The 72,089-nt window shown below is 33.4% G+C and overlaps 3 protein-coding genes across 5 annotated transcripts; 2 read left to right on the top strand and 1 right to left on the bottom strand.

The window, feature by feature from the left end:
* Window positions 1–25,337: 25,337 nt before the first annotated feature.
* LOC108464380 (pentatricopeptide repeat-containing protein At5g09450, mitochondrial) lies at window positions 25,338–29,622 on the top strand. Of its 3 annotated transcripts, XM_053024783.1 has the most exons (4): window positions 25,338–25,554; window positions 25,733–25,985; window positions 28,411–28,924; window positions 29,015–29,622. In XM_053024783.1, exons 1-4 carry the CDS (start codon window positions 25,520–25,522, stop codon window positions 29,302–29,304), a joined length of 1,092 nt encoding a protein of 363 aa, XP_052880743.1. In that variant the 5' UTR covers window positions 25,338–25,519; the 3' UTR covers window positions 29,305–29,622. The 3 variants fall into 3 exon arrangements, with proteins under 3 accessions (XP_052880743.1, XP_017620147.1, XP_052880744.1); XM_017764658.2 differs by having other exon boundaries at window positions 28,411–29,622; XM_053024784.1 differs by lacking the exon at window positions 25,338–25,554 and having other exon boundaries at window positions 25,861–25,985; window positions 28,404–29,622.
* A 2,818-nt stretch (window positions 29,623–32,440) lies between these two features.
* LOC108464379 (uncharacterized) lies at window positions 32,441–35,127 on the top strand. Its single transcript, XM_017764657.2, has 2 exons — window positions 32,441–33,845; window positions 34,407–35,127. Exons 1-2 carry the CDS (start codon window positions 32,739–32,741, stop codon window positions 34,800–34,802), a joined length of 1,503 nt encoding a protein of 500 aa, XP_017620146.1. The 5' UTR covers window positions 32,441–32,738; the 3' UTR covers window positions 34,803–35,127.
* Window positions 35,128–49,689: 14,562 nt separating this feature from the next.
* Window positions 49,690–50,555, bottom strand: LOC128286782 (uncharacterized). Its single transcript, XM_053024483.1, has 2 exons — window positions 50,500–50,555; window positions 49,690–50,086 (listed from the first exon to the last, which is right to left on the bottom strand). The coding sequence occupies exons 1-2, from the start codon at window positions 50,553–50,555 to the stop codon at window positions 49,690–49,692; spliced, it is 453 nt and encodes a 150-aa protein (XP_052880443.1).
* Window positions 50,556–72,089: the final 21,534 nt, after the last annotated feature.

Here is a 72,089-nt window from a genome sequence, read left to right as displayed (position 1 = left end):
TAAAGAGTGGTCAGATTAGTCAAACAGTGAAACATGGGAAACTTTAAGAAAAATCTGGTATTGATTGGCCATACAAAAAATTCTGAAAACTATATGGATAGAAGATATATGAGTCTATTTTCAGGGAAAATTAACGGCACTTGATTTGGAGTTTCGTAGCTCAAGTTATAAATAATTTAGTGACTATTGCTCAGGAAGACAACTTGCAGTGAAATTTTGATTATGTGGTAAACATTGACAAAAAAATTGTTAATGAGTTGCTTATTGATTTCTTATAAGCTTACTATGATCTGTAGGTGTGGTTGGCCGAATATTGTAAGGGGTTAATACGTAGTTCGTATTTGAATAGTTAGATTAACGTGTTAGTAATCCAATTGTAGGCGGTTCGTGTGTGGATCTCGTCAGCATATCGTCGCAAACAGGTGTGTAACTAACACCCTCTTTCTTAGTCTAGATCGGCAAAATTCGAAAATCTGAAATGCCGAAAACCGGTATTTTGTAGATTTACGAGTGTGCGAATGCTCGTGAGGTAAATCGATTAATGTTTTTGGTAAGCTGCAATGTTTGGACTGCAAAGTGCATGATTTCTGTGCCCTCGATATTTTTGGGCTTAATGGGCCAAAATTGGAATGATGGGCCAACGGGCCCAATTCGGCAAGAACCCTCGGTACGTGATTCTGTAGTACGTGAAAGGTAGGAATATGCATGAAAAACCCTAAAATAGATAAATTACTGAAATACCTTTAAAAGTGGAAAATTTACAGTTTTACCCCTAATAGATAAATTATCGAAATACCCCTAGGGTTACTGCATGCCATGTTGTTATTATCTGATGCATGGGATTGGGATATTGACGGAGGAAGTACTGAAAGTGGCTTGTCCACGTCTTGGAGGCTTTGCCTCAATTCTTTGATAAGCGAGCGACAAAGGCGCAATTGTGGAGTGTTAAATTTGGGTAGGTTGAGCTATTCCCCACATGGAGTGTAGAAATGATGCGGTGGAGTGTAGTGGTTGGTGGGTTGAATAGTCTCCCAAATGGGCTTGCATATGTTATTGATGTTGCATGTATTTTGAAATGGGCCTATGAGCCATCTTGTTATCTGAATAAGGGCTAAGGCCCAGTTTATTATAATCTGAAAAAGGCTCGGTCCATTACCATTTATTACTGAATGGGCTTAGGCCCAATTGGCTTGGTGACTTGGGCTTTGAATGGGTTTTCCTTACACATCGAGTTTCCCCAAACTCACCCTTTTATTTTCATCCACGCAGAAATCCCCAACCATAGTGGGCTTGGGTGTGAGGGAATTGGAGTGGCCACCCATTCGAAAGTTTGATTTTCTTACGTGAACTGGACATCCTTTTATTTACGTTTGAAGTTTTGGGTTTTAAATGTAATAAGGCAGCTTAATTATTTTGATGGTTTTAATATGTATTACTAAGATAGGTATTACTTATTTTAACTGTTGAAATTGGATAGCTTTAGGCGCGTTTTCAAAAACAACAATTGATTTCAAAATAACACGACAACAAGCAAAGCTTCCATAATGAAAGTATTTTCCAAAATTAATCACTTTTCCTAAAATGACTTAATCAAATCGGTTTCCTAGAAATATCCATGACGTTAAGGTGTGGCAATGGCGGTATGCATGTCTAGGATTGGATCCAAAGGGAGCTTGGTACTTAAGCAGTCCGATGGACTCACCACCTCTTTTCCGGTTTCCTACCTGGTGCACATCTTCCATTCACTTTAACCTATAATGAAATTATCTTTTAAAACACTAGGTAAGTTTTTCTGGATCAACAATATAAAATGTTTTGAATGCTTCGATGTGGCATGTCGGATCCGGTCATAACGTCTGGGTCGGGTTTGGGGTGCTACAGCAGATATTCTCTGAATTTCTTGTGTACTAATTTGGAAGATCAAATCCCCAAGTTCCAGAAAGTTTCAAGGAATCCATGGATTCAGGTACGCTTCGTCATCTAGTTTTGTTCTTGTTTTATTCTTAATGATTTGACATGACAGATCCTAGTTTATTATGTTATATTGTAGATTTATTTTATAAGTTCTAACAAGTGACATCCGAGCCTCGTCATATTGAATCATTGAGAATGAATTGATTCTTTATTAATTTTGGATTGATTTGTTTTTTTTAATTTTATAGATTTGATATTTTAATTATATATTATGTTGAATCTTTGAGATTCTTGATAAATTTTTGGGTTTTGATTCTTTAAATAAAGTTTTAAGGTTTTATAAATATAATCTAGTTTAATATTTGCATATGCTATTCGAAAGATGAAGGTTTATTTATTTATTTATGTATAATCAATTGATAAAAATTGATTTGTAAGATTTTTATCTTCTTTTCACACAATTATTTTATAAATTTTGGTTAAAGTCATTATTAAATTAAAGTTACAGACTTACAATTTTTTTGCAATTGAAGAATTCCAATTGGATTGTATAATTGATTTTGAAAGTTAATTCACTTGATAATCGAATAAATGAATGTTGGTAAGATATATTTTTTTCGCACTATTTGTTTTAAATTTTCAGTTTGTAGTTAAATATTTATGTAATCATCATCCTTTCACTACAGGAAAAAATGGCTTTAGCAGCGTTTTTAGCGGCGTTTTTTAAAAAAGCGCCGCTAAAATTTTAAAATTAGAACAACAATGCGTTTTAAAAAAAACGCTAAAAAAGCAAAACAATGACGTTTTAGTAAAAACGCCGCTAAAAAGCAGAGCATTAGCGGCGCTTTACGTAAACGCCGCTAAAAGCGAGCATTAGCGGCGCTTTGGGTAAACGCTAAAGCGGAGCATTAGCGACGCTTTGGGTAAACGCCGCTAAAGCGAGCATTAGCGGCGCTTTCAATAAACGCCGCTAAAATCTCATAACCCCTAGAATCATAAACACTAATCTATAACCCTAAAACAATAATTATTAAAATTTATGATTATACAATATATTAAATATTTTCTTATATAATCGTAAAAGAGATAGCATTGAATTTAAAATATTGAATTAATTGTCATTATAGTTTAAGGTTTATGGTTTAAGCGAGTTTAATTATGGTTAACTATGGTTTAAGGTTTAGGAGTTAACTAGTATTTGAAGGTTTATGATGAATTCGGGTTTAAGGATTATGATTTAGGGTTTAAAGGTTAGGGTTAAAGTTTACAATGGGACAATTATTAATTAACTTCTTAAGAGATAATTTCCTTTCGATTCTTACAGGATGCTATTAAGAAAGGGTGATTTTGAATGTGGAATTAGCATTTGTTGAACTATGTATAATTTCTTATATAACATAGAAATATCTTCAGAGTGGACATTATAACTAGAGTGTTCCAATAGAGAATTAATATTGTTTTATTAAAGTTATGTAACTTTGTATAAATAATAATGCTATTGTGTATTTTTAATTATCTATTTTTTTGTTTAAATATATTTAGATTAAATAGAATGTCTGAAATAAAATATGTTAAAAATTAAGTTTAGGTTAGGGTTTAAGGAAATGATACTATTAGCTAGAAATTAAGCGAAGAACATTTGGATTTTACTAAGATTCATGTTATTTTGTATATACGTACTCATATTATTTAATATAAGAATATAAACATATATATATGTGTTTTAATTTGTACTACACTAACATTGGCCACACGAATTCCCAAAGATATGTTTATTATAGTTTAGGTTAACAATTTTTAGAGTACTTTACTGTTTGGGCTTTATGGTCTAGGAGTTATGGTTGGTTTAGGGGTTACCGAATGGTTTTGGGGTTTAAAGTTTGGGGTTAGGGGTTCTGTGTTTGTGGTCTAAGGTTTAGGGTTTTAGAGTATCAAGTTTAGGGTTTCAAATTTAGAGTATAATTTTGGATTTTAATTTAGAAGATAAATGTATATAAGATAAATATATATAAAATATTATTTTAAAATATATATAAATATATATATGAAAAATGGTTTAGTGTGCAATTGTGTACATAAACTGTGATTTGATTTAGATCTTGTAAAATATTTACGTTATTGATATAATTATAAATAGCATCATGTTTTCATTTAATTAATTTATATGCATACATAATATGTATTTTAAAATGTGTATTAAATCAAAATTAAAGTTTCAACTATAGTAGGGTTTTAGGGTTTATATATAATTTAAAAGAAATTCTAAATATATAGTTTTAAATTTTGATCAATTTCTATAAAATATTCAGGTATTAGCGGTGTTTATACATAAAACGCATAAAAGATAGAAAATAGCGGCGTTTTATAAAAGCATACAAAATTCATTATACATTAGAGTAAAACGGCGTCGTTTCCTCACGAATAGTAGTGGCTTTAGCGGCGTTTCTATAATAAACGCCACAACGCGTATTAGAACGGCATCGTTTTATAGTGTAGATAAAATAGGTGTTAGTGGCGCTTTCTTTGAAAGCATAAAATGTCTTATTAGCGGCGTTCTTTGAAAACGCATACAAATTTCCCTTATTTGAAGCGGCGTCGTTTTTCTCTCCGAGGTTTATGCCCTTTACCCAAATCGATTTCATTTTTTACTAAGTCATTTTCCCCATCTTGTCTTCCTTCCCAAATCCCTAATCCCTAACGATTTTCCCTTAATCTGTTCCCCATCCCCGAAATCCCTAACGAATTTCCCTTTCCTCTCGTCGACGGTCATATGCTTCATTTCTCTCTCAATTCTCCTCATTTTCGCTTTCTCAGGAGCAAAACAGGTGCGTTTTTTAAAACTTTTCTTGTTCATTTTTATATACCCATTTCTTGGATTATGTGTAAATATGTTGCCCTTTGGATCTGATTTGGATTTTTTTTGTTTATTTCTTGTTTTTGGTCTTGTAGAAACAGTTTGGGTTTTATTTAAATTTTAGTTTCATGAATTTGGTTGGTTGTGTTTCGTTTTGATTTGATTTTGTTGATCTGTGTGGAATTTTTTGAATTTATTGGATTTTTTTCATTTTTGATATTGTATATCTCAGATTGCATTGAATAGTCTAGTTTTATGTTGCTTTAAGTATTAGTTTACTTGAAGTACTTAAGTACATGGAAAAATTAGAAAAAATGAATATATTTATGTTATACATACATACACACATATATATATTCATATCATAAGCCTAGTTTTACTTCAAGTACTCATGTTCGAACCCTTTTAAATACATGAAAAGAATCTAGAAAAAATAAAATTGAGTACATCTATGTTAGATAAGTATCATGTCGACACTAACATCTAAGTAATATAGGCTTAGTTTAAAGCTTGTTTCGTGATACCCTTCATGAAAGATGCAATACTCTTCTAATCGAGCATTAAACTTGTTCAAATTTGAACTTTATAACTGAATGTGCTTGGTTGAGACAAGCTCGAGGCTGCAATTTCCTTTAATGTTTATCGATCTTGATAGATTAATGCAATAATAGTTCGTATTTTGTGCTTCTTAGGAGGAAGAAGATTGTAGAAGAAGAGCATGAAATCACTCACGAGTATACTTGGATCGGATATTGATGGCCGTGTAGATACAACGCCTTCACCTATTCCTACGGGATAGGATAAGTGATGAGAAGAAATCTTATCCTTTTTTTAGCTTACATTTTCTTTTTTGTGTAATTTGTGTTTTACAGGTAGAATAGTTATTGGATTGTATGGCGAAGTTGTACCAAAAACTGTCGGTATGTTTTAAATTTTAATTTTTCGTCCAGTAGTTTTAGTTCTTTGTAAACTTAATTTCTTGAAACCATTGGCTCGTTAGCAAAATGTACAAGCTACTCTCAGCCTTGTCATATGCCGTTAATTGGTAAAAGTACCATGAAAGCCTCTATACTAGGAGTTGGATTGCATTTTGTACCATTAAATGTTGTTTATTTTTAGAACTCATTTGATTGTTTTGTTGACCAGAAACAGACTTCTGTTCTTCAAATGCAATGAGTAGGGAAGTCTCTCGACATTATTAGAGATCAATCCCAAGCATCTCCAAATAAACCCTCAAGAAAACATTTCCAATTCAATCAAGGTAAACATTGTCCTCCCTAACATTTATGTTTCTTTCAACATGTTTTTACTTTTATGTTGATAACCCCATTTAAGATACTTTTTTTTAATTTAGGATAAAAAAGAGTGGGAAACTTTTAGACTGGACTTTAATTTCTTCCTTTTCCAACCTAATTGCTGGAAATGTAAGGAACAAAAAGGAAGAAAGTGAAAAAGTAGATTCCCATTCTCACATGTTATGTTTTCTCTTTAGCTTTCAAGCTTTAGCTAGCCACCATCATTATTTAATCTTCAACACTCTCCATGATTAATTCCCTTAAACAAATTCAAATCATTATTATCCAATGTTTCTTAAACAATTGCATTTCATTATTATAATTTTTTCAAGGGTCCCATTAAAATGGTTTTTATGAATTTAACCTAAAATTTATTATATTTCTATCAAATATGATGTTTTTTGTCCCAATAATGTACATTTACATCATTAATTTGGTAATAGGGTGTAATATTCTTGAGACTTGTTTTGTGGGCCGGCAAGAGTTGGATTTGATATTAACGACGTAGATTTATGTTTAATTTAATATATTATCATAAATCTTAATTAAAATTTAAAAGACATTAAGTCTTTAGATTATGACAATGATTTAAACATTCGGAAACTTATGTACAACGTTATGTGTGATGTGTATCAGAATTCAGAAAAATAAAAATATCACAAAGATTTGTTTATTCTTTTAAGACAGGAAAGTGCCTTAGTGTTCGATTCAAACGATAGTTATTTGTGTTTCTCATTTTAATCCTCTTTATTCCTTTGTCCTCATGCCATCTTGTTTCTGACAATGTAATCACCGCAAAAGGAGTTTAGGACTTGGGTGTACCAGCTTTAACCTCTCAGCTAGAGTTTAATTTGAATTTAGTTGGACGATAGTTATGTTAGTTTTCATCAAGGCCTCTGTAAACATAAAGTTGGTATTCTGGTTAGGAGAAGTTAATGTTTATGAGTTTTGTGGAGTATGATTTTGCACATGCAAAGTTGGTTTGTTTAAAGCTGTGCATTTTCATGTTTACATAATAATGGTGATTCCATTTTGGTTTTTTAGATGTTCTTTTGGTCTGTTTTCATGTTTCTATCCAACTTATGTGTTTACTGTGCAGCTTTGCCAGATTTTGCCGAGGTGTACAGCTTCATTGGCAGTGTCTTTGATCCTGGTACAAGTAGGCACTTGCAAAACTGATATAGATAAAGTTTTTATATTTGCTTAAACTGAAATATATTTGTGCTACTCTTATAATCTTACATTTGTTCTAGGTACTATCGAGCTCCTGAATTAATATTTGGTGCAACTAAATACACCACAGCCATTGGCATTTGTTCTAGGTACGTACAGGTTTGGTTGCTAAATTTTTTCCTTATTTCTATGCATTTTCACTTTAAATTACTTAACAAATATTACTTTTTGACTCCACCTCATTTCTTTGGTGAGAGTGGAGTAGACCAGTACGTTTTATTAAGGTAGGCTTTATTTCAAAATTCTAATCAATAATAGTTTTATCATGATGATTTTGGAAAAATTAATATTTTGGGGTTGCGATATTGTAAAGATTTAATTGCTGGTTCATTTGGAGTAGAACTATTTTGTTTCCAAGTTAATTTTAAATATTTGGTTCAACTTAATTATTATTTGATTCAACTTAAGTATGAATAGGTATGAATTAATTTTATTACCGTGTAGCTTGCTTGTCCATTAAAATTACAACAATAGCTGACCTTCTCTCCAACCTTGTTTTAAATATTTTAAAGATTCAAAGTATATAGGCTGGAAACTTGACGGGTTGCCTTATATCGAGCTGCAAGATATAATTGATCCTCCCTAGGTGTAACAACGCCACGTATGATGAATCTTAAAAAATTCAAAAAGACTTGAAAAAAGCTCTATCGAGCTCATTTACTATTGAATATTTATATAACCTTAATTTATTTCCAATTTACTTATAAAAATTAAACTACGATTCTTTTTTGATATTATTATATTCAAAATACTATTTTTTATATTAATAATGTTTGATTTTAATATTTAAATATTTTAAAGATTCAAAGTATATAGGCTGGAAACTTTGACGGGTTGCCTTATATCGAGTGCAAGATATAATGGATCCTCCTAGGTGTAACAACGCCACGTATGATGAATCTTAAAAATTCAAAAGACTTGAAAAAGTTCTATCGAGCTCATTTACTATTGAATATTTATATAACCTTAATTTATTTCCAATTTACTTATAAAAATTAAACTACGATTCTTTTTGATATTATTATATTCAAAATACTATTTTTTATATTAATAATGTTTGATTTTAATATTTAAATATTTTAAAGATTCAAAGTATATAGGTTTGGAAACTTTGACGGGTTGCCTTATATCGAGTGCAAGATATAATGGATCCTCCTAGGTGTAACAACGCCACGTATGATGAATCTTAAAAAATTCTCCATTTTATCACAAATATTATCGTCCGTTTTACCATTTAAGTTAAACTTTTTATTCAAACTAAATCATAGCTTTTAAGCTAAATACGGATGTCCACACAGTGCTTTAATATGTACTTAAGAAAAGATGACTTGTAAAACATAAATTAAATTAAGTGTGGACTATTTTAACTGCACATGTGATTTGTCAAATAAAAACGAACGACATGTATATTACTTAATTAAAATAATTTTATAAATATTATTTAATTAAATATTATTTAATCCCGCTACTTACCTGTAGATACTTGATACTTGATATGTATTATCCATGTGATTTTCCACATCATGAAATAAAAACTTACATAATACATTAAAATATTTGATATCATAATTTATATAACTTACAAAACGTACATAACTTACATAACTTATATAACTTACATAACTTATATAACATATATAACTTACATAACTTATATAACATCATAACTTATATAACTTATATAACTTAGATAAATATATAACTTACATAACTTACATAATACTTAAATATATTTTATATCATAATTTACATAACTTACATAACTTATATAACTTAGATAAATATATAATTTACATAAATATATATCATATCATAAATTACATAACTTACATAATACTTAAATATATATCATATCATACATAACTAGTTTACAAAATTTACTTAACTTACATAATACATAAATCTATAGTCGAAAATCACGCAACTTGCCTAAATTAGTTTATACCCATTAGAGACTTGATATTTAGTATAATGATATGATTTAAATCAATTGAGAACATTTAAGTAACTGTAATATGTTGTCAACTTTAGATTTCAAGAACTACAAAATGGATAGGAGTTGGATGAAATTGTCAAGGGTAAGCAATGCCTATCAAAATGGAGTACAAACTTTTCTAAATTTTGCATTTCAAAATGCAAGCCAAGAGAATATGATCCTTTGCCGTGTAAGAAGTGTGGCAACATCTCGGCATTTTCGTAAAGTTGTCTCTGAACATCTAATTGTTGATGGCTTTATTCAGGGGTATAAAAAATGGATTTTCCATGGAGAGAGTACATCTAGTGGAACTTCTTCAACGATTAATCCGACTTATCCTGATACTGATTACCATCAGTATGTTAGACAAGATGACATGGAAGATATGTTGCGGGATGCATTTAATATGCGTAGTCATGGTGAGCAATCGTTTCCACCTGACTTTATTATATCTGAGGATTGTAATATTGGTGGAAATGTTTTTTGCGAAACGGGAACAAGTGCACCTAATGAGGAGCCAAATGAAGAAGCGGCTAAGTTCTACAATTTACTTAATGAAATGAATGAAGAACTTTACGAGGGATCAAAATATTCGAAATTGTCCTTCTGCATTCGTCTATTTCATTTAAAATGTTTGGGAGGGTGGACCGGAAACTCTTTTACAATGCTGCTAGAGTTTCTAAGAGAGATGTTTCCGTTTGCAAAAATTCCCCAGTCTTGTCAAGACATGAAGAGACTAATAAAAGATTTGGGCCTTAGGTACGATAAAATTCATAGTTGCCCAAATGACTGCATGTTGTACTAGGGTGATCAAAAAAACCAACAATCTTGTCATGTTTGCGGTAAGTCTCGTTGGATGAATAGTAATACAGAAGATGTGAATACGGATGAAGGTGGGGCACAGTTAAGAAAGAAGCCAATCAAGGTCTTGCGATATTTTCCCCTGATACCAAGACTTCAAAGGCTTTTCATGTCCTCAAAGACAGCCGAATCTATGATGTGGCATAATGATCAACGGACCGATGATGGATTATTAAGACATCCTGCGGATTCTTTAGCTTGGAAATCATTTGACAAGAATTTCCAAGCTTTGCAAGCGATCCTCGAAATGTGAGGCTTGGGCTAGTAGTGATGGCTTTAATCCATTTAAAATCATGAGTACTTAAATGCGATTACTTGGCCAGTAGTGCTTGTTCCTTACAATTTGCCTCCATGGATTTGCATGAAGCAATCTTCATTTATTTTATCAATGATTATCCCTGGAGAGAAAGGTCCCGGAAATGATATTGACATCTATTTGCAGCCACCTATTGAAGAGTTAAAACAATTATGGTCGGGTGTTAAGACATATGATGTATTGAGAAAGGAGAACTTTAATTTACGTGCAGCTTTATTATGGACAATTAATGATTTCCGGCTTATGCTAATTTATCGGTTGGAGTACTAAAGGACGTTATGCTGTCCTTGTTGTCTTCGCAAACTTGTTCAAGTGGTTGTATAATGGGAAGAAGTTCTCTTACATGGGCCATCGTCGGTGGTTAGATGAAAATCATAAATTTAGATTTCAGAGGACTCTATTTGACGGTACTGAAGAGTACAGAGGAGCTCCTGAGAAGACCGTTGGATCTGAAATCTTGTTTATGTTAAAAGATATCAACTTTAGTTATGGGAAGATGAATCAACCACCTATCACGCAAACAAGGAGAAGATCGAGGGATGAATCTGATGATGAATCTGACGAAGAGGATGATCCTAATGAGGCGGAGTTGTGGAAGAAAAGGAGTATTTTTTTTGAGTTGCCTTATTGGGAGCACAACATTTTACGCCACAATCTTGATGTCATGCATATTGAGAAGAATGTCTGCGAGAACATAATTGGGACAATTTTAAATGTCGATGGAAAATCAAAAGACAATCTTTAGAGCCGACTTGATTTAGTTGACATGAGAATCCGGCGTGATCTTCATCCTCAAGTACTTCCGAATGGGAAATATCGGTTGCCGCCTTCTATTTTTCAATGTCAAAGAAAGAGAAAGAAGTTTTCGCATGGTGTTGAAGGATATAAAGGTCCCGAGATCGTATCGTCAAATATATCTCGATGTGTGAGTTTCAAAGATAGAAGATTATATTCATTAAAATCACATGATTACCACATCTTGATGCAAGATTTAGTCCCAATTGCTTTACGGTCTTTGTATGTCAAAAATGTAACGTCTGTATAATTGAACTATCCAATATAATGAAAGCTATCTGTGGCAAAGTTTTGAATGTCGAAGAACTTGAGAAAGTACAGGATCGGCGGCTTTGACTTTATGCAATTTAGAAGATCTTTCCACCTTCCTTCTTCACTATTATGGTGCACTTGGTAATCCATCTCCTCACGAAGCAATCCTTGGTGGACCGGTTTTTATCGATGGATGTATCCTATAGAAAGGTGCTAATTTATTTCTCAAGTATTCATTCATTCACCTCTATACATTTAGTTACTGACTTTTGATAAATATTGTATATCGTGTTTAGGTTCCTAAGCAAATTGAAGTCATATTGTCGCAATAAGCGTTATCCGGAAGGATCAATTCTTTGAAGGCTACTTGGCGAAAGAGTGCATGACCTTCATTCTAGATATTTAGAAGATGTGAAACACGATTGAATAGACCAAGTAGAAATCTTGGGCTCAATGATAATGACTTGGCGAAACTTATTTATTTCAAAGTTATGGAGAACCAATCGGAAAGTTGAAATTGTAGAATTAGATGATATATCGTGGATACAGCACATCGATATGTACTTTTTAACCACGATTCAATTGAACCGCTATGCAAGTAAGTTATAAAATTGTCTTACATATTAAATGCTGCTTTGATTTGTTTATCTTCTAACCAATTAAACTTGTTTTTAATATAGTGAGTACAAACAAATTTTGAGATCTCGTGCACGCCTCAAGATTACAACATCGAGAGATTAATAAGTTATTCACGAATCTTTTCATGAATGGTTAAGTCAAACGGTATGTAACTAAAGTTAATAAGTTACATATAATCTCAAATTTAGTTAATCAAATAAGAATGTTTTTACATAATACATTTTAATTATTTAATTTACTTTCGATTCAATAGGTTTGGAGTGGGAAGGACGTCAATGACGAAGTTAAATGGCTTTCCTAAGGTCCGAACAGAGTAATAAAAAGATATAGTGCCTTCCTCATCAATGGATACAGATTTCATACAAAGTATCGCGAGAGAATGAGGAGAACTCAAAATTGTGGAGTTGTTGTTAATTCTTCAATTACAAGTTATGCTAGTGCTAGGGATAATAATCCGGTTGAGGGTAATGTGGAGTATTACGGACTTCTTACCGACATTATTGAGTTGGATTACTATGGCAGATGGAAAGTTATCTTATTTCGGTGTGATTGGGCAGATGTTAATACTGCTCGAGGAATTAAAAAAGATCAATTTGGGTTTACAATGGTGAATTTCTCTCGCTTGATTCACCTTTGGACAACAATTGATGGACGAGCCATATGTATTTTCCTCTCAAGTGAAACAAGTTTTTATTCGAAAGATCCAACGATAAGGGTTGGTATGTTGTACTCCGGAACACCCCTAGAGACTTGTTTGACATGGGTAATGGAAGTAGAGATGACATCGTCGAAAGATCAGAAACATTACCTTTTCCAGAACAAAACTTAGATGAAAATATCCCTAGTACTAATACACAACATCAATGGGTTCGACATGATGTGGATGAAGATATTTACGAATAATGATGTAGTAAGATTTTACAATTTTTAATTATATGTAATATTATAATTTTAATCTTTGTCATGTTATATAATTTAACTATTTTATATGTACTACTATTGTTGTAATTTGTTACTAAAACTTTAATTATTTTATGTGAATTGCGGGAAAAATGCGTAGAAGAAGAGTACGAGATTTAAGTATTGTCTAGAATACTCCAAATTCGGAAGAAAGAAATAGTGAACAATGAGACAGGTTGTTGGATCTTGAATGTGCCGGAGACACTTGATGAGCTGAAGAATTTCAAAGTAATATTATGTTCATTTTACATGTGTTGACTTTTATTATTGAATTATTTGTCAATTTTACTATAATAATAGTATATCATTTTTCAATTTGAAAGTGGTGGGACGCTTGAGTTCAAGACGTCGCTACTTAGAGATTTATCGACTTAGATCCTGTTGAGCGTGTTAAAGTAAGTAGAAATACTCATGGTCACTGTTGGATCTGAAGCTCGACTTTTAGCAGGCTATTTGGGCATTTTAGCACGAAATGCAAATATGTTGCCCATCAACTATGAATCATGGCATCACATGCCCGATAGCAACAAAAATCGAGCTCTCGCTAATATTAAGGTAACAAAATGTGAATGCAATTTATAATACTTTGGTTTAAGTTTCATTTATATTTACATTCTAAACTTATGTTTTTTAGGAGAGATTTGCTTTAGAAGTCTCCGATGATTATATCAAGAAGGCATTAGGTAAAAGATGGAGAGACAATAAAAGCACTTTAAAGAAACAATATTTTAAGAAAGACATAAGCCTCGAGGAAAAAGCGAAATGTTCCGCCAGAGTCTTTGAGGTATCAATGGGAAGATGCGGTTAGATTTTGGAATTCAAAGAAAGGAGAGGTATTATGTGTTTCCAAACTCTTATATATAGTGTTTACTATATACGTAATAATAATTTTATTATGTAGGACCGTGAGCGAGTTGGAACAAGCAAGCAGAGCAAAAACAAAAATTCACGCATTACGGCAAGGTCGAGAAGTTTTGCTTCAGAATGAGGCCGAGGTATTATGAATTTATTAATTCTTTCAAATATTAATAACTTTCTATTATTAAATAATATTCTTACTACTATATTGTAGGAAGTCAAATCCGGACAAAAGTTGGACGCCTTCACTTTTTGAGATTACGATAGGAAGAAAGATGGATCTCCTATGACATCCAAAGTGGAGAAATTATGGTATATTCACTTAATAATATTTGATTTATTCTAAATATTTATAATCTTTAATTATAATTGTTTAATTCAATTCATCATTAGTAGTTTTAAAAATGTTAAGTTATGATGCATTTCTTTTTATTATATATTTCGTTTCTAACTCTTTAATTGATTTTTAGGAGAAACTAAAGGAGAAGAAGGCGGAATATGAAGCGATTGCTTGAGTGATAGTTCTGTTAATCTTGAGAACATTGATAATGAATTATCACTGAAGTTTTAGGTCTGAAAGGTACGGTGGGTTCGATTTCAAGGATCCGTGTTACCCAGGCCCAATATTTTGGATCCGGCTACCAGCAATACATGCCTTCCTGAAGTCAAGCTCAAGTTGAAGTTCAGAGGTTAAGAGACCAGATAGCTTAGATGCAAGCGAACACGGTTGAGCAAATTGCCGAGGTTCAACGAAAATATGAAGAACTCCAGCAACAACTTAGAGCAGAGGCAGCGAGAGGGGAGGCAGGCTGCAGCGAGAGAGGCGGAGGCACGGCGATGGTAGCGAGCAGTAAAAAGTACGATGACCTCCACTCTGACTTGACAAAGAGATGATGCATATGTTTCAACAATCGCAAAGCCGTCTTAGACATTAGTTTTCTTATTGTAAGAATGTTTTTAAGTTTTGTCACGTTTAACATTATTGTAAAAATATTTTAAATTATACTTTATTATTAATTATATCATATATCTTTAGTTAAATTTGAAGTATCATTTAGAATTAATATTTTGGTTGTATTTTTATGATAAATTCTTTGTTTTTGGTGCATTTTATATTATATTTATTGTATTTGGTTGGATTTTAATGCGGAAGGGCTGGATATTGGTGAAAAAATATTACAAATCTGCCAAATTTAGCGGCGTTTGTAAAAAAGCGCTAAAAGCCTTGACGTTTAGCATAACTTTACGCTGCAAACGCCGCTAAAACCTTGACCTTTAGCGTTTTTTCCACAAACGCCGCTAAAAAGCCTTGACGTTTAGCGGCGCTTTTCCTAAACGCCGCTAAAAGCCTTGACCTTTAGCGGCGCTTTTCCCACAAACGTCGCTAAAAGCCTTGACCTTTAGCGGCTTTTCCTACAAACGCCGCTAAAGCCTTGACCTTTAGCGGCGCTTTTCCTAAAACGCCGCTAAAAGCCTTGACCTTTAGCGGCGCTTTTCCACAAACGCCGCTAAAAGCCTTGACCTTTAGCGGCTTTTTCCTAAAACGCCGCTAAAAGCCTTAACCTTTAGCGGCGCTTTTCCTAAACGCCGCTAAAAGCCTTGACCTTTAACGGCGTTTTTTTCCAATAAACGCCACAAATTTTTGTGGCATTACATATAGCAGCGTTTTTTGCGGCGTTTTAGAAAGCGCCGCTAAAGGCTAAAAAAAGCGTCGCTAAAAGTCTGTTTTCCTGTAGTGTTTATCTTTATTTATGATGAATTATATTCACAATTGAATTTATGATGAATTATATTCACAATTGAATTCAATTCATATATCTGAATGATTACTTTTGGTTTCTTTTATAATTATTTTATGTAAGTTTTAGTCTTTATGGAATCTAACTAAAATTAAAATATTTGGGATTTTTTTTAAATATGGTGGCTATGAATTTTCATAGGTAGTTGCGCATATAAAGACTTTTATATAATTTGGGATTCTTTTTATATTTTGTGGCTATGGATTTTTTTAAGTATTTGTGCGTATAAAGAAGTTTTATGATAATGTCTTTAGTTATGAATATAAATTTGAGTTTACATGAAATATGTAAGGCAAGCCATTATTATTTTTGTGTGCGTATATATATTATATGCATATCAATGATTTTAAGGATTAATGCATGATTATAGTTTGTGTGAGCAGTGTTTATAATCATTATTCAATAGGATATCTTTTATAGTTTAATTGGTGAAATTAAGTTTTAATGGATATCATTGAAGTTATGGTTATATATTCAATTTTATGGGTGCTTTGGTGCAAATTCATGTCAACTATATACATATTTAAATATTTTGGTTTTAAACTTGGTTATATAATTTTAGGTTTTGGCATCTTATGGTTCCAAATATTTGGTTAATTATGATGATATAGTTTATTGTATAAATTGCGGGATATGCCAACTATTATGATTTTGTTTTTTATATTTATTGGCTTGAAAATATTTTTCAAGTATTTATGTGAATATCTGTTTAATCATAAATACAACTTTGGATTTACATGGCAAATTCAGGGTAAGTTTTTCTATTTGATTATGAATACATGTATATGCGTGAATTGTTTTAGTGTTTTTATCCATGCCAAAATTATAAATACATGTGCTTGTTAATTATTTGGCTTTGAACCACTACATTATTTCTGTTTGATTTTGATATATGATTTTGGAACAAAAAAAAAAAAGGAAATAGTCAAAAAAATTAAGGTTTTCGATTTTTTTTATTGCATTATTAAGACAAACTTATTTTGGGTTATTTCAGAGTCTATAAAGCAATAAAAAAAATAGTTTTGATATTTGACTATTGGGGAAATTTAAATTTGAATATTGGTATGTTTATATATATTTTAAAATAACTTAATTGAAGCAAAAAGTTTCCAAAATGATGATTTTTTTTTGTATAAATTATTGTGTGCATATAACTTAAGTTATGTTAATATTGATTGGCCCAAGTGAAGGTTAATAATATTACATGTGCAACTATGGTGATAAACATATGACGGTTATTCGGTTTTACATGTGAGTAATAAATTGGCCCAAAGAAAGATTTATTATTCGACATGCTCTTATTGTCAATGTTTGATTACTACACCAAGATATCACTTACAAATTAATATTTTGTCCAAAGATGAAATATTAATGGAGTGTCCGATATCTTAAGATGAGGTTTACCTTTATTCAAATTATTTTGGTTTAAATTTGAAGTCTTATTTGAAGTTGTTTATGGTTTATGATTTATTCAACTATTATTATATTTGCCAACATCATTGTATGTTGTTTTGGGATAAATATATATATATATATAAATATTTATTATTATCTTTTAATTTGATTGAAAGATGAAATTAAGGTAAATATTTTGAAACAAATAAATTCAGATTTTAGCTTTTAAATTAAGGATGTCTAATATTTTAAATAAATTAGTTGAAACAAAATGTAACGCCCCAATTTTCGGGAATCCTGTGAATGTTGGCATAGGTTTAATTATGTTAGTGGGCCTCTAGAAGGCCCAAGCTTAAGATAGAACCCGGTAATTTTAGTTAATTTTTGTTCCATAAGAAAAAGGGAGTGAAATTATGAAATAGGACCTATGTGAAAATGTTTGAAAATGCTATAGGATAAATTGAAGTGGCCAAATAAATAGGAGTGCAAAATAGGAGGATTTGCATGACAAACCTCCCATTTTACATGAAGTGGCCAGCCATCATGTTGTTGTAGACAAAATGTACACTTGATATCCATAATTTATGGTACAAATTGATACAAATTGATAATAGGTTAGGTAAATGTTCCATGATAATGGGTTAGGTAAATGTTTCATGATAATGGGTTAGGTAAATGTTTCATGATAAGAATTTCATGTCTTTTGTATTAAAGAATTAAATAGATGAAATATGAAGTTTTATTAAAAGAAAAGGGGTGAAAAGAACAAAGTTTTGTCCATCTTTGTTCATCATAGCTGAAAGTTAGAGAAGAGAAAGGAGAGGAGAAAGCTCTTGAGTGTTCGGTCACTTGGGAAGAAAATTGAAGGTAAGTTCATGGTAGTTGGCTTCTATCTTGATGTTCATGAGTTCTTCTTGATTCTACCTTAACTCTTGAAGTATATTTTGATTTTTAGTTGTGTTGTGAGCATTTGGTCATGAATTAAAATGAAGGAAATGGTTGTTGTTTCATGTTCTTTTGATGAAAAATGGAAGATATGTGAAGTTGAGCCAAACAAATGAGCATGCATGTGCCTTAGATGCTAAAGGGAAAAATCGGCTAACATGTTGTGCTTTAAAATGATGAAATGGAGATTATGCTTAAGTAAAAATCATAGATATGTGATGATTGATTGGTGATATACATGTTTAAATAACAAGCATGCAAGTTAGGTGTGAAAGAGTGATTTGGTAATAAATCTGCTTGGGACAGCAGCAGTAACGTGACTTTGGAAAATCACCATAAATTGTGGGAGATGAGTTAGAAGCTACATAAATTATGTAATTAAAGCTTAATGAGTCTAGTTTCAAATGGAATAAACGAGAACATATTTTGAATTCTGTATAATGAGAAATTTGATTCGTAATGAAGAGTGGTCAGATTAGTCAAACACTGAAACATGGGAAACTTTAAGAAAAATATGGTATTGATTGGCCATACCAAAAATTCTGAAAATTTTATGGATAAAAGATATATGAGTCTATTTTCAGGGAAAATTAACGGCACTTGATTTGGAGTTTCGTAGCTCCAGTTATAAATAATTTAGTGACTGTTGCTCAGGAAGACAGCTTGCAGTGAAATTATGATTATGTGGTAAACATTGACAAAAATTTGTTAATGAGTTGCTTATTGATTTCTTATAAGCTTACTATGATCTGTAGGTGTGGTTGGCCGAATATTGTAAGGGGTTAATACATAGTTTGTATTTGAATAGTTAGATTAACGTGTTAGTAATCCAATTGTAGGCGGTTCGTGTGTGGATCTCGTCAGCATATCATCGCAAACAGGTGTGTAACTGACACCCTCTCATAGACTAGATTGGCAAAAGCCAAAAAGCCGAAATGCCGAAAAGTTTGTATTTTGGGAATTTGCGAGTGTGCGAATGCTCGTAAGATAGTTGGGTTTGTATATTTGGTAATCTAAAGTAATAAACCGCAGATCGCGATTTCAGTACATTTTGATAATTTGGGCTTAATGGGCCAAAGATCAGTTCATGGGCCAACAGCCCAATTGATAAGTATCTTGCGGTAAGTGTTCGATAGTACGTAAATAGTTAGGATATGCATGAAAACCCTAAAAGTAGCTAAATTACTATAATACCCTATGTATGGAAAATTCTTTATTATACCCTAGGTGCAAAATTACCGTTATACCCCTAGGGTTAATTTTGACCGAAAAGCATGACGATCGATTACGTATGATGTATGCCATGATTATATATCTGTTGCATGGGGACATTGGTTATATTATGGAGGAAGCGTTCTGGTGGCTATGCCACAAATATCTGATCTGGTGGCTCTGCCACAAATATCTGATCTGGTGGCTCTGCCACATTTATCTGTTCTGGTGGCTCTGCCACGATTATCTGTATCTGGTGACTCTGTCACATTATCTGTTCTGGCAGCCATGCTGCAAATTTTGTGGTGTGTAGCGGTTGGGTGGGTCGAGTTGTCTCCCCACACGGTGTAAGGTTGGTACGGGGGTGTATACGGTTGGATATGGTTGGGTTTCTGCATAAACATGTAATATCATTACGTTCTACTATGGGCCTATGGGCTTTATTCGAATTATGTTCGGCTAAGGCCAACTTATTCTATTTCGTGGTTTGAGTGATATAGGCTATGGTTGGGTTAATTTACACACGAGTTTCCCCAAACTCACCCTTTTATTTTCATCCTCGCAGTAATCCCCAACCATAGTGGGCTTGGAGTCGTGAGGGAATTCGAGTGGCCACCGTTCGAAAGTTTGATTTTCTTCGGTGAACTGGACATCCTTTAATTTACGTTTGAAGTTTTGGGTTTTAAATGTAATAAGGCCGCTTAATTATTTTTGATAGTTTTAATATGTATTAGGTAATACTTATTTTAACTGTTGAAATTGGATAGCTTTAGTAGCGTTTTCAAAAACAACAGTTGATTTCAAAATAACACGACAACAAGCAAAGCTTCCGCAATGAAAGTATTTTCCAAAATTAATCACTTTTCCTAAAAATGACTTAATCAAATCGGTTTCTAGAAATATCCATGACGTTAAAGTGTGGCAATGGCGGTATGCATATCTAGGATTGGATCCGAAGGAGCTTGGTACTTAAGCGATCAGATGGACTCACCACCTCTTTCCGGTTTCCTACCGGTGCATGACTTCCGTTCACTTTAACCTTTAATGAATTAATCTTTTGAACATCAAGTACGATTTTCTGGACTTAGAATGGAATTTTTTTTTTTACGTTTTTGATGTGGCATGCAGGATCCGATTATAACTTTTGGGCCGGGTTTGGGGTGCTACACAAAATGCCGCCAAAGTGACCTCTTTTGTGTAGATTAGTTTATTTGAAATATTAAGATAATTATATGTTTTTGTGATTCATGCGTTTATTAATTGACCCAAAGATAAGTTAATATTTGGCAGAATTACAACGATATCTGTGGTGATAAATGTATGGCAATTATAAGGTATTTTATGTAAGCAATAAGTTAGTCCAAAGATTACCTCATTGTTTGACATAGTTTATTGTCAATGTTTGATTGCTACAACAAGAGTACCGCTTACTGTTAATATTACTATCCAAAGACTTGATATTAATGTTGTGTTTGGTATCTTGAGATGGGATTAGCCATTATCCTGAATTTATTGTTTACTTATGAATATTGATGTGAGCTTTTTACTTATTTTTTGTTCTATATTCAGCTAATTCATATTCTAGTGCCACAATATCTGCTAATATAAATTTTATACCCATGCTTAATGGGACTAATTTCAGTGAATGGAAAAGGCACTTACTTATAGTGCTTGGCTGTATAGACATAGACTTTGCACTAAGGGAAGAACAACCTGCACCTCTCACTGCAGAAAGCACCCCTTATGTTATAAGGGATTTTGAGAGGTGGAATCGTTCAAATTGCATGAGTCTAATGATCATGAAGCACAACATTTTAGAAGGCTTTAAGGGCATAGAATCTGAAAAGATTACTCAGGCCAAGGTTTCCTTGACGAAATTAAGAAACGTTTGGCTAAAAACGATAAAGTTAAAATGACATCATTTCTAACTTCTTTGATGTCTATAAAGTATAAGGGTCAAGGAAATACTGAGCGATCTAAGGGCTATGATTTTATGATCCCACAATTAGGAATATTTTTGAGACGAGAATTGCAACATTCTTTTAAGATGTTGAGTTTGGAGGGAGAAATAAGGTTAGAGACATTGTTTTTAAGGAGGAATTAAATTTTAACTTAGTTCCTACTATCACTTTTGATGATGTTTAGGTTCTCATACCTATCATTGATTAAGAAGTGAATCTAGAACCTCAATAAGACAATGTTAAACAACTCCCTATTCAAGATGAGGTAATTATTCCAGAAGAACAAACTCAACAACCTCAAGAATGAATGTTATTAAAAATGTCCACTAGGGAAAGGGTTATAATGGCTTTAGTGGAATATTTTAACATTAAGCTACATCAGATGAATATTAAGTTAATGGTTTCTCAATGGTATTATTGATCATACATTTATATGGTGCAATTAAAAAAAAAACTTTGTGTCTGATGATGCAAAGGTAATGATTTGTAGATTAAAGAACTTCATCTATGGGCTTAAGTAGACTTCTCATCAATAATATTAAAAAATTTACCAAATGATTATCTCATTCAATTTAGAGATGAATTTTGTTGATAATTGTATATACCATAAGTTTAGTGGGAGTAAGGTTCTATATTTGTTTTTATATGTTAATAACATACTGCTTGCCAATAATAAGTATAGCCTCAATCAATGCCCTAAGAATGATTTTGAGATTACAAAAATGCATAAGATTTTTTACATTTTAGCAATGGAAAATCTAATGTACATTCAAGTTTGTATACATTGGAATATTGTGTATATTATTAGGGTGTTAGGCAGATATTTTAAGCAACCCTGTTTTGGACCATTGGATAGCATCCAAAAGGGTTATAAGGTATTTTTAGAGAACAAAAGATTACAGGCTCACATATCAGAGATCTAATTTGTTAGAGATCATCAGGTATATAAACTCCGATTTTGATGTAATATGGATACAAGATTTTGTCACTAAGGTGCAAATTGTGAAAACAAATTGCAGTCTTTTATTCCAATAGCAATAGGAGCACATTAAAGTCAAAACACATAGACTTTAAATTCCTAGTTGTTAAAGTAAAAGTTCAGAGTGGTTAGGTACTTACAAAGCATATTAGGACGAACTCCATGATTGCGGATCCGCTTACTAAGGAACTACACCTAAGGTTTTATAGGAGCACATTGCTCATATGGGTGTAATGTCATTTAAAGGATATTTGGATTTAGTGGGAGTTTGTATTTTTAAATGCTTTTATGTTATAGACACATTTTCAGTTATTTTAGTTTAAAGATAATAAGTTTATTTTCTGCAGAAATAAAGTTTATTTGGTTTATTCACACTCTGATTTCGGTAAGGTTTGATCTCACTAAGGAGGACCAGTTGGAAATAGACATGTTTAGATCATATTGCATGTAATTTCCATGCTACACATCCATACTTGATCTATGTCATTTGGTTGTGTTAATATACGTGATCATGGATGGATTTAGTTACGATATATGTAACGAAAGTCGCCTTGGTTCTATGTTAACATAACTAATGGACGAGATTGTACGGAATGCCTTTTGGATATGATAGTAAAATTTTGAACTCATAAGGTTATATAATGACATGTAATTATAAAGTAATTAGTATATATATGTGGTTCAAGTGGGTGATTGTTGGAAAATTTGGACATCGCATATATAATAAGGATAATTACATGTTATTATTTACTATCATGATAGGGTAGCCCAAATTAAAAGTGATCTAATTTTAGCCCAAATTAAAAGTGATCTAATTTAGTTAGAATTTAATTAGGCTTTTAACTATTAAATAAAGTATGGGTCAAATATGTGTAGATACTCTTCTAATCAAATTCTAATTAATGATGGGCTAATTAGAATTTGATCAGAACTAGAGGTGATCATGGGCCGGGCCAGGTCGGGTTCGGGCCAGGCCCATACAAATTTTTAGGCCTGTCTATTAGGCCCGGGCCAGGCCCGGCCCGAAATATGGGCCTAAAATTTTGCCCAAGCCCGACCAAAATAAAATTACTAAGCTTGAGCCCGGCCCGCCCGCCCATATTAATTTTTTTATTTCATTAAATAAAAATTTTAAAAATATAATAAATCAAATATATTTAGAAACATAAAAATAAATATTAAAACAAATAAAAATAATATTAAAACAATTCTTAAAACAATACACAAATTAATAATATAATAAAAATAGTTATATTAAAAATTTAAAATAATTAAAAATAAAATAAAATATATATATTAATATATAATTGGTAGGGCCGGCCAAAAACTCTTACGAGGCTGCCCGTTTTCTAAACAGGCCTCGTTTTTTGCCCAAGCCCATTTTTCGGCCTATATTTTACCCAAACCCTCCGATTTTTCAAAGGGCCTTGGACCGTCTTGAGCAAATCCGACCCATGATCACTCTAATCGAACTAATATGCTAAGGTTATAAATATTAGGGTTATGGTCCCCAAATTATACAGAAGATATCTTTTCTAATATCCCATCATTAAGAAAGAGAGAGCAAATATTCTCTGAATTTCTTGTGTACTAATTTGGAAGATCAAATCCCCAAATTCCAGAAAGTTTCAAAGAATCCATGGATTCAAGTACCCTTCTGCATCTAGTTTTGTTCTCAATTTATTCTTAATAATTTGACATGACAGATCCTAGTTTATTAAGTTATATTGTAGATTTATTTTATAAATTCTAACATGCAGACCAAAATTCCCTTCGTATTAATATGAAAATCAATGAAACCTTGTTGTTACAACAAGCATACGTGCTGTAGCATATTTACAAGCTGCATGCTCTTCAACAAAAAAATTATCACAGCAGCATAGTTGGCCAATTTTCAATATCGACACATGAGGAAACAAGTGTAGATGATTCCTTGGAAGTAGTGAAAAGCTTGATGAAATGATCTTGCACTAAGTTCTATATAGCTCTTCTTTTAGTTATCCACTTTCCATTAACATCAAAAAGCCCCACGATTTTATTACAATTTATTCGTTTCATTGCTTGTCGGACCTTTGTGAGCAAGGAAAATATTTCTTGCATCTTGCCTCCGTGTATCGTTTTCTTCTTTTGTTGTTGATAAAACGCCAACAGTCAATCTTAACTTGCCTCGTTTTCCAAACTCAAAAATTCAATTTCTTTTATTCGAAATCTCCTTTGTGGATATAGAATTGCAACTTGGTTCCTTAAACCTTTTAAAGCCCCATGTCCAAATGGTCTACACCCATTTTCTATCAACACCATTGGTCTGAAGTGAAGTAGAAAATCATCTCGACGGTTTCTAAGATTTCTATGACTTTCCTAAATGTCGTTGTTCCCACTACCTTTAATGAGACATTGGTCGCTCTTATTTCCAAATCCAGAGAGGCAACCTCTTTTTCACAATTCCGCCTGATTAGTCTAGGTAATACGATCTACAAGATTATCACATAAGTCGTGGTTACGAGACTAAGGCCCTTTTTATACAGGATAATTTCTCCATTTCAGGGTAGTTTTGTTCCTGGAAGGCACTCCTGGAATAATGTCACTATTGTCTAAAAGATTATGCACTTGCTCAAAAAGATGAAAGGGAAAAATTGTGATATGGTCATTAAGTTGGATCTTGAAAAAGTGTGTAATAAATTGGAATGGAGTTTTCTCTGCTTTTTTGGTTTTTCAATTTCTTAGCTAAATTTAATAATGGATGAAGAAGAAAATAAAAGTTTAGTTTAACATTACTTGTCAAAAGTGTTTTTGAGCTCAAAAGCATCTTGTTTAACAATGTTTTTATGTCAAAAGTGCTTTTTATTCTTAAAAATGTTTCTTAGAAATAATGCTAAATTAATCTAAGTGAAAATCGCCAAAAAAAAAAAGTCTAAATTTTGGGTAGACCATTAAAATTCTTTTTGAAAAAATTTATAATAAGATTCAATAAAAAATTGAAATATGTTTTTCTTATGAATTTTGGTTTTGATTGTTTTTTCTGATTCTCATGTTAAAATTGAGCTCAATTTTGAAGTTGATAATGTGTATATATACACACAAAGGTATGTTAAAAAAATTCAGCTGTCTGATCAGTGCAAGCTAGTCAGTGACCCGTTTAAGGCCGCTTACTTATCCGACCCGACCCATATGGACATGTTTATTAACTAAACACCCCCTGCTGTAATCCTGGAGAATTCCCAAAAGGAACAAGTGGGGAAAAGAAGCTTAAGCTAAAAGAGCTCTTTATCAATTTCCATGGCGTCGCGTTCTCTCTTTCTTAGTCTCAGACGGTAACTATCTTCATTCTCATAAATTTCCATTTCAAAGAATTTATTTTAAAAAAAAAAAACATAATTTTATTAAACTGGATCAAATACAATTCTTATTAGTTGTTGTTAAGTTAAAATCTTTTCATTTCTCAAACATCAATTTTCCCAAACTGTAAAATACATATGTGTGTGTGTGCAGGAGAAGCAGCCAACGGTGCATGTCGAGGCCGTTGTCTTCGGGCTCCGTCAGCACCGAATACACGGACGATTATATAAAAAATTCGGAAACCGATGATCTGAGGAGCCGCATTTTCCAGTTGCGCCTTCCGAAACGGAGCGCCACCACCGTTATAGAGAAATGGGTGGGTGAGGGCAACCGAGTTTCCATCTCTGACCTCCGCCAAATTTCTAAAGACCTTAGAAAATCTCAGCGTTTCAAGCATGCTCTCGAGGTATATTTTTACTCAGTAATTGAAGTCAATTAGAATGAAATTAAGATTTGGGTGTTCTTGGGTTGGTTTGATTTGCCTAAAGAATTTAGAAATGCTTGCTTAGTTTAATAATCCTTGACGAAACTTTCCATCACTTTTGCGGCTTCAGAAAAATAATGCTTGAATCCTTGGATTTGATTAACCTTGATTGGGTAAATTGGAGTCATAGCAATTACACTTGTTAACTTGACCCGAATCCTAATCAATCAACTTGGAATCAAACTCAACCCAACTTAATTTGATCATAAGAAGCATACAACCCAAACCTGAAAGGATCTGATTCCAAAACTGGCGCGAACCTGAATGAACCGAAACTCAAATGACTCAAACCTATAATAACCCAGCCTAAAAACCTTGGCCTCCAACCTGAAGAGATCCAATGGACCTTAACCCAAGGTTTACCTGAACCAATATTACGCAAAAAATTTAAAAAACTTGAATTGACTCAATTTAAATTGACTTGATTCAAAATCAACTTGACTTGCCCAATTGACATGTCTGATAGTAATCCATTGCTTAGGGGAATGGTCTGATTTGTTACTAATGTTAAACAAATAATTAAAGAGATAATGTGTGTGTGTGTGTGTGTGTGTGTGTGTGTGTGTGTGTGTGTGTGTGTGTGTGTGTGTGTGTGTGTCTCAACAAATAGAGAATATCTTAGTATGTATGTTAGGTCAATCTTTTGTCTACAGAAGATTTTTGCAGCACATCAGGGTTTGCCATTTGATTAGCTTGGATGTAGGGTGTAAATGAGACAGTGGTATTATCAAACTATTCAAGTTTGACTAGAAAAAACTTGAATTTGATTCAGTAATTATCAAGTTGAGTTCAAGCTTTAGTAGCTTGAGTTATTGATCAAGCCAAATTTAAGCACCTTAATGCTCAGTCTGAACGGCTCATGAGCCTAATCAAGCTTTTCATTTTAATATATTTTTACATTATGAAATTACATTTTTACCCTTATTATATAGAAAGAGCTTAAGTACAAGCTCATATGAACTGGCTTAATCGATCTTTGATTTCAATCTTGAGTATGAAAATTGATAAATGAGTTTAGTTGAGCTCAAACTCTAGTAGCTCTATTAATTCTTGAGCCAAGCTCAAGCTTAGAAATATATGTTTGATCGAGCTCAAGCCAAGCATCGAGCCTTGAATTTTGAGTCAAGCTCGAGCTTGAGCTTACCATTATTTGAGTTCAGTTTGATTCAATCCAATTACACCCCTACTTGGATGTTTAGCTGTATAGCAACAGTGATCTTGTAATGTTAACTACTATCATACATGTCTCGTCTTTTGTAGTAGATTTAAGTCTCTACTAAGGCTTGCTTGTAGAAGTGCACTATTTACCTCTTTCACTTTAGAGTTCATTCACTTCCTCTGATCCATTGAAATATGAAAACTTTCTTCTCGCTTGCGGTTTTTATAGGTGTAATTTGATTACTATTATAGTGTCTCACAGTCACTTTATTATTTCACCTGTTCTTTGTTTCAGTTATAAGAGGGCATGTTGTGAAAGTTGGTTTTGATGAGAATTTTTATCGATACCAAGAATAATTTTCTTTTCTCGAGTGTGAGATATAAAAGTCTGATGTTATGGATGTAGGAAAGTCCCAAATCCTTTTTTCTTTCTGTTATAATAGTAGTCCTTTGTGAGTTGCACCTTGCAACATTAGGTTAGTCTCTTTTTCTTTTCCCCTTTCTAATATCAGAAACAAAGTTGGTCAAATTACAGGTTTTATTCCCTGTACTATACTTTTATTTGGATACATTGAAGAGGGTGTGTCTCAGGGCTCAATCCTTGGATGTAGGTTCCAACACCTAACACCTTAACCACTGCACTAGTGAGATGGCTAATCCGTGTACTGTAATTTGAAATAATTTTGTTCTCTTACTATTATTAATAGTATGCCTTAGTCCAAATCATTGACACCGTTTCTCATAAGTCAGCTGATGTAATTTATTTAAAAACCTGACAATTAAATTTCTTACATCATTTAAAAGATGAAATTTTGGTAACCAAAATAGTTATTTTTCATTAATTTGTTATAAAAAGAATTTTCTAGCTCAATCTTGACTTCGACTCTTTGTTTCTTTAAAAATAATTTCACCTTAGCAGACTAATAAATTATTTTTAAAGGTGATAGCGATTTGCATCAAGACAACATTAATGATAGTAACAGTGGCAGGGTCAAGTTATGCCAAATTAAAGTACAATACTTCAATCTCCAAGTTGAGTATAGTGTTAGGCCAAAAACCATAATCTGACCATCAAAGCTTCATCTCGCATCTGTGTGGAAATGTTTGTGCCTTATAGTTCGTGTGGCTTTTGATTTCCCAGTTAGAATTGATTGTCAATTTTCTTTACCTTACCTATTCAAGCTTGCAGCTATCAGAATGGATGGTTAGTCATGAAGAATACAAGTTATCAGACACTGACTATGCTGTTCGCATTGACTTGATGACAAAAGTTTTTGGTATCGATGCTGCTGAACGCTATTTCGAAGATTTACCTCTGACTGCAAAGACAAGTGAAACTTACACTGCTCTTCTCCACTCTTATGCTGCCGCAAAATTGACTGAAAAGGCCGAAGAACTTTATGGGAGGATAAAGGGGTCAAACCTCTCGTTCTCTGCCCTTCTCTACAACGAGATTATGACTCTGTACATGTCAGTTGGGCAGGTCGAGAAGGTTTCTTCCGTTGTAGAAGAACTGAAGAGACAGAAAGTTGAACCGGATATCTTTACTTACAATCTTTGGATAAGTTCGTGTGCTGCAGCTCTAAACATTGATCAAGTTAAAAGGATTCTGAATGAAATGAGATGCGACTCTGGTTGCAATGATGATTGGCAGAGATATATCAACCTTGTAAATATTTATGTAACTGCCAGCCGTCTTACAAGTGCCAATTCGATCTCTCCTATCGAAATAGAGAAAGGCATCACACAAAGAGAATGGATAACTTACGACTTTCTTGTCATGCTGTATGCAGGCTTGGGGAACAAAGATAAAATTGATCAGATATGGAAATCTCTAAGAATGACGAAACAAAAAATGACAAGCAGAAACTACATATGCATTCTTTCATCGTATCTGATTCTTGGGCATATGAAGGAAGTGGGAGAGGTTTTTAATCAGTGGAAACAGTTGACAACCACAGAGTTCGATATATCTGCCTGTAATAGCGTTTTGAGTGCATTTGAAGATGCCGGGTTGACGGAAAAAGCCAACGACTTACATATGCTTCTGATTAGTAGGAACTGCAGTCCCACAAACAAGTAGGAGCCTGTTGCAATTAAATGTGGGAACACCTCCATGGAAACTGTACTTGAGAGAGAAAAGAAATCGATTACTCGGTGTCGGTGATTGAATTGCAGTTACAAGAAATGGCTGACTGTTGGTACTGGTAATCGGTATTTTTACCCATTTTCTGAATGTTGGTAGGATCTACTGATTCCTGAAATTTAAACTATTTGCTTTTGTTTTCCATGATTGATGTATGAATAGAAATATGTAGAGCTGCTGTTTGTTTTGATCATACGTTTATATATTTTATGTAATGGGCATATCTTGCGGCAGCCTTGTTGATTTGATCATAAAGATTTCAAAAATTTTAACCCATCTAACTTGAACCCAAATTTTCTGAAATCCAAATGGATCCAAATCTGAAACTAGCTTAGACTCAAAATTATACTAAAACAAATCGGATAGGAAGTGGTTTGAAAATTTTTAACTTGAAACAACTCTAAAATGATGTAAATCCCCCAATTTGCAGGTCTATTGCAGGGTCCTATAGATAGATGATAAATATGGGTCTAAGAGATTTTGTTTATTATTATTGTTGTTATTATAGATTTTTATAATATATGTTCTTTTAATATAACGAGTGCTTAGAACTATCAATAGTTTTTCTTCAACTCGGAGGATAATGTGTTTTAGCGTATTTAAACTTACGTAATGTCAATTGAATTAAAATTTAATCGATTTATAATTATTATTTTCATTTTAATTGAAATTATAGTGTTTTTTTTAATTTAAAAATTGTGTTAACAATCACGCTAAAAAGGAGATTATGATTTGCAAAAGGCTATATAGAAAACTGTTGGTTTTTCCCTACTTGTGACCTACAAACAAGTTGAGACCGTCAAGTTAAACTAAACCCACAGAAAGAAGAAAAAGAAGATTCAATAAGAAAAAAGAAAAAGAAAATCATAACAAAGATGGCAAATATTTCATTACTAGGGGTGCTGGAGTGTAATTTCAAAAAAGTTCAAGTTCAAAAAATAATAAATGTTTATTTATTTAAATTTAATTATAAAAATATTACTTTACAATTATTTTTTTATATTTTTAAATAGTAAAACTAGCCACTTTATTTTTATTATTTTTTTTAAAATCTAAATTAAAATCCAACCCAAGAGGCAGATGAATTGGAGCGAGCCATCCAGTCCAACCATGAACAAGTAAGCAAAACCCGGTTATCAAGTTAAGCATTGATTGAATTTAGGTTATTATATAAGGAGTGAATAGAAATGGTGTTGTTGACTAATTCACATTGAAGTTTGAAATGCTTTGTAGCCCATATATTTCAATGCAGTGTACATTGGAATCTTGTAATATTCTTCTTTACGCAATTACCTCTTCTTTTTAAGTATATTTCCTTCTACCTAGCTGGCTACTTCATAATAATAATCCCCATAGTGTAGGCTAAAATAAATAAAAAAAACGTTAACACTAGTATTTATTTTATCCAGATTTAAAATAAATATGAGGAATGTGTATATATTTTTTAAAAAATAATGTTAAACATACTTTATTAACTCAATAAATTTTAATTAGTATTCATCTCTAGTTGAGTAATACATCTTGTTGTCACTTATCATTCGTGCATTCTATAAAACCAGTTTTGATAAAGTTACATTGCAAACCTAGATTTAAAGAATAAGATGTCAAATGGAATCCCCTACTTCTAAACCCATCAATAATATAATAAAAATGATTAAAACATGCTTTAAGTTCCTGTATTTTTCTCAAATATTTAGAATTTAATAACTCAAAACTTTTATTTTCAACAATGTAGTTTTTTATTTTTCATATTTCAAATTCAAATTTAATTGTTAATACTATCAAATTTTTTCGTTAAATTTATTAGTGTGACATTTTGAAATAAAAATAAATACTCTCTTAATAATCATGTAACTAAAAAATTAAAGTTATACTGAATTAACATTTAACGAAATAATTTTAATACCGTTAATAGTTGACCTAAATTTTAAATTTTAAAAACAGATAAACTAAATTTCTAAAAATAAAAACATATGAATTGAAAATTTTACCTTAAAAAATATATTGGAGCTTTACCTTAATTTCCATAATCCTCAATCTTTATATATATATATATATATAAAGTGGGGTTGCAATATTAAGCAATAAACTTGCATTTCCTATGCTTTCTTTTAATTAATTATTATTTTTATTTGCAACCAAACTTAAAATACAAATCACTGAATGTGAAGTGAACATTAAATGAAATAAAATGTTAGCTTTTTCCTCTCTTACACATCTTCGTATCTTACTTTCTGCCTTAAATTCTGGAGTTTATTTTGCTTTCTATATAATTTTTTTCCTCCTTTGGTGAAGCCATTTTTCAACTTTATGGGTCAAAATAGGCCTACTCTACATTTAATGGAAAGAGGGTAAAATTCTTTAATTTGCATTTTGATCCTTTTAAAATTAGTAAAGAAGTTAGTTTCATGAGGTTAGATTTAATTAAATGGTGTAGTATTATTACTTTAAAATATCATCCCATTCTTAAATAACCTAATATTTTATTCAAATAATCACTTAATCTATAAAAAATATGAAATTAAGTGGAGTTAAATTATAATAAATGAGATGAAGATGTCATATTACATTTCAAATTAATGTCATTTCATTTAATAAATTCCAGACTCATAATATTAATATTGTTTCAATTGTTACAAAATGATGAATTTGATCCTTTTCTAACCTACAAAGATGTCTATACAAATCAATTTTGAAATCGATGGACTAAGATGTATCACTGTGTCTTGATATTAATAAAAAAAAACATTTACCAATTTCTTAAATTCGTTTGTGAATTCTTTTTAATCCTATAAAATAAGTATTTTTTTTTCTTAAGTGGGTTTCAATATTAAGCATAATTGACTGCCTTCTTGTAATAATTTAATCGCCAACAAACTTAAAATGCAAAATAGTAGAATGTGATGTGAGCTACTCATTAATTAAACCAAACTTTAAAATATGTATCTTACAATTCATGCCTTAAAATCTGGACTTTATTTTCCAATTTTCAAATATACATTATTTTGTATATTGAAGCTACTTTTACGCTTTATATAAGTCAAATAGATAACATGCTAAGAGCTGCATTCCTTTATAAGTGGAAAATAGTTTCCCACTTTTTGAATCTCGTTTTCATTTCCAATTCCTCCCTTTTTCTCTTTTAAGTTTGTATATATATATATATATTTATAATAATATCAGTTTGTATATATAAAATGATCTCCAATGAAATATTCTAATTTTGTAAATAAATTTCAATTATAATATGGCATGTATATTTTGAGAACTATGAATGTTGATATTTTTTGTCTAAGTGAGAGAAACGTTCCCAATATTTCATTTCAAATAATCAAACTATGTGAGAGAAACCCCATATTTACCCCATAGCCATGAACAAATACTCTCCTTCATTCCATAGACATAAGAGCTTGAAACAAGAGAAGAACATCATGTTGCCATTCTCTTGTTACTCTCCCAAGCTATCCCTTTACATCCTCGCGACATGTGTAATCCTTTTAATGTTGTTACAGATCAGATCCCTCCACACGGTTCTTCCCACTTCCTCATCTCCTTTACCTTCACTTTCACCTTCAGCTTCGTGGTCTCTCTTCCAACAATGGCAAAACTTGGTTCTCAACCGGACCTTGGCCGCCGCCTCGCCTGTAAACTGCATCCAAAACCCGGATTCCATGAACCAAAAGCTTCGAGATTCCATCACGTTCCTCCCGTTGAAAGACCTGCGTTTCTCGAACCTGCCCCTTGATGGTCACACATGGTTCATGAGTTCCATGTACGACACACGCGAGGAAGGTGAGGTCCAATACCAACAGTTCCCTTCAGAACCGTCCAAAGGCCGGTTACTTTGCCTTAAAGGCCGCGACACACACGACGGTTCATGGAACTACTACGCCTTGGCATGGCCCGAAGCGCTTCCTACTAACGCCACCCAAATGAAGGGCCTCACTTTCGTCTCTTACAACCATTACAACTACGACAACATATGGCATGGTCTGTCGGCTGTCATGCCTTTTGTCGCTTGGCATAGGAAAAACAGCTGTGAAAAACCAGCGAGATGGGTGCTTTACCATTGGGGTGAACTTAGGTTCAAGATGGGGACATGGTTGAACTTGTTAATGGAGGCTACGTTTGGTCAAGCTCCTTACATTGAAGAGTTTAATGGTGTTGATGATGATCAACCTGTTTGCTTCGAAAAGGCTGTTGTGATGAGGCACAATGAAGGAGGGATGTCGAGGGAGAGAAGGATGGAAGTTTATGATCTGATGAGGTGTAAGGCTAGGGTTTACTGTAATGTGAGCCTTGATAGAAGGGATAGCCGTGAAAGACCAGACATTGGGATGACTTTGCTAATGAGGAGTGGAGCAAGGTCTTTCAGGAACGAGACGGCAGTGATTGGGGTGTTTGAGAAAGAATGCAAAAAAGTGAAGGGTTGCCGGTTAATGGTGGCTTACTCCAATAATCTCACCTTTTGTCAACAGGTAATTGCAATTTTAATTTTATTTTAATCGACTTGAATTAAATTTCCAAACTTTTCAACACTAATTTCTTCGTCTACTATACTAATCTACAACTTTTAGGTTAATCAGCATTTTGTTAGCATTTGTGCGTTACACGTGAACACCAAAACCCCCCATTAAATAAAGCTATAGTGGGATGTTGAGATTGATGACATGCTAATCCCACTCACTAACGTATAAAACAGATATGTGTGGGCTACTTTAGTGAATTCCAATTTTTGAAATTGAATAAATTATTTTATCAATAAATTACAACATTTCAAAGCAAAGTTTACAAAGATTTCAAATTAGTCCCTGTGTTCTAAAATCTCCTACAATATCTTCCGTACAACTTAAAAGTATTGTTTGATTCAACACATTAAATTTCAGAGATTTATCCGCAATACTTATATCCCAAAATCAACTCTAATACACAATTCGTGACTCCTCTTTAAGATCATGACAGCTGATATTTAATTTAGTAGTTAATTACATTAAAAAATTTTGGTAATTGAATTTACATGTGTGATGATGAAATTGCAGGTGAAGCAAATGAGTTTAACAGATATTCTAATATCACCACATGGTGCCCAACTGACCAACATGTTCCTAATGGACAGAAACAGCAGTGTTATGGAGTTTTACCCCAAAGGCTGGCTAAAGCTTGCCGGCGTCGGCCAATATGTGTACCATTGGATAGCTAGCTGGTCCGGGATGAGGCACCGAGGTGAATGGCGAGATCCCAACGGGGAAAGCTGCCCTTACTCCGACGAAGATCACCGGTGTATGTCATTCTACAAGAATGGCCTAATTGGTTACAATGAGACCCATTTTGCGGAGTGGGCTAGAAATGTTCTAAATGATGTTCAAACAAAGAGATTTGAAGAAGAGGGTACCAAAAATGGGACAGCTTCTATGAAAACTTGTGATTGCAATTAATCTGGTTTTTTGTTTTTTGGTTTTTCTGGTCTTTTGAGGGGCATAATTTATACCCAAAAAAAAAAATCCTTTCATTGTTAAATTTTTAATTTTCACTTATAGGGGTTCTTGTAAGAACAATAATCCCCATTCATATGCAATAGTATTTTATTTTATTTTATTTTATTTTATTCTATTCTGTTGATTCTACTATTGGTAGAGTAGTAAAGAACACGTGTATTGGTCTAAATTGGATCCTTGAACAACCCCTATCCTTATCTTATTTTTTTTTTTAAAGATTTTTCTCTTAATTCTTTGGATTTTCGGAGTAACCTCATTATCAAACTCCAATTGACGAAGGAAAAACTAAAAGTTAAGCGGGTCGAGCTTGCTTCTATTATTCTTTTTTATTTATTACTATTCATTACAATTTCAATAACATTGGCACGTTTGACTTGCACACATATGAATGATAGATGACTTGTGTATTGAAAAGTAAGAATAAAAGATAATGGATAAGAAAAATATGAAAAATCGAGTTTGAAATCAAATCAGGAAAGAGTGAGAAAATTATTTTCTAGTCCCTTTATTATATTGAATTTTGAGATTTAATCTTTTAATTTATTAGTATGTATAAATTTATAACAATTCATTTAACTAACATGTAAATTTATTATTTATTGAGTATGGCTGATTAAATTTCACATGATTTTAATTAATAATAAAAGAAAGAATTATATTGCTTTTTTCTTTATACAAAGCCTACTATTACTTCTAACCCTTTTCCACCGTTAAATTAAAAGAAAAATTAAGTATATTTAAATTCACAATCTCTAAATTATTATAACAAAATTGTGCGAATTGAACCAACATTTAATCCACGAATTACATTGCTTTATGATAATAGTAATTGTTTTATCAATTTCGACTTACCAATAATATTTAAAAATAAAAATTAAATTATACCAAGTGATTAAATCTTTGATTTTCAACAAAGTGATACACCTCTTTTAGTCATCGTGCAGACAAACCAAACTATAAATTGGGCCCTCCAATATTTGTGGACCCTGCTAGAAAAACAAAACAATCTGTCTAGATGTTACCTTTTGAATCAAATTATGGATTTCTGTCTTTATATTTTACTTAATGTTAAAATATGCTCTAACATCAATAAAATTACCTTGAAGTTATAGTTGGATTCTACTTTTTTTTTAAAATACAAATTAATTTTTTCATTAAAATTTTCATTCATATGTGTTATTAATTTGTTGTTTGAATTTTTTAAAAATTATGTAAGTGACATAGAATTAAAAGATGAGTAGAATTAGGTAAAAGTGTCATGGAGGCTCATGTATTAAGAGTTGGATTGCATTATGCTCTCTCTACTCGAAAATTAGGTAAATTAGTCCTTGTATATTAAATCAATAAGTAAACTGATTATTTTGTTAAAAATTCCATTTGTTTCCATTTTTAAGTGATGGTATAACTGACAGAGAAACTAAATAGCAACACGTGGTAAGCCACATGTACCTCATGTTGATGTGGCACATTTTGTCACATCAAAAAAAAATTTAAAAATTAAAAAATCTAAAAAATAAATAAATTTAAATAACTTTTTAAAATCACATCCAAAATGAACTAGACAAATGGTTGTCCATGTTAATACCAGACGTGATTTTTAAAAATATATATTTATAAAAAAATTTAAAATTATTAAATTTATAAGGAATTAATTTTTAAAATTATTTAAAATTATTTTAAAAAATATCCAAAATGAACTTGACAGCCATTTATCCAAGTTCAAATGAAATTTGTTCTTTCTACCATCGAAGGGGATGATGAGCCGAACAAAGCATCGATAACTATTTGTTTTATCTTGAATTCTGTCGAAGCCAAGAGGGTTGGAGAGAATGAAAAGAAGCCAATGAAATATTTCTTATATTGTGGCACGCATAGGATGCGAGACTATCCAAAGCAATCTAAGCTTTTTGTAATCAGTAAGGAAGAAGAAGCAGAGCCAGAGAGTGAGGCTTTAAAGTTTGGATTAATGATACTCAATTCTACGAAAGCAAAGTGGGATTGCAAGTAGAAAGAGTTGATATTTATGGACACCAACATCACAGATTGAAGGAGGTGTGCTCTTGTTTATAATTGGAGAAAACTGTAGGTAAACTTGATATCTCAGTTAGCAAATTGACTAAGAAGATCAAGACTGTAAGTTTCAAAGAGACCCTAATTGGGGAGTAGCACAAGGAGTTGAGCTACAGATCAGTCAGTGGAAAAACAAGGAAGAATTCGAGGTAATTCATTTAAATGATTATGAATTTGTTCTTGGCTTGAATTTCCTTGGAAATATTAATGCTCTATTGGTTATTTTTTCTGATTATATATGTATCTTGAATACTCGGTAGTAACAATACGTTGTACAGGTGAGTCGATACATGAGGGCTGAAACCAAGGTATTTTTGGCAATCCAACTAGCCAAGAATGTTTCATGTAGTGGGAATGTTAACTTGGTATATCGGAGTGCTATGAAGACCCCTTCAGAAATACAAGAGGTGCAAAAAATTGATATGACCTACCACCTATGAGAGTGGTGGGTTGTGCATCAGACTTTGTGGAAAGAGTAGTAATGCAAATTGGGCAACTAAATAGAGTAAATGTTATGAGTGAGGTATATCTCAAACACTTATCTAGTGTTTTACATTATGACTTATCGTTGGCTTAGTAAAGACATAAGAGCCATTTCAAAGTTCTGAAACGGGTAAGCTGAAGGGCTTACAAACCAAAGTTAGCAGTAATACTCAAGGTTAACCCGGTATTTAATATAGGTGTGTCGAAGCCTATTTGCAAGGATCAAAGGTATCTCAATCGAGGCAAGTCACAATGGGTTGAGTAAGAGCGATGAAATCATTTGAACGAGATATACAAAAGAGAAAAACAATTCAAGTTAGAAGATGAAGAAGAAATAAGTCAAGGTAAATGTTTCGAGGGTCAGAACTACTTGATATAGAAACTAGCTGAGAATCAGCTGAGGAAATGAGACGACTCTAAGACGAGTCAAACCAATCTCATTCCAAGGATGCGATGAGGGCATCGTGAGAATAATTGGGAGAGAATGTCAAGGGCCACAGATCAAAGTCCGTGTTGAATACACACATAGCTGCCTATAGAGGTCAACTGATTAAATGGGGCTCATTTGACCCAATTAAACTAGCTTGATTCGTGGAAGACATGGAGAAGCTCATCTACTTGAAGCCTTGGTGGCTTAATGAAATACTCCAGTTAAACTAAAGTTACCATGGTGAATATTTTAAGCCCTAAGGGATAAATATTGTAACACCCCAAACCTGACCTAGATGCTATGGCCAAATCTGACGATGTCACATGGAATGGATTTTGAAAATGGGGTTATCTCGGTAGAAACCAATTTCAATTATTTAACTCATATTTGTTTATATTTATTCCAAAACATTTATTTAATTAGTCGAAATGTCTTAAGACGTACCTCTTTTTAGCGGAAGCTTATAAAATCGTTAAGTTTAGGAAAAATCATTTGATATTTTTAGGAAGCTTTTGTTTTTGGTAAAATCCGAGCTTTTGTCAAGTTTGGCAACATTAAAAGCATAATACGCAGTCAAACCCAAACTAAAACAACAATCTGAAAAGTCCACATTTTTCAAACATACCCAGAAAAGAATAAAAAATTTAAAGAGAAAACCAAATCGAAAATAGTATGTAACAGGTGGTCACCATCGAGTCCCTCGCTGTACCGATCCGCTTAACTCTATGGATTACCTATACAGATCAAACAGAAAAGAGTGAGTTTACGTAAACTCAGTGTGTAACCCCACAGAGTTAAGCATGCACACACATATAGTAAAACAGAATCGGTCAGATACAAATTTGGGTTTAAGCCCATTACAGATACAGATACACAAATCAGAATCAGAATCCTACCCCCATCCTTTACACACCATATCCGGCCATCCCTACAAACTATGTGGGTTTAAAACACTCACTCATCTCTACACACCATATAGTACCGATGCGGCACATAACAGATATAATGCAACCATGCTTCCATATAATAGACATAAATTGTCTTCCAAAACACTTGCTCTAATATACATCATCCCAACCCCAATATCATATATAGGAATATACAAGTACAAAAAAATAATCTAACATGCGCACATGCTTATGATCGTTTACAAATAGCAGATAATAGTGCAAGTAAACATGTATAAGTAAACATGTATCAGAATCCTAATCAGATCAGAATATCAAACAGACAGTTCATACAGTTTAGGGTTTAACTAACCCTTATCGACCCTACAGTATGCCCACAGTCGTTTGGGACAACCCGTGCAACCCTAAAGAAAAATTTAAATAAATGGGCCCATATACCTGTGTGGTTTGCCCGTGTGGGCTCACACGCCTATATTGGCCTTACCCGTGTGGATCACACGGTCTAGCCTAGATACCACACTTCCGTGTGGCATGCTCGTGTGGGCTCACATGCCCATGTGGCCACACCCCTATTTGGCTTAGCCCATGTGGCTCACACGGCCACACTCTAACCATCACACTGTCGTATCTTGCACATGGCCTGGCTTTCCTCAATCATACAGCCGTGTGGCATTGGTAGTAAGGGTTTTTTCAACTTTTTTTAATCTCATTTTTCTGTGTTTCGGGTATACACTTGTTATCGGTTTGATGCGAAACCACTCCTAAGCCTCCTGAAACCTAAAAACAGCATATCCAAATGCCCTATTTCAGTATCACCTTCGAAAACTTAATTGAACTATACTACAATAGAAGCTCACTACATCCAAAAATGTATCTGTATACTTACCAGTGACAAAATGAAACCCTTAATGCTTAAATCGCTGCAAGAGCACCAACAAAATCTCGACCTTCCCCTAAATAAAAAAGCAAACAACCCCCTTTTAGAAGACTAACCACGAAACAAAAAGGTAATGACAAAACAGTTACTTATCGAATGAGCTCAATCGAACGTTGAATAAAATGAAAGAAATTTGGTAAACCAAAAAGAAGGAAAAGAGGTAAGGAAAAATCAGCAGAGAAGAGGGGAAAATATACGTAAAAGTTGAAAGAGTTTTAGGGAATTTGAAAAAGCCAAATATAAATAAAAATTAACTAACAATTATCCCTATATCCCTTAAATTACTCCCCTCTCTCCCACTGACACCCACTTCTCAGAATCCCAACTCAACCGAGACTCTCCAAGTCAACTGAGCAAAAACTTAATAACTACGCACGCATGGATTCAAACACAAGACCTCCAATGCACGAACTCCCTTACGACTCGAACCAGTAGGCTCATTCTGATATGAAATTACAGGAAATTAAATGTAAACCATCGAACAATGATATGACTTAATTCCAAAAATAATAAAATTTGTTAAGGGTAAGACTTGAACGCAAGACTTCTCGTACATATCCAAAACACTTAACCACTGAAACAGATACAGATTTGTGTCAGATTATTGCAGAAATAGAAATATATTATTTGAGGCATTACAACTCCACCCCCTAAAAGAAATTTCGGACCTCAAAATTTACCTGATCAGAATAGATGAAGATACTACTGAAGCATCGAGTCTTCAAGTTCCCGCGCGGCCTCCTCAGTGCTATGAATTCACCACAGAACCTTCATTAAGGAAATGAACTTCCTTCTCAGAACATTAATATCATGATCCAGAATCTGAACCGGCTCCTTCTCAAAAATCAAGTCCGGTCTAACCTCGATCTCCTCAATAGAGACTACATGAAATAGATCAGATCAGTATCGCCTTAACATCGAGACGTAAAACACATCGTAGATTCGGTTTAATTCTAGAGGTAGCTCTAACTGATAAGCAACAAGTCTAATACGCTTCAAAATCAAATACAGTCTAATAAACTTGGGGCTCAGCTTGCCCTTATGACCGAACCTCAGAACCTTCTTCCATGGAGAGACATTAAGAAAGACGAAATCTCCTACATCATACTCAATATCACGTCTCTTTAGATTCGCATATGATTTTTATCTATTAGAAGTCACTTTCAGACGATCCCAAATCAGTCGTACCTTATCCTCAATCTCAGAAACCAACTCAGGACCCAATACCCGTTGTTCACCCAACTTAGTCCAACAAAACGGAGTACAACACTAACGACCATACAGAGCCTTGTAATGTGCCATCTGAATGCTAGACTGAAAGCTGTTATTGTAGGTGAACTCGGCTATTAGCAAGTAATCCTCCCAAATACCTCAGAAATCTATCACACAACTCCGAAGCATATCCTCCAGTATCTAAATCATCCTCTCAGATTGACCATCGGTCTGAGGATGAAACGTAGTACTGAAGTCTAATCTTGAACCCAGAGCCTTGTGTAATTTTCTTCCAGAACCAAGAAGTAAAACGAGGATCTCTATTAGAAATAATCGACACCGGAACCCCATGCAGTCTTACAATCTCAGAGATATAGAGCTTCACCAATTTCTATAGAGAGTAGTCTGTCCGAATAGGAATGAAGTGAGTAGACTTGGTCAATCGATCCATGACAACCCAAACAGAATCCTTTTTAGTGGATGTTAAGGGCAACCAACTAACGAAGCCTATCGCCACTCGCTCCCATTTCCACAAAGGAATCTTAACTGACTGCAACAAACCCGAAGGCAACTGATGCTTAGCCTTAACTTGCTGACAAGTCAAACAATGAGCAATGAAATTAGTAACTTCTTGTTTCAAACCCAGCCACCAGTACAACTCACGAAGATCGTGATACATCTTATTATCGCCAGGATGCATAGCATAAGGGCAACTATGCGCCTCTCTCAGAATAGACTGCCTCAGATCAGAATCATTTGGCACACAGATTTGTCCTTGAAAACACAACATACCATCATTGTTTAACTTAAAATCGGCAGAAGTACCACTCTCAATCTGTTAAAACCGCAAGCTCAGAGATTCATCCCCTAACTGCTTATCCTGAATCTGATCAATCCAAGTTGGCTTAACTTGCAACTCAGCTAATAGACTCCCATCCTCAAACAGACTAAAGCGAGCAAATATCTCCCTCAAATAAGACATCGCTCTTCAGCTTAGCGCATCTGCCACTACATTGGCTTTACCAGGGTGATACTCTATGGTGCAATCATAATCTTTAAGTAGCTCAATCCATCCCCACTGCCTAAGGTTCAACTCTTTCTGAGTAAAGAGATACTTAAGGCTCTTGTGATCAGTATAAATAATACACCTCTCACCATACAGATAATGCCTCCAGATTTTTAACGCAAAGACTACCGCAGCCAACTCCAAATCATGCGTCGGATAGTTTCCCTCATGTGTCTTAAGCTGCCGAGAAGCATAAGCCATAACTTCACTATCCTGCGTCAGAACACACCCCAAACTGACTTGCGATGCATCACTGTAAACCACAAACTCCTTACCGGATTCAGGCTATATCAGAACAAGAGCCTGATTCAAAATAGACTTAAGCTTCTTAAAGCTCGATTGTTGTGCATTAGTCTAGAAAAATAGTACATCTTTACGCAGAAGCTTAGTCAAGGGAGCTGCAATCAGAGAGAACCCTTAACAAATCGACGATAATAACCCACAAAACCCAGAAAGTTGCGGATCTTAGACACATTATTAGGCTGTTTCCAATCCAGTACAGCCTTAATCTTCCTCAGATCTACACGAATCCCCTCAGTAGATACCACATGCCCTAGAAAAATTACTTTACGCAACCAAAACTCACACTTGCTTAACTTAGCGTAAAGCTTCTTCTCACACAGAATTTGAAGCACAACTATAAGATACTTATCATGCTCAATCTCAGTATTAGAGTAAACCAGAATGTCGTCGATGAAGAACACGACGACTGATCCAGCTAAAGCTAAAACACCCGGTGGTCACTATCGAGTCCCCCGCTACACCGATTTGCCTAACTCTATGGATTACCTATACAGATCAAATAGAAAAGAGTGAGTTTATGTAAACTCAGTGTGTAACCCCATAGAGTTAAGCATGCATACACATACAGTAAAATAGAATCGGTCATATTAAGATTCGGGCCTAAGCCCATTACAGATACAAATACACAAATCAGAATCAGAATCCTACCCCATCCTCTACATACCATCTCCGATCATCCCTACACACCATGTGGGGTTTAAAACACCCACCCATCCCTACACACCATATTTTACCAATACGGAACATAACAGATATAATACAGCCATGCTACTAGATAATAGACGTAAATTGCCTTTTAGAAGACTTCCTCCGATATACATCATCCTAACCCTAATATCAGATACAAAAATATACAAGTATAGAAAAATAATCTGACATACGCTCATGCTTATGATCGTTTACAGATAGCAGATAATAGTACAAGTAGACATGCATCAGAATCCTAATCAGATCAAAATATCAAACATATAGTTTATATAGTTTAGGGTTTAATTAGCCCTTATCGACCCTACTGTAAGCCCACAGTCATTTGGGATGACCCGTGCAACCATAGGAAAAAATTTAGATAAATGGGGGCACACACCTATGTGGGCCCACAGGCCCGTGTAGCCTACACGCCCAAATTAGCCTTGCCCGTGTAGATCACACGGCCTGACCCAGATACCACATGTCTGTATGGCCCACACGCCCTATTTGGCTTAGCCCGTGTGGCTCACACGGCCACACTTTGGCCATCACACAGTCGTGTCTTACGCACGATCTGGCCTTCGTCGATCACACGCTCGTGTCGTAATACACGGCCTATCACACGGTTGTGTAGCGTCAACAGTGAGGTTTTTCGACTTTCGTCGAATATTATTTTTTTGCATTTCGGGTACACACCTGTTATCGATTTGATGCAAAACTACTCCTAAGCCTCCTGAAACCTAAAAACAATGTATCTAAATCCCCCATTTCAATATCACCTTCGAAAACTTAATGGAACTATACTACAACAAAAACTCACTACATCCAACAATGTATCCGTATACTTATCGGTAATGGAACAAAACCCTTAACGCTTAAATCGTTGCAGAAGAATCAACAGAATCTCAACATACCGCTAAACGAAGAACCAAACAACCCGTTTTAGAAGACTAACCATAAAATAAAAAGGTAATAGCAAAATAGTTACGTACCGAACGAACACAATCAAACGTTGAATAAAACGAAGGTAATTTTAGTAAATCAAAAAGAAGGAAAAGAGGCAAGGAAAAATCGACAGAGAAGAGGGAAAAACTGACATCAAATACTGAAAGAGTTTTGGGGAATTTGAAAAGAACAAAAACAAAATGAAAATTAACTAACAATTATCCCATATCCCTCAAATTACTCCCCTCTCTCTCACTAACACCCACTTCTCAAAATCCCAACTCAACCGAGACTCTTTAAGTCAACTGAGCAAAACTTAATACCCTCGCTCGTGCAGGGATTTGAACACAAGACCTCCAACGCACCAACTCTCTTACCACTCTGATGGCTGTCGATTCCACTAATATAAACCTACACCTAATTTGCAAATTAAAGCAATAAAAGGAGTAGGATCGATCCCACAGAGACTGGTTTACTGAAAATTGTTTATCCCTTGACCAGATTTATGTCTGGGCAGTTGTCGTGCCTGCGATGTTTGGGGGGATAAAATATGAAACCTGAAATAAACACAAAAAAAATGTAAAAAATAAAAGATAAAATAATAAAAAAAAAACAACGAAGTAATCTGAAGAAAAATCAATTAAACTTAGCTCAGCCTTAAGCAAGGGTTTTTTCGTCTTTGACATAATCCTCGAAATTAGGTGAACTCCTCTTTTCCGATAAGCTAGTTATAGCTACCAATGATGCCTCGGACACCAATTCTTCCTTGTGTAAATTAGTTATGGAACGTCCTATAACTAACCCTTACCGATCGAATAACCTACGAAACGTTCGTGATTTAGAACTCTGGCAGCTTTGCGTTCTAGAAGAGCCTAGCTCGAACCAATGCCCTCGAACGTTGGGACATTTAAATCCAATTACTACTTCCCTTGACAAAACCAAACAGTAATCCCCACTTGGCACGCCAATATGTTCACGGAAGACCAATTAGACAATCGATCCTTTCGGAATTCCAACTGTACGTCTAGCCACACTAACTCAAACGACGTCTTTTTGGACTTAGTGTTGTCTTGACTTTGTGAGTTGACGAAATCATACTCTTAATCCGGAGAAATAATAAATATCGAAAGTTGGGAGTTAAATAGCTCGGGTTCGTAACTCACGGGTTTTTTTACGGGGTTAACACCGGCTTAAAGCTGAAAGGGGTTTAGTGTGGCATGAATTTAATCATGCTTGAATTTTGTGGATTGTGATTTGGTCTTGTGGGAAGGATGATGGAATTTTGGAAAGGAAAGGGGACTTGGAGAGCAATTGAACCAATTTTGGAAAAGGAACAAAAATTGGAGACAAAACTACAAAATGCAACGTCAAATTGAAGAGAAAAGAAATGATATTCCAAATCCAAATTGGAAAAGGAAATACAAGAGAGAGAGAGAGTAATTCTATTCCTAATAGAAGAAGGAATACAAATTAAGAGATGATTTTCCTAAGAACTAAAAGCCCCTATTTATATTCATAGGGTTTACTAAAAATATGCTAAAGCTAAATTAATAAAATAAATAATAATAATAAATAATAAATAATAAAATAAAATATTATCTTCTATTTTTAGATTTTTACAAAGTCAAAATTGATGTTAAATCCTTGGCCTTCCCATCTTTATGATTTGGTCCCAACTCAACGATTTGTCTTTCAATTTGGTCCATTTTTGCTCGTTTTTGACCAATTGCATCCCTGACAATATTAAATCATAAAAAAACACCAATTAAGCAGGGATTAATTGAAAAATAAACCAATTTAGAGACAAGAATTATGTAAATTAATGTGTTTATCAAATCCCCCTACTTGGCTCATGCTTGCCCTCAAGCATGTTGTTCTTTCAAATATTAAATTTATTCTACAATTTATTAAAAATCGAGCATCTTTTCCGCATACATAATCAATGTAAACAACTGAAGCAAAAATAAATAAATACTCAAGATATAAAGTTTGACCAACAAGTGTCATAAAATAGAAATATGTGAACTAAATAATTTTATTGAATTGAGTTTGAATCCAATAAATTGCAAGGCATTATTTAATTAACTATGCATTAGAGAAATAAAATTATTGACGAGGTCAAACCTTTTTACGCGAACTAGGATGACAACCCAAGCACCCTATCCCAGTTATTCAGTTCAAACCGTCTTAAATTTATTTATTTATTATATATTATTTCTTTTTTTTTCCTTTTTTTTTTTGAAAGCTCAGTTAGCGGAATGTTTATAAGTTATCGACTTGTTACTCGAACCTTTTTATGCGAGATAAGATGACAACCTAAGCACTTTACCCCGGTTACTCAATCCGGTCACATTTTCGAAGCTTCACTCATAACTTGAACCTTAATTTATTCACTTATTTATTAAGGCACAAGCAAATATAATTTTCCAAACAAGTAATTTATAAAAAAAAAAATCTAGCTACATATATCAATTTTAAGACACAAGTGTTGACTAACCTATATACTTGAACATTTTAATTCAAACTTTGCCCAATTGTCCAAATTAAGTGAGTATGAGATTAAAGGCTCAATGTTTAAATAAATTGTCAAATGAACTTAAGCAAGATTTAACACATGCAAAAGAGCAAAAATCATGCATGTTTACCATCCATCCCTCCTACTTAATCAATGATTGTCCTCAAGCATAGATTATATGAAATAAAAGGCAGCAGCCCAAACAAAAAGAAAAAGTTAAGAGTACTCCCCATATATGTTAATGATGTAGTTGGTGTTAAGGGTAACGATTCTACAGGATGTCGAGGATTGTGGAGACTTGGGTTTCCATCGTTCTAAGTCGAGCCTCGATTCAGCTTAAACGGGCCTCTATAGTTGGAGTTTGTTCCTCTTGTTCTCGAGTAGCGAAATGTGGGCATTAGCGAAAAACCATATTCCCACCTGTAGTCCGTGTACCTGAAGGAACAAAATAACACGCAATAGGGGTGTCGGCAAGCAAACCCATAGAATCCAAACAATATTTATCTAGGCTGTCCATATGATATGCACATGTCAAAGAGGAGAAATCGATTTCAGAGGGAAAAAGTATAGAGGTTAAGTTCGTGATATACGACCCAAGTATTAAAGGACAATTACAACGCAAAACAGCATGAAATTTTTTTGCAAACCAATATCCTAAATTAACTTTATAACCGGAATACATGCACTACAAGAAAAATAATTCAGTTCTCGTTAAAACTGCGGATGAATCGTTTCGTCCCGAAAAACTAAATGCCAAAAATCGATGAATATATCTTAAAGCATGTTCATGCACCAATAAGTCTTTTGTGGTTTTCAGATTATAAAGTTGATTAGAATTGGTTAACACACGGTAGGCATCTTAAGCATTAAAGTCACTCGGAATGTCTAACAAAGCAGTATGATAGGAGTCGGATTGAATATTATCAGGGTCAATGAAACCCATGGCAATATTAAAATCAGATATCGACATTTGAAAGTCCTTTCCAAGCAGACAAAAATAGATATTGTTTTGCATTTCAATAGTCTGTAATGCACTAACATTGAAGCTAAATGTGGTGTAAAACTCATATATCAGCTCATAATATGCATCACAGGATATGTTTGCAAAAGAGCTCCAACCAATAACATCAAAATAAGTAGTCACAGTATCATGAATATTTAGCATATTAAGAGTGGTGAAATCAATTTGCTTACAGACCGGGAGTGTGCGTTGTCGAATGTCATCGTATTATGTGCGATGCTTTGGGGTAAAAAAATCTAAAAACCCTCGTAATCCTCCTTCGGTGGGAATGGTGTTAGCACGACCTCGTCCATTATGTTGGCTATTTCATGCTGGTCGAACATATGCGTCGGGTGAGGGGGTGGACTTGAAGTTTCAGAGCATCAGTACTACTGTCCGGCGGTGTCGTTGGTTCACGTGTCTATTGTCGATGAATTCGAGTGGTGGACGATCGTGTTTGGCATTGATTGACACATGCATTCGTGGTCGAAGGAGCCTCAACGTGGTCGTGAAATGTCTGAGCTTCGTTCGAGTTACCTGCATGATATGTCAGTAAAGGTAGATTAGATGGAGGGTTAAGGGTTAATCTCTCGGGACTATCGAGGCTACTGTCTGAATACTCTGGTTTGACCGGAGTCAAACGTTGCTGGCGTCGTGCTCTCGTTGGTGGGGCTGTTCGTCTAGGAGGCGGTGGAGGAAGTTTATCATCGTCGATATTGATGATAGGAGGAGCGGAGAATTGGTACCGACTCCGATTGAGTGAAACCGGGAAGTTTTCTACTGCTTAGTTTTGAGTTCGAACCATGGTCTCGGTCGTAGCGTCAAAAATAGGTGTTTTAGACGGTTTCGGCGGTGACGGGTTGCTGCGACGCACGGCGACAGTGACGGCATTTAGTGCGATTTTTGGCAGACTTTTTGATCGTTGGTGTCAGTTAATGTGGTGGTTGGGGGTTTTAGTGTTTCAAAGGGAGAGGATAAAATTAAAGAAAATGGGGGTTAGGAAAAAGGGAGCGGTGGTTTACGGTGGGAGGCTCTGTTTGACGAAGATACTGCGTCACAGGTGAGAGGTTACTGTTTGACGGTGGGAAGAGCGTTGGACGGTGGTGGCAAGAGGAAGAGAAAAAAAAAGAAAAAAATAGAGGTACGGCTTTGGGCGCGGTTCGTCGACGGTGGCACGGAGCAAAGTCGGCGAAGGCGTGGGGTGGGGTCGGCTAAGGGGTGCGATGGCGGTGGTCGGCGATGAGGAGTGCAACAGCGGCGGTTTGGGAGGAGTTGAAGGGTTGGGTTTTGTTGTTAGAGAAGATGAAGAAAATGGAGAAGAAATTGGGAAATTAGGGATTTTTGGGTGTTTTAATTTTCTTTTTATTTTTGTTTATTTTTTATTTGGGTTATTTTAGGTTGGGTGGGGTAATTGGGTTAGGTGTTGGTATTGGGTGTTATTGGTTTATTTAGGTAGGTTGATTTAATTGGGTTTAAGGGTGGTGGGTTGGTTGGTGGGTCTTGGGTTGATTTTGGGTTTGGGTTTATGTGGGTATTGGGTATGGTAAGTTAATTGGGTTGGTTAGGAATTTTATGGATGGGTGTTGGGTTTGAGTTTTGGTGGGTAATTGGGTTTTTAGGTTTTGGGAATTTTGGTATGTGGGTAAATGGGTTTGGGTAGGAATTTTAGTGGATGTTGGTTTTTTTTTTTTACTATCACCAAATTAGTAAGTCGTGCCCACGCCACCTTCATTACTCGTCTTTTGAAAATTAATGACTCCCATAGTGTTCCTGAAAACATCAAATTGACTAAGTTAAATAAGAATTAATTTATTTATTTACATCCTAATTTACTTAAACTAAAAATTATATAAATGAAAATAAATGAAAATAAATTTAGGTTGCCTCCCAAAAAGCGCTTTTGTTTAATGTCGTTAGCTCGACGACCTGTTATTCAAACTTTTGGCTCATCGAGAACAATCTTTTCAACTGACTGTGTTTGAAAATTCTCGAAAAAGGGTTTTAGTCGTTGACCATTCACTGTAAAGCGCTTTCGTGTCTTTTCACTTTAAATTTCCACTGCACCATTTGAAAATAAATTAGTAATAATAAACGGTCCTATCCATTTGGATCGAAGCTTACCAGCGAAGATTTTTAAGGTGGAATCGTATAGGAGAACTTTTTGTCCTATTGAGAACTGCTTCCTAGTGATGAACTTGTCATGAAATGCCTTCGTCTTTCTTTATAAACTCGAGCATTTTCATACGCATCGTTCCTGATTTCCTCTAGTTCCTAGATATCTAATTTTCGGGATTTTCCCGCGAATTCCACTTCCATATTACACTGCATAACTGCCCAAAAAGCCTTGTGCTCTAACTCGACCGGAAGATGGCACGGTTTACCAAAAACGATTCGGAAAGGTGACATGCCTATTGGTCTCTTGTAAGCTGTCCTATAAGCCCAAAGTGCGTCATTCAGTCTTAAACTCGAATCCTTCTTGTTAGGTTTAACCGTCTTTTCCAGAATAGACTTGATCTCTCGATTTGACACTTCGGCTTGCCCGTTTGTTTGTGGATGGTAAGTAGTGGCAATTCGTTGAGTCACTCTATATTTCTCCATAAGTGCACTTACGAGCTTATTGCAAAAATGAGTCCCTCTATCACTGATTAATGCTCGTGGAGTGCCATACCTGGAAAAAATAAAACTTTTAAGAAAGTCAACTACGGTCTTAGCATTATCATTACCAGTGGCCTTCGCCTCTATCCACTTAAAGACATAATCAACAGCTAAGAGTATATAAAAATTACCGAAAGAAGAAATAAAGGGACCCATAAAGTCGATGCCCCACATATCGAAAATTTCATAAATATGAATAGGAGTAAGAGGCATCTCATTTCGACGACTAAGGTTGCCAACTCTTTGGCATTTTTCACAAGTTTTGCAGAATAAAGAGGCATCACGAAATATGTTTGACCAAAATAATCCACATTCGAGAATTTTGTGTGCGGTGCGTTTAGGTCCAAAGTGTCCTCCGTATGCATAAGAATGACAAAAAGTTAAGATAGACTGTACCTCTGTTTCTGCTACACACTTTCGTATTACCTGATCCGAGCAATGATTCCAATGGTAAGGATCGTCCCAAATGTAATATCGCGCATCCTTTCTTATCTTATCTTTTTTTGACCTTGGTAAATCTGAAGGAACAGTACCTATGATGAGGTAATTTACTATGTCTGCATACCAAGGATGAACTACATTTTCTGAAAACAGGTTTTCATCTGGGAAGTTGTGCTTCAATGGTGTGTCGTCTACTGGAATCGGTAATCGACTCAGATTTTAACATCCCGAAATAGGGCCTAAACGGAACAGTGGTTGCGAAACCACAAATTCGAGGTAGAATGTAACGGCCTAATTTTCAGTGGTGTCAAAAATGGTGATTTGAGATCACTAAATCAGACAAATAAGATTGAACAAGATAGTAACTTAATATTTATGAGTCAAGTAAGAATTTAGAAGAATTTGTAAAATGGTGAAATTAGTGAATTAAAATAATTTATTAGGTCAGACGGGTCAAAAACGAGGTATCGAGACCTCGAATTTGAAAATCGAGCTATAAATATTTTTATAAATATTTATGAAGTGTCATTGAGTTAGTATTAAAGTTTCGTTAGAAAATTTTGATGTTTGGATAGCTAATTAATTAAAAGGACTAAATCGAAAATAGCTCAAAATTTGTTAAATTGTGAGTAAATAGCTTAAGTATTTAAAAGATGGATTTAAAGAGCAATTAGACCCAAAGGTTAATGGCTGGATGGTTTGGGTATGAAATAAGTAAGAAAACAATGTGAACAAGGGACAAAATTGGAATTAGCATAAAAGTTAATAGTTAAAAAAATGATGTAATTGAAAATCTAGACATTTCTTCATCTTTCTCAGCCAGAAATGCCGTAGCAGGTCTCCTATGCTGGTTTTTTCATATTTTTGCACCATGTAAGTTCAATTTTTACTATTTCTTAGTAATTTTTATGTTTTTGTGACTTTTACAATTAGGTCCAATCATCTAATTCATTAGTTTTTGATTTGGTGGGTGAAATTGGAAGTTACCCTGGCTGAGTAAGGGTATTTTATGTTGAATTATTATGAAATTGAAGTTCTAATTTCATATTAAGGTTGTTTTATTAAGTCATTTTGATAGAAAATGATATTTAGGACCTAATTGTGAGCAAAATTGTGAATTAGATGTTGGTGTTGAAATTCAGAATATCAAAGGCTGTGAAATAGTTTATAATGATAAAATAAAAGTGTTAATTTAGAAAAATTAGTTCAATTGATGGGTGAATTGAGCAGGACTAAATTGTAAAAGCTGTAAATTTTGGGGTAAAAGTGCAATTTCAAATTTTGAACAGCATAAATTGTGAAGTGAAATAGAAATCAAATAAATGCTAATGAGTAGAAATATTTTATATTATAGATCAAGAATCCAAAGAAGAACGAGGAAAAGAAAAAGTAAAGGACTAAATTGTAAGGTTTGGTCACATTTTGTATCAAGGTAAGTTTACAGTAAATAAATGTAATATTCTTTTATTTTACATTATTATTGTCAATTTCCAGCATTTATATATTTATGTTATGAAAATATTTAAAGTCGAATTTAAGGTGAAGTGACAGAGGAAAAGTGTTAGAAAGCCCGGTTGAACCCTAGGAATGTTAGGATATTAGGGTTGACAGACGAATCTAATGAGCCATGTAAGTCCATATTAGAAATATGGCTTTGGAGACAGGATTGAGCCATGTAAGTCCATATTATATATGGCATTGGAGACAGAATAATTCATGTAAGTCCATGTCAAAGACATGGCATTGGCGATATTGATAGACAGAACGACCCTAGTATCCTTAGTATTCGAGTGGTTCAACAGTCGGGATACGAGTTAAATTACAGTGAATTAACAGCAAAGGAAAAGTAGATTATACTTATGAAAAGGAAAGGTCGTAAGAAAGAAGGTAAGGGAATAAAGAAGAAGATAGAAATTGAGAAGTAAAGAAATTTATGATGTTAGATGATATTATGCATAATTATCCATTATGTTGAATGTTGTGATTTATTTGCTTGTAAGCTTACTAAGCCTAGTGCTTAATCTCTTTATTTTCTTCTTCTTATAGTACTTATCTAGTCACTCGGGATCGAAGGAAATGTCGGAGGCCGATCACACTATCAAAGAAATAACTCGGTATAACTAGACGTTTTGTTTTGGGTATGGCATGTATAGAAACTTAGCTACTTTTGGTATAATATGAATAATGAATGATGTGTAAATACTTTCTAGTGATTAGCTAAGAAAATAGCTGATGATATACATGTTTATTAATATGTATGATTGAATGATGATTATCACATGAAAATTATGAAAAATGTGAAAGTAACCTAAAAACAGATTTAAGTAACAGAAATGATGTAACTTTGAAAATCACTAAAAATTGTAGAAACATAGTTTGAAGATGAATAATATATGAAATTAAAGCTTATTATGTATATTTTCTTATGGAATAAGCAAAATAGGTAAAAGTATTATATTTTATGATATATCTGAGTTTTAGTGAAATAGGGTCAGAGCGATTTCTGGATCCCCTGTTTCAACTTTGGAAATTCACCATAAATTGTAAAAAACTAATTAGAAGGTATAATTTATATGGTTATAATGCTTGTTGAATCTAGTTTTGATAGAAACAAACGAATTAGTCATATGAATTTTGTACAGGAAGAAAAATGGTTCGTAGTAAGAAGAGGTCAGTGCAGTCGAGTTTTGAAACAGTGGAAACTTTAACTAATAAACTGTACTAATTGGCTGAGTCAAAAATTCTAGAAAAAAATTAGTAGATATATATATGAGTCTAGTTTCATGAAAAATTTACGGATCTTAATTTCGAGTTTTGAAACTCGATAAATGAATTTTTAAGTAACCATGACGCAGAAAAATAGTTTATTCCGAAAATTAAAATAAGTGATTTAGAGTTGTTTAAAAGGTAACATAAGTTTAGTAACACCTCAAGCTTGACTCCGGTGATGGTTTCAGCGTGGGGAGTTACATTTATTGGTATCGAGCAGGTTTAGTCGGTTCTCGGAACAGCTAGTGTGAGAAAAGTCTAGCTATACATGCCATACTTATATTTTGATAGAGTGACGACTCGGCGATTTTTAAATATTTTGTTTTATTGTAATGGATCCCGAGTGAGCTGGTGATGATGATGTAGAAAGTAATGCGCCTGCTCCGTAGAAGGGTAGCGCCATCGAGAATAGGCCATGAATAGCTTAATCGGGAGGAGTGACTCGAGAAGCTCTCTTCCAAGCTTTGAATGATTTGTTTGCCGAGTTCGTTCGATGCGAATCCGGTAGTTAGACCTCCACCCCTCATGATTCTCGGGCTACCCATGTAGCTCAAGCTCCCCAATCACGAATGCAAAGGATAAGAGAAAAGCCACCAGTTGATAGAATCAGAAACAAGGCGAAGAGTTCCGAGCAACAAAAGATGATGATGCGAAAAGAGCGAAATTTTGGTTAGAAAATACTATCGAGTCTTTGATGAGTTATCTTGTACACCCAAGGAATGTATGGAATGTGTAGTATCACTTCTTAGAGACTCAACCTACTCTGGTGGAAGACACTTGTATCGGTTGTACCAAAGGAGAGGGTCACTTGGGATTTCTTTCGGGAGGAATTTCGTAAAAAGTACATCATCGAGGTTTATTGACCAGAAGAGAAAGGAATTCCTGGAATTGAAACAAGGTAATATGACGGATCGATGAGATTCTGCTTAAATTATCGGCAACTTAACAAGGTAACAGTAAAGAACAAGTATCCATTGCCTAGAATTGATGATCTATTTGATCAATTGAAGGGAGCTACTGTGTTTTTCAAGATAGATTTGAGATCCGGATATTATCAGTTGTGAGTTAAAGAGTCAGATGTCTTGAAGACTGCTTTCCGGACTAGGTATGGTCATTATGAGTTCCTTGTGATGCCATTTGACTTGACTAATGCTCCTGCCATTTTCATGGACTTAATGAACCGAATTTTCAGACCGTACTTGGATAAGTTTGTAGTTTTGTTTATTGATGATATCTTGATTTATTCTCATGATGAGACTGAGCATGTAGAGCATTTGAGAATAGTTTGACAGATTCTGAAAGATAATCAGTTGTATGTCAAGTTCAATAAAAGTGAGTTCTGGTTACGAGAAGTTGGTTTTCTTGGACATATTGTTTCAGGTGAAGGTATTAAGGTTGATCTGAGCAAGATTTCAGCCATTGTTGATTGGAAGCCTCCTAGAAATGTATCAAAAGTTAGAAGTTTTCTTGGTCTTGCCGGATATTATAGGCGATTTGTAGAGGGATTTTCCATGATAGCTACCCCGCTGACAAGATTGCTGCGAAAGGATGTCAAGTTTGAATGGATGAGAAGTGTCAACGAGTTTTGACAAGCTAAAAGCATTGTTGACTAAAGCTCTGTTTTAGTGCAACTAGAACCGTAAGGAGTTTGTGATTTATGATGATGCGTCCATGAATGGACTTGGTTGTGTACTTATGCGAGAAGGAAGGTAATTGCTTATGCCTCTAGACAACTAAAGCCACATGAGAAGAACTATCGACACATGATTTAGAGCTAGCTGCCATTGTTTTTGCAATCAAGATTTGGAGACATCATTTGTATGCGGTGAGAAGTGCCACATATTCACCGATCACAAAATTTTGAAATATTTGATGACTCAAAAAGATTTGAATTTGAGGCAAAGAAGATGGTTAGAGTTGATTAAAGATTATGAGCTAGTGATGGATTATCACCCAGGTAAGGCAAACGTTGTTGCTGATGCTTTGAGTAGGAAATCTTTATTTGCATTAAGAGCTTTGAACACTAGTCTAGCCTTATCAGATGATGGTTTTATCTTAGCTGAGTTGAGAGCTAAACCGATGTTTCTTGAAGAAATTTGTGAAGCTCAAAAAAAAAATGACAATGAGTTGTTAACCAAAAGAGATCAGTGCGAGTCAGATGTAGAGTCAGATTTTCAGATCAGTTCTGACGGTTGTTTGATGTTCCGAGACAGGTATGCATACCAAGAATGATGAGCTTATTCGAAAGATTTTGAGGAAGCACATAGTAGTTCTTTGTCTATTCATCCGGTAGTATAAAGATGTATAATGATTTAAAAAAAAATGTCTTGGTGGGTAGGAATGAAAAGGACATTTGAGTTTGTTTTAGATGTTTGATCTGGCGGCCAGTAAAGGCGAACATCGGTACCTTCGTGTTTATTGCGGCTGTGCTAGTCCCCGAGTGGAAATGGGATCGAGTTACTATAGATTTTGTGACAGGATTGCCGTTTACACCGAGAAAGAAAGATGCATATAGGTTGTGATTGATAAGTTAACGAAGTCACTCATTTTATCCCGGTTCAGTATGGATTATTCACTTGACAAGTTGGCCGAGTTGTATATGTCGAGATAGTCAAACTACACAGGTACCATTATCGATCATTTTAGACAGAGATCCAAGATTTACTTCACGGTTTTGGAAGAAATTACGAAGGCTTTGGGCACAAAGTTGAGTTTTAGTCTGACTTTCCACCCTCAAACCGACGGTCGGTCGAGAGAGTTATTCAGTACTTGAAGATATGCTTAGATGTTGTGTCTTTGAATTTCAAGGCGCTTGGGAAAAATATTTACCATTAGTAGAGTTTGCCTACAATAATAGTTATCGATCGAGTTTGAAGATGGCACCTTATGAAGCTTTGTATGGATGTAAATGTCGCACACCTTTATATTGGATGAGCTTAAAGAAAGCCGGATTCTGAGGTTGATCTAGTTAAAAAATGAAGAAGAAAAGTGAAAGTTATCGAAATTGTTTAAAAGCGACTTGACGAGGTGAAGTCATATGCGATTTAAAAGAAAAGAGATCGAATATCAAGTTGGTGACAAAGTTTTTTTGAAAGTATCCCGTGGAAGAAAGTTCTCGATTTGGCAAGAAAGGCAAACTAAGTCCATGTTTTATTGGACCGTTTGAAGTGATTGAGAGAGTCGGACCATTAGCATATTGGTTAGCTTTCCGATTGAGTTAGAGAAGATTCAAAATGTATTTCATGTGTCTATGCTACGTCATTATCATTCAGATCCGTCACATGTGATTTCTTAGACAAAGGTTGAGATTCAACCAGACATGACTTACTGTGAAGAACCCAGTAAAGATTCTAGCTCGAGAGGTAAAGCAATCAAGGAACAAAAGTATTGCACTTGTGAAAATACTATGGAATAGACATGGGGTAGACGAGGCTACATGGGAACTGAAGAGGCTATACAAAAATAGTACCAAAATCTCTTCACAGTAAGATTTTGGACGAAAATCCCTAAAGGGGAGAAATGTAACATCCCGAAATAGGGCCTAAACGGAACAAAGGTTGCGAAACCACAAATTCGAGGTAGAATGTAACGGCCTAATTTTCATGGTGTCAAAAATGGTGATTTGAGATCACTAAATCAGACAAATAAGATTGAACAAGATAGTAACTTAATATTTATGAGTCAAGTAAGAATTTAGAAGAATTTGTGAAATGGTGAAATTAGTGAATTAAAATAATTTATTAGGTCGACGGGTCAAAAAGCGAGGTATCGAGACCTCGAATTTGAAAATCGAGCTATAAATATTTTTATAAATATTTATGAAGTGTCATTGAGTTAGTATTAAAGTTTCGTTAGAAAATTTTGATGTTTGGATAGCTAATTAATTAAAAGGACTAAATCGAAAATAGCTCAAAATTTGTTAAATTGTGAGTAAATAGCTTAAGTATTTAAAAGATGGATTTAAAGAGCAATTAGACCCAAAGGTTAATGGCTGGACGGTTTGGGTATGAAATAAGCAAGAAAACAATGTGAACAAGGGACAAAATTGGAATTAGCATAAAAGTTAATAGTTAAAAAATGATGTAATCGAAAATCTAGACATTTCTTCATCTTTCTCAGCCGAAATGCCGTAGCAGGTCTCCTATGCTGGTTTTTCATATTTTGCACCATGTAAGTTCAATTTTACTATTTCTTAGTAATTTTATGTTTTTGTGACTTTTACAATTAGGTCCAATCATCTAATTCATTAGTTTTTGATTTTGTGGGTGAAATTGGAAGTTACCCTGGCTGATTAAGGGTAGTTTATGATGAATTATTATGAAATTGAAGTTCTAATTTCATATTAAGGTTGTTTTATTAAGTCATTTTGATAGAAAATGGCATTTAGGACCTAATTGTGAGCAAAATTGTGAATTAGATGTTGGTGTTGAAATTCAGAATATCAAAGGCTGTGAAATAGTTTATAATGATAAAATAAAAGTGTTAATTTAGAAAAAATTAGTTCAATTGATGGGTGAATTGAGTAGGGACTAAATTGTAAAAATTGTAAATTTTGGGGTAAAAGTGCAATTTCGAATTTTGAACAGCATAAATTGTGAAGTGAAATAGAAATCAAATAAATGCTAATGAGTAGAAATATTTTATATTATAGATCAAGAATCCAAAGAAGAACGAGGAAAAGAAAAAGTAAAGGACTAAATTGTAAGGTTTGGTCACATTTTGTATCAAGGTAAGTTTACAGTAAATAAATGCAATATTCTTTTATTTTACATTATTATTGTCAATTTCCAGCATTTATATATTTATGTTATGAAAATATTTAAAGTCGAATTTAAGGTGAAGTGACAGAGGAAAAGTGTTAGAAAGCCCCGGTTGAACCATAGGAATGTTAGGATATTAGGGTTGACAGATGAACGAAATGAGCCATGTAAGTCCATATTAGAAATATGGCTTTGGAGACAGATTGAGCCATGTAAGTCCATATTATATATGGCATTGGAGACAGAATAATTCATGTAAGTCCATGTCAAAGACATGGCATTGGCGAGATATTGATAGACAGAACGACCCTAGTATCCTTAGTATTCCGAGTGGTTCAACGGGTCAGGATACGAGTTAAATTACAGTGAATTAACAGCAAAGGAAAAGTAGATTATACTTATGAAAAGGAAAGGTCGTAAGAAAGAAGGTAAGGGAATAAAGAAGAAGATAGAAATTGAGAAGTAAAGAAATTTATGATGTTAGATGATATTATGCATAATTATCCATTATGTTGAATGTTGTGATTTATTTGCTTGTAAGCTTACTAAGCCTAGTGCTTAATCTCTTTATTTTCTTCTTCTTATAGTACTTATCTAGTCACTCGGGATCGAAGGAAATGTCGGAGGCCGATCACACTATCAAAGAAATAACTCGGTATAACTAGACGTTTTGTTTTGGGTATGGCATGTATAGAAACTTAGCTACTTTTGGTATAATATGAATAATGAATGATGTGTAAATACTTTCTAGTGATTAGCTAAGAAAATAGCTGATGATATACATGTTTATTAATATGTATGATTGAATGATGATTATCACATGAAAATTATGAAAATGTGAAAGTAACCTAAAAACAGATTCAAGTAACAGAAATAATGTAACTTTGAAAAATCACTAAAATTGTAGAAACATAGTTTGAAGATGAATAATATATGAAATTAAAGCTTATTATGTATATTTTCTTATGGAATAAGTAAAACAGGTAAAAGTATTATATTTTATGATATATCTGAGTTTTAGTGAAACAGGGTCAGAGCGATTTCTGGATCCCCTGTTTCAACTTTGGAAATTCACCATAAATTGTACAAAACTAATTAGAAGGTATAATTTATATGGTTAGAATTCTTGTTGAATCTAGTTTTGATAGAAACAAACTAATTAGTCATATGAATTTTGTACAGGAAGAAAAATGGTTCGTAGTAAGAAGAGGTCAGTGCAGTCGAGTTTTGAAACAGGGGAAACTTTAACTAATAAACTGTACTAATTGGCTGAGTCAAAAATTCTAGAAAAAAATTAGTAGATATATATATGAGTCTAGTTTTATGAAAAATTTACGGATCTTAATTTCGAGTTTTGAAACTCGAGAAATGAATTTTTAAGTAACCATGACGCAGAAAAATAGTTTATTCCGAAAATTAAAATAAGTGATTTAGAGTTGTTTAAAAGGTAAGATAAGTTTAGTAACACCTCAAGCTTGACTCCGGTGATGGTTTCGGGCGTGGGGGCGTTACAAAGATGGTCAGCTACTAGGTTTTCGCTTCACTTTTTATCCTAGATTTCAAAATCGAACTCTTGTAGGAGTAGAATCCACCTGATCAGTCATGGTTTTGCTTCCTTCTTCCCTATTAAATATTTCAAAGCTGTATGATCAGAAAAGATAATTACCTTAGTTCCCAATAGGTAAGATCTAAATTTATCTAAAGCAAACACAACAGCTAATAATTCTTTCTCGGTGGTTGTGTAATTGCTTTGGGCAGCATCCAAAGTCTTCGAAGCATAGTAGATAACATGAGGCTCTTTCCCTATTCTTTGGCCAAGAACAGCTCCCACACTTTGGTCACTCGCATCACACATGATTTCGAATGGGAAGTTCCAATTTGGTGGCTGCACTATGGGAGCGGAGACCAATTTCTGCTTCCGCACATCAAATGCGTCTTTACAATCTGGTCAAATTCAAATTCTTTATCCTTTTGTAATAGACTGTAAAGTGGTCGCGCGACTTTCGAGAAATCTTTCATGAATCGTCTGTAAAATCCTGCATGACCAAGAAACGAACAAACTTTTCTCACTGATGAGGGGTAAGGTAACGAGTTAATAATATCCGTTTTTGCCTTATCGACCTCAATTCCTTTCGAGGAAACAATATGACCCAAAATTAATCATTTATCATCCATGAAATGGTATTTCTCATAATTTAAAACAAGATTAAATTCTAGGCATCTTTGTAATATTTTAGCAAGATTATTGAGACATTCGTTAAAAGACCGTATACCGTGAAGTCATCCATAAAGACTTCAATGATTTTCTCGACGTAATCGGAGAATATGCTCACCATGCATCTTTGGAAGGTGGCCGGAGCATTGCAGAGTCCAAATAACATCTGTCTATATACAAATGTTCCGAAGGGACACGTGAAAGTAATTTTGTCTTGATCTTCCGGAGCCACTGGAATCTGGAAAAATCCTGAGTACCCATCGAGACAACAATAATGGGACTTACCGGCTAATCGCTCGAGCATTTGATCAATGAAGGGGAGTGGAAAATGGTCTTTTCAGGTAGCTGCATTCAACTTTCTATAATCGATGCAAACCCTCCATCCATTCTGGACTCGTGTAGGGACCAGCTCACCTAACGGGTTTTTCACCACTGTCACGCTAGTTTTCTTGGGCACGACATGAACCGAGCTAACCCAATCACTGTCAGAAATTGGGTATATCATTTTAGCATCTAACAATTTCTGGACCTCCTTCTTTACTACCTCCATCATGGGTGGATTGAGGTGCCTTTGAGCATCTCTCTTTGGTTTCGTGTTGCTTTCGATGGAAATTTTATGCATATAAGTGGATGGACTTAGCCCTTTTATGTTGGCTATCGTCCAACCAATAGCTTCCTTATAATCTCTCAAAACTCAAACTAGACTTTCCTCCTCGTTTTTGGTTAACTTGTTTGACACTATCACCGGTAAGGTGTCTTTCTCTCCCAAAAAGACGTACTTAAGGTGGGCCAGTAATGCTTTAAGCTCCAAGGTCGATGGATGCAAAACCAAGGGCAACATTTTAGTTTAGGAAGGTAATAGTTCAAATTGGTTACCTCGGTTTGTCAACAAAGGTCGCGTATCCAAGTGATTGACAACTTCTTGCAACGGATCTTCAATGACTGCGAATTCTTCGAGATGATGTAAAACATCCATGTCAATGTTTCTGTAAAGGACAGTTTTCAACTCATCAAAGTCATGATATTCGAAATAAGATTGAGTTAAACAATCTAAAATATCGATGCTAGAAATATTTAATAGCGAGTTAGGATGTCCCATGGCCTCGTAAACATTGAATTTCACGATTTCGCCATCAAACTCCATGGTCAGTGTCCCACTTCGAACATCTATTTTTACGCTTGCGGTACTTAGGAACGGCCTTCCAAGCAAAATGTCAGACGAATTAGTTGAATTATCATCTTCCATATTAATAATGTAGAAATCTGCGGGGAAAACTAATTCGTTAACTTTAACAAGGACGTCTTCAAGCATCCCTTCGGGATAGACGACTGACCTGTCCGCCAACTAGATTATTACTCCTGTCTCTTTTAAAGGAATCGTGTTAATCAGCTTATAAATAGAATAAGACATAACATTAATGGAAGCCTCTAAATCACACATGGCTCTCTTAATGCCTATATTACCTATCTCATAGGAAATAGCAAACATACCTTGGTCCTTGTATTTGGGAGGAACTTTCTTTTGCAGTACTGTTGAGACATTTTCTCCTACATTTACTCTTTCGTTACCTATTAACCTTCTCTTGCTAGTACACAATTCCTTGAGGAATTTTGCATAACAAGGGATTTGTTTGATAGCGTCGAGTAAAGGGATATTTACCTCCACCTTCCTGAATGTCTTGAGGATTTCTTTTTCCTCTTTCTCTTTCTTATCCCTTGCTAGCCTCCTTGGAAAAGGAGGTGGCATCACAACTGGTCTCTGAATTTCTGATTCTGGCCTAGCTGTTGGATCAGAAATCTGCTTTTCTCGTTCCTTGTCTTGCCCATGACTTTTGGCTGGAATTATTTCCAGAACCTTCCCGTTACGCAGAGTTATTGCACTGGCATTCTGCCGAGGGTTCGGCTTTGTCTGGGAAGGTAATTTTCCTTAAGAATCTAAGCGGTTAACTACCATCGAAAGTTTACTAGCTTGATTAGTTAACTCTTGTATTGATGCGTCTGTCCTCTGTTGATATTTTGCAGCATCGGCGGCAAGTCTTTCCAAAACAGCTTCTAAAGATGTATTCGACTTGTGTTGTTGTTGTGGTGGTTGTAGAGGTCTCGGTTGGTAAGATGGATTATATCAGGGATTAACTCTGTAATTCAGGTTGGGATGATCCTTTCACCCGGGATTGTAGGTGTTGGAGAAAGGATCATAGCATCTTTGCGGAGGTCTCTAAAAACTTCCGACAGTATCAACATGTGCCGTTGAATTGTCATTAAGGATTGGGCACAAATCCGTCGGGTGTTCAGATGTAGTACAAATTCCACATAGTTGGGTCAGACTCTTCTTTTCTGTAAGCAAAGATTGAATAACATTCGTAAGCTTATCCAATTTATCTTCTAAAGATGAAACGTTTACCCCATTAACCCGTGTTGGTTCCGAATTCGGCCGATACTGTTGAGAATTTGCCTCCATGGTGGATATTAGTTCTCTTGCCATTTGAGGGGTCATATTGACAAGCGCTCTTCCACTAGCAGCGTCAATCATCTTTATTTCTATAGGGAGCAAACCCTCGTAGAAATATTGAAGAAGTGATTGTTCGGTCAACCCATGTTGAGGATAACTTGCACACAGTTTTTTGTATCGCTCCCAATAGTCGTAGAGCGATTCACTTTCCATTTGGCGAATTTCCACTATGTCCCTCCTAAGCTCAGCTGCTCATGACGCTGGGAAGAATCTGTCAAGAAATACATGAGATAAGTCATCCCAAGTTGTGATAGAATCGATGGGTAAGTAAAATAACCATTCTTTTGCTATATCAACTAAAGAAAAAAGAAAGGCCTGAAGTTTGATTTCATCTTCGGGTACTCCCTGGGGTTTCATGCTTGAGCAGACCATGTGGAATTCTCTCAAGTGAGTATGTGGATTTTCGTTCTTCAAGCCTCAAAAAGTGGGCAAAAGGTGAATCAATCCCGACTTTAATTCGAATGGGGTTCCTCCGGTTGGATAGTTAATGCATAACGGTGTTTGCTCGTTGGGAGCAGCGGCTAGTTGACGAATGGTTCGGTTTTCCATCCTTTCTAGTTCACCGAGGTTACCTTTTGTTTCAAAGAGTGGTTCGGTCTCAGGTTCAACCTCTTCGACTCGTTTCCCACGTCGAATTACCTCTGCACGAATTACTTCGCTCAACTTTTCAACGTCAGATTCTAGGATCCCTTGTCCTAGCTCAACTCCTGCTTTACTTGCACGTTTAAGAGCTTCTGTCTCTTTTCATATTGCTCGTGCTGATCTCTCGATCTCTGGGTCGTATTTGAGATCTCCTGATGAAGATCTGGTCATGAAGACGATTTAAACAATTGTAAGTGTTGCCAGTCCCTGGCAACGGCGCCAAAACTGATGGCTGTCGATTCCACCAATATAAACCTACACCTAATTTGCAAATTAAAGCAGTATAGGGAGTAAGGTCGATCCCACAGAGACTGGTTTACTGAAAATTGTTTATCTCTTGACCAGATTTATGTCTGGGTAGTTGTCGTGCCCGCGATGTTTGGGGGGATAAAATATGAAACCTGAAATAAACACAAAAAAAAGAGTAAAAAGTAAAAGATGAAATAATAAAAAAAAAACAACGAAGTAATCTGAAGAAAAATCAATTAAACTTAGCTCAGCCTTAAGCACAGGTTTTTTCGTCTTTGACCAGATCCTCAAAATTAGATGAACTCCTCTTTTCTGATAAGCTAGTTATAGCTACCAAGGACGCCTCGGAAACCAACTCTTCCTTGCGTAAATTAGTTATGGAACGTCCTATAACTAACCCTTACCGATCGAATAACATACAAAACGTTCGTGATTTAGAACTCTGGTAGTTTTGCGTTCTAGAAGAGCCTAGCTCGAACCAATGCCCTCGAACGTTGGGACATTTAAATCTAGTTACTACTTCCCTTGACAGAACCAAATAGTAATCCCCACTTGGCACGCCAATGTGTTCACGGAAGACCAATTAGACAATCAATCCTTTCGGAATTCCAACTGTACGTCTAGCCACACTAACTCAAACGATGTCTTTTTGGACTTAGTGTTGTCTTGACTTTGTGAGTTGACGAAATCATACTCTTAATCCGGAGAAATAATAAATATCAAAAGTTGGGAGTTAAATAGCTCGGGTTCGTAACTCACGGGTTTTTTGACGGGGTTAACACCGGCTTAAAGTTGAAAGGGGTTTTGTGTGGCATGAATTTAATCATGCTTGAAGGTTGTGGATTGTGATTTGGTCTTGTGTGAAGGATGATGGAATTTTGGAAAAGAAAGGGGACTTGGAGAGGAATTGAACCAATTTTGGAAAAGGAACAAAAATTGGAGACAAAACTACAAAATGCAACGTCAAATTGAAGAGAAAAGAAATGATATTCCAACTCCAAATTGGAAAAGGGAATACAAGAGAGAGAGAGTAATTCTATTCCTAATAGAAGAAGGAATACAAATTAAGAGATGATTTTCCTAAGAACTAAAAGCCCCTATTTATATTCATAGGATTTACTAAAAATAAGCTAAAGCTAAATTAATAAAATAAATAATAAAAATAAAAATAAATAATAAAACTAAATAAAATAAAATAATATCTTCTATTTTTAGATTTTTACAAAGTCAAAATTGATGTTAAATCCTTGGCCTTCCCATCTTTATAATTTAGTCCCAACTCAACGATTTGTCTTTCAATTTGGTCTATTTTTGCTCGTTTTTTACCAATTGCATCCCTGACAAGATTAAATCATAAAAAAACACCAATTAAGCAGGGATTAATTCAAAAATAAACCAATTTAGACACAAGAATTATGTAAATTAATGTGTTTATCACACTCGAACCAACAGGCTCACTCTGATATGAATTTACAGGCAATTAAATATAAATCCACCGAACAACGATAGGGCTTAATTCCAAAAATAATAAAATTTGTCAAGGTTAAGTCTTGAACCCAAGACCTCACACACACCTAGAACATTTAACCACTGAGGTAGATACAAATTTGTGTCAGATTATTACAGAAACAGAAATATATTATTTGGGGCATTACAAATATTGTATAGATTTTAAGTCCCTTAAGACTCTCATATTGTAGATAGGCACTAATCTCAGCCATTGATGTAATTTAATTTATACTGTTGGATCTAGGGGAGCTCAATTATAAATAGAGGTCTTCCCCCTCATTTGTAATCACATCATGCATTGTATTTCATTCAAAGTTATTGGATATATTTGAAAGTATTTATTCAAACACTTGGTAAGATATGATTTTCTTGTGGCTTTTCTGTTCAATTTAAGCTCCTTAGTCTTTTGAGTTTGCTTTCGCTTTATTCCAATACCTTAGAGAATTTCCTTTGAAAAATCTTATTTTTGAGAGATAAGCTGACTTAGGTGGATTTGAAGCAAAGGAATTGCCTAAGGTTGCGTGGATTGCCAAACTAAAGTTCTAGCCCCATGATAGTAAGAGGTAGATTGCATTTTACCCTCTCTACTTAAAAAATGGGCAAATTAACCCATGTATGTTAAAAAAAGTGCAAATTGGACATTTCATTGAAAATTCTATCCATATATGTTGTTAATTGATGATTTGGCTTTCTTCAATTTTTTTTATATAAGTGGCCTGGAAATATATGATTAGTAGGATTAGGTAAAAGTACTATGGAGGTCCTTGTATTAGGAGTTGGGTTGCAGTTTACCCCTTCTACTCAAAAAATGGGCAAATTTGTCCTTATACGTCAGATCAAATAGCAAACTGGTCTTTATCTTAAAAGTTCCAGCTTAAATATTGATATAGCTGATGAAGTAACCAGACACTAATATGTGATATGTCATGTTCACCTCATGCTAATGTGACAATATCTTAAAATATAAAAAAATATAAAAAATGCAATTATTTAAAACCACATTTAGAATGAATATGTACAAATGTTTATCTTGATTTATTTCATCCTGGACATGGTTTTTCAAAAATTATAAAAACTATAGAATATTTAAATATTATTAAGAATTATAAAAATTCCAAAATTATTAAAATTAACAAATTATTAAAAAGAGTCTAGAATGATCTTGGAGAATAGTTGTCCAAGCTCAAATGAACTTAGAGAATCATTTGTCTAGATTCACTCTAAAGTGGTTTCTTAAATAATTATAGTTAAAATGGTTTAAATTATTGAGAATTATAAATAATTATAAATAATTTTAAAATTTTAAAAATTATATACACATATATCATGTTTGAAGATTTCAAATATACCTATACATGTATCTTCTTAAATGAGTTGATATTTTTAGTTAATTAAGTTGAAGTCCAATTTTATTAATTTCTTACAATTTTTAATAAAATTTAAATATTTTTCAATAATTTGTATAATTTTATCATTTTTAAGAAATAAATCCAAAATAAACCTAGGTAAATGGTTGTCTAAGCTCATTTGAACTAGGAGAAATGATTGTCAAAGTTCATTTTGAACTTTGTTTTTAATAATTTATAAATAATTTATTTTTAAAAAAGTAATTCCTTATGAATTTTAATAACTTAAAATAATTTTCTATGATTGTTTGATAATTATCTAAAAAAACCGTGTCCAAGATGAACATGGACAATAATTTGTCTAGGTTCATTCAGTATGTTATTTTTTAAATAATTATTTAAAATTATTTATTTTTTATTTTAAATATTTTTTGATGTGGCAAAATGTGCCACATCAACATGAGGTACAAGTGACATACTACATGTTGCTATCTAGTTGCTTTGTCGTTACGTCATCACTTAAAAGTGGAAATTGATGAAATATTTAAGAGAATGACCAATTTGTTTAGTATCTAATGTATATGAACAGATCTGCTCATTTTTTTTTAGTAGAGAGGACAAAATGCAATTCAACTTCTAATATAGGGTCCTCCATGGTACTTTTACCTAATCCTACTCATCATTTAATTCTAAGTCACTGACATAAAAAAATTTAGAAAAATTCAAATCATCACTTTAACAATGTATATGTAAGGAATTCTAAATAGAAGGGTCAATTTGCACTTTTTTTTTCTAGTGTACAATGGCTAAGTTGGCCAGGTTTTAGTAAAGGGGGCAAAATGTAATTCACCTCCTAGTGTAAGGGCCTCTGTAATACTTTTATCTCTAAGATCCTGTATTTCTCATACGTTTAAAATTTTTTTCTTTTTCTTTTTATTTTGAGAAATTTAGTCCTCCTATTTTTTATCTAAAAATATAAGTCAATTTGTTAATACCGTTAATTTATTTGTTAAATTTAGGTCCATTATAACTTTAATTTTTGTTATATGGTTATCAAACAAATATTTTTCTATTTCAAAATGTCACACCAATGAATTTAAGATAACTTTAGTAGTGTTAACAACTATACTAAATTTTCTTAAATCTAAAAAATAGAGTGACTAAATTCTTAAAAATAAAAGTAATATGATAATTAAATTCTAAAGGTAAGAAAAATAAGTGGATTTGGAGCATATTTTAAACCTACGCTTAATTTAGGTATTTAGTGCATCTATGTAAATCATCCTATTATTATTAGCACTTTTAAAGAATTTTTTTTTGACTGATGTGAAATTCTTTTTATAAAATAATAAATCATTACCTTAAAAAGCATGAGATTCACCTATAAAAGTTTAAATAATAAATTAATAAAAATAATTATTTTGATAAAAGTATTTTTATTTTTATACAACCGCTAAACTCAAATAAACCATCCAAACTTTTAAATTGGACACTACACAACTTTTAAATTGATGCAATAGGAACGATGTCACTTGAATTAATACATTATAATTATAATTTTTAATGATTTAAGTTAAAAATAATAATGATAATATTATAATTAAATTATGTGAAATTAAAATATAAAATTTAAATTAAAAATAACGATATTATCAAAATTTGTGGCATTATTCTTTTGGAGTTTGAAAATTGTGTTAAAAATGTCAAACAAGTCTTTCATATAGTTGGCAAAGGTAGAGGCTTTAGATTTTGAATGGCATAAAAGTTATTTTAGTTTTTCATTTTTTAGTTTTTAAATTTGTACTATTTATTAAATCACCTTAAAATAAATATAATAGTTGACATTTGTTAACTTTGTTGACGTGTGACATACACTTGAATTGCTATATGAGCAATTAATTTTTAAAGTTTAAAATTCAAAAAAAAATATTTAAATTTTTTTGAAAGTATTAAAAAGTATAAAAATATTTTATAATTTTTAAAAATTAATTAATTACTAACGTGGCATACATGTGGACTGCGGCGTGGATGCCACATAAGCACACTTAATAAATGTTAATTTTTCAATCTATTTTGGGGAGTTTGACAAACAATACAAGTTCAAGGGCTAAGATAACCAAAAAATTAAATGGAGGATTAAAAATGAATTTTTTTTTAAAGATTGAAGGCCAAGTAAGTCATCATACCAATTATTTATCACTATATTATTGGCTAGTTGATGTAAGGATGGCAATGGAGTGGAGCGGGGACAAATATTTCTAAATACACTACCGCTCCACAATTGGTACGCTCTACTCCACCACTCGCCCGCTCCACTATGAATGTATAATCTTGAGAAAATTACTATCATATACATGGATGTTGGATCTATCCATCTTTGTCCTACCTCACTCCGCATCAATTTAAAATTTACTATTTACTTTTAATATTTTTAATATTTTTAAAATCAAGTAAATATTTAAACATAATTCTTTAAAAAATATTTAAACATAAAATACATGGTTTTTTTTCTATATTGCGTTATTACATTTTTATCCTTTTAATAGTTTATATATACAAATATAAAATGATAATTTTACTTAGTGGAGTGGGTCGAGTGAAAAAAACAATTACTATAACTACTCAATACTTACTATCCAAAAAGAAAACATTCACCCCTCTCCTCATTTACTTTTTAAATAAAAAAATTCACTCCAAATCAAAATTCATTGAATAATTGAATTTTGTCATCCCTAAATCAACCACTACTTTTATCGTATATCTTTTCTGAAAACATGACTCCTTTCATTGTTAATCATTGAATTAAACAAAATCGAATGTATAATGTTTTTAGTTTTATACTAAATTTGTTCTATACTTGTATTAATCTCTTGCTTATTCAATTAGTTAGTGAAATTAATCAATTATTTATTTATAAATTTATACTATTAATAAAATCTCTAATTTAATTGGTGTCACAGATTAATCGGGTACTAACTCGGTTAAAAAATTATGGAAATGTTCTTCCATAATTAAAATGAGTCATATTATTCAAGGGCGTTTTAATTTTTTCATTTTAACAAAAACCAAGAAAAATATGCATAGAGTGGTATTTCAACTAAATTAGTAAAATCTTAAGTTTACCACTCAACTAAAGCATTATTTTGATTTTTAATACATTTTTAATATGCATAATTTATTATCTTCCCCAATTGTATATCTATACTATTAATAAAGTTGATGATTGAGTTAGTGTCAACCTCAACCGGTCACTAACTCAGTTAAAAAGTTAAGAGAATATCCTTTAATAATTAAAATAAGTAATATTATTCAAGGGTATTTTAGTCTTTTCACTTTAAAAAACTAATAAAAATATGCATATAATGAAATTTTAAATCATACCAATTGCATTAGTAAAACCGTTAATTTACCACTTAGCTAAAGTTTTATTTTAATATTTTAATATATTTTTATTTTATTATGTAGATTTTATGCATCAGTTGTGTATATTAATAATGTATTTGATTGAGTAGATGTCACAAATTAACTCGAAATAAACTTAAGATTGATGACAATACCATAATAAACAATTTAGTCTAATTTTTCATTTTAATAAAGTACATATTTCATGTGTTATTATTAATTAGTTTTAAATAATACGTTTGATTATTTATTGTATATTATTTTTTAAAAAACATTCATAGTTTAAATTTATAATTTTCAATAAAATTTGAATATATTTAAATATTAAATTATGATGGAAGCTGAAGTTGAGTTTGAATAAATAAAATCATTTAATGAAGTGGAACATAGATTGTTGGATTGTATTTCGAGTGAAGCTATATTAATATTCCATTGAGTTTAAGTCAAATTTTAAATAGCGAAATCTGAATTAAGAACTTAAATTCCTCACTATTTAAGCTCGCATCGACTTCGTTATAGCCCTAATCTATGATATTTTAAGAAAAAATGCAAATTCTTAAAACAATTTCCAATATATCATGAAAATGTTTAAAATGAACCAACTCTCAACAGCGTATGGCGATTATATATATATATATATATATATTATTCTTTTGAGAGCACACGTATCCTTTTTCAGTGCCCAATGTCCGGCCTCCAATTTTATCGTCTGTGGTCCTTAAATTTAATCAGAAATACATGAGTTTGGTGACCTAAAATAAAAATTATAAAACAAACAAACAAATATCTATAAAATAGTATTAGAGAGAGACATTTGGATGGCCCATTTTCTACAATAATGAATGGCAATAATAAACAGCAATTTGGTATTAAATAAGAGTGATTGGTAGTAGTAAAATTATTATTTATTGATAAAGATCCTGTTACATCCAATAGTACAAAGTTATATGCTTTTTATTTAAATTTTTTATATATAATAGGAATAAATAAATTTTATCATTTTCAGTATCTATATAATTTTCGTTTAAAAATAATTAACGAAGTTTTAATACTGTTGATAAAAATTAAAATTTTAAATTATTGAGTAATGAGATTTGAGTCTCATTATAAAGAATTGATATATGCAGGTCTCCAATTCTACTTTATGTTAGTGCAAATCTCCAGTAAGGAAAATCTCAAACACACGAACAAAATTCGAATAAAAAATGAAGAAATAAGATAAGACTCCAATGCAAATATCAAGCCACTATCTTTAAGGTTATATTCGCCCCCACCTATCTTCAGTGTGCAAAAGATTTTTAAACAAATTAATCTCGAGGATACAATGAAGTTGATGGCTATTTGTATTTTGCACTGACGAAAATAGTCCACTGAACACTGAGCAATGTATAACAAGAAACTCAATTTCTACAAAAGATTTTTGCAATAATACTTTATAGAATAATCTAATAATATTAGAAAATGGAGGAAGAAAAGAAAAACTTTTAAAATTTGTTAGTGTGTTTTCCAAATGAAATGACATTCCTATTTATAGAAATTTTCATGTCTCTTTATAGAGACATCTTTCAATAAAAAATTTTCGAATAATAATGTCTTTAAAAGTACATATAGTTATTCATTTAATATTATAACTATTCAAATAATATTATCTGAATAGTTATAATTTTATTAAAAATTAAGTGATATGACTCTTGAACAATAATAAAAAAAATTAAACTCTTAATTAATTATGTCATTTCATTTATAAATATTAAAACACTATAAATATTTAAAAATATTTCAAAGAGTTTATATGATTATGATGTGTGGATTTTTCCCGTTATACATCAGTAGTTAGTTATATATTTCTGGTTTGGTGGCAAGGATCCATCATTGACCAGACAGGTGACAAAGATTTGATAATTGAGTACAAAAAACCTTTATGGGGACGTATTAATTTTTTGTAAAATGTAAAATGAACTTTTTTGCTTGATAGATAAGATAATGTTATGTCAAATAATAGAGATGGTATATACTTAATTACTTTTATTAAATATATTATCTTTGAATATGACAGAAATATTTTTGTAAATATTATATTAATACACAAATTAGTTAAATTAATTGATAGATACCAAAAATAATATATTTTAACCTCATTTTTAATGTATTTTTGGGTGATTATTTGATGTTAA

The sequence above is a fragment of the Gossypium arboreum genome, chromosome 13 (genome assembly GCF_025698485.1).
Source record: "Gossypium arboreum isolate Shixiya-1 chromosome 13, ASM2569848v2, whole genome shotgun sequence".
NCBI lineage: Eukaryota > Viridiplantae > Streptophyta > Magnoliopsida > Malvales > Malvaceae > Gossypium > Gossypium arboreum.
This window is presented reverse-complemented; position numbering and strand designations above follow the sequence as displayed.

Bases quoted from the DNA above. Each gene is read 5' to 3' on its own strand.
- LOC108464380 (XM_017764658.2), top strand. From the start codon at position 25,520: ATGGCGTCGCGTTCTCTCTTTCTTAGTCTCAGACG. The intron at 25,555-25,732 runs GTAACTATCTTC...GTGTGTGTGCAG, and splicing joins CTCTTTCTTAGTCTCAGACG to GAGAAGCAGCCAACGGTGCA. The intron at 25,986-28,410 runs GTATATTTTTAC...TCAAGCTTGCAG, and splicing joins GTTTCAAGCATGCTCTCGAG to CTATCAGAATGGATGGTTAG.
- LOC108464379 (XM_017764657.2), top strand. From the start codon at position 32,739: ATGAACAAATACTCTCCTTCATTCCATAGACATAAGAGCTTGAAACAA. The intron at 33,846-34,406 runs GTAATTGCAATT...ATGAAATTGCAG, and splicing joins ATCTCACCTTTTGTCAACAG to GTGAAGCAAATGAGTTTAAC.
- LOC128286782 (XM_053024483.1), bottom strand. From the start codon at position 50,555: ATGCGCGATATTACATTTGGGACGATCCTTACCATTGGAATCATTGCT. The intron at 50,087-50,499 runs GTAATACGAAAG...TATTTTTTCCAG, and splicing joins GGAATCATTGCTCGGATCAG to GTATGGCACTCCACGAGCAT.